Source organism: Lissotriton vulgaris, chromosome 8, assembly GCF_964263255.1.
Source record: "Lissotriton vulgaris chromosome 8, aLisVul1.2, whole genome shotgun sequence".
Taxonomy (NCBI): domain Eukaryota; kingdom Metazoa; phylum Chordata; class Amphibia; order Caudata; family Salamandridae; genus Lissotriton; species Lissotriton vulgaris.
The window spans coordinates 1,071,462,149-1,071,534,237 of NC_141696.1; the positions used below are offsets into that span (position 1 = coordinate 1,071,462,149).

At 44.1% G+C, this 72,089-nt stretch overlaps 1 pseudogene; it reads right to left on the minus strand.

The window, feature by feature from the left end:
- Nucleotides 1–33,009: 33,009 nt before the first annotated feature.
- On the minus strand, nt 33,010–33,069 carry LOC147698297 (U6 spliceosomal RNA; annotated as a pseudogene).
- Between the last annotated feature and the right edge of the window lie 39,020 nt (nt 33,070–72,089).

Below are 72,089 nucleotides of genomic sequence, written 5' to 3' on the forward strand. Positions count from 1 at the left end.
GATCTGTGTCATATGCTGTGGGATTGCCCCTCTTTGGGCGACTATTGGCAGGAAGTTGGGCGGGCCCTTAACGGCGCGACGGACAGGGATATCCAGTTTACTAAAGCAGTTGGCATCCTTCATTGGTTCCCACACACACCTAGAAATAAGATGTCTAGTAAGTTTATAGATTTAGGGCTTATCTTGGCCAAGCGGGAGATCACACGAAATTGGAAGTCCAGAGTGGGGCCCACGTATAAAAGATGGTATGGGGAGTGTCTGAGATGGGCCGCGTGTGAAAGTACCCTACGATACCAGATGGCCTGGAGGTCGAATGATGAGAAAGCACTGGAAAGGGCGACTGCATGGGAGGTGATGGTGCAGGCGCTCCGGGATGTGGACGATGAGGGGCGGGATGATGAGAGCGAACTAGATGGAGCAGACCCTAACACTACTCAGGAGTACACACCTTAGCGAATGATTACTTCCTCCTGCATCACACCGGGCACTATTACATGGTTACTCAAGCGCAGCGCGACCACGGGGGAGGGCGGGTAGGAAGCTAGTTTGGAGGGATGTTGGGGTACCGAAATTTGGGGAGGGGGAGGGGCGTAAACCACAAAAGCATTCCAGGGTTATGTGCATGATGAAGCGGTCGGACATTGTAAGAAGTACGAGACCAAGACAGAGATGAAGCTACCCGCATCGAGAGCGAGGTGATCCCTCCGGACTGAGACCGAATGTCTCAAATTAAGTCTGTACATGTTATATTATTTCTGCTGAATATGCTGTCTGTACATTTATATTGGTGATGCAATAAAAATGACGTTAAAAAAAAAAAAAATGAAGTATGCTGATTCCCTTGTGGATCATTCCTTGTTGACTACTAGTCTCCTATGCTATCCATGTACTACTATCTACCTCCTTAGTACGGTTGACAAATACCAAATGTATGTATACTACCTCAACAATCTAAGGTTTAAAGATTGTATATTGTAAAGCGCTCCGATACCCTTGTGGGTCAGGTTTGAGCTTTATAAAACTTTATGAATGAATAAAATAATAAATGCATGCATAGACAGAGGAGCAGGTAGAACAAATTCATACTGTAAAAACTCATGCGTTTGCACGGAGGAGTCGAAGATGAAGGTGACATCCGAAGATGTCAATGAAGTAGCCCATTGTATCCAATGTGGATGCAAAGCTTTGAGAGTTTGGTACACTTGCCTCTGTCACTGCTTCTAGAGCAGAACATGGTGTCACAACCAAAATGCGCCTCCCCAGTGCCAGTGCGCAATCCTTCAGGATCGCCATCTGGACAACTGTCAAGATTTTTACAACAGTGAAAAACCGAGGTTTAGCAGAAGTGTACAAATGGGATTTGTAACCAATGTGCACTGTGTCGCCTTCATTAAATGTTAACTATATGAAACCCACTGCGCCTGGCACAATACGTGTCACCAGGTTAGTGTGGTTATCACGTGTCAACAAGTATTTAGATTCAAGAAGATCAGACTGCAAAGTTTACAGGATAGACGAATGTTCCAGAAGCTGGAAGGTTTTTGAAAAAGTAGGTTGTATCAAAGCATACAATGGGAATATAGGTTCGACTGAAGTTTAAATTTCCAGCAAAGCCTGCAGTTTTTTCAGGGTTGCAGGTTATGGCAAATGTGCGCATTTCTCCAAGAAGTGAGGCGCCAAGCCTCTATCTTCATTATTGAGCTTGTAGCCGAAGAACAAAACTCTGTACTCTGCAATGTGTGATTTTGCAAAGTTAAACTTATGGCCGTAGTCCGCAAACAAAACTATGATGCGGCCCACTCGACAAAGATGCAGCTATAATTTGTCTTCCGTGAGATAAATATCATTGACGTACGAGTACGCAATAGGGTCTATGCCGTCCAACAATGAGACGACACGGGCAGCAAATACACCTGGGCTGCTTTTATAGCCCATGGCCAAACTGTTAATTGTAAATTGTAATTGTAATTGTAATTGTTAAAGTATTTATTAAGCGCGGTTGCTGCCCGCAGGCGTCCAAGCGCTGGGTTGAAGAGAAGGTGCCTGGAAGGGAGCTAAGGTACATAGGATTGAGCAAACAGCAGTGTCTTTAAACTTTTCCGGAATGCAAATAGGTCTGGGTTGGAACGAAGTGAGATGGGAAGAGCATTCCAGAGCCTGGCAGCGTTCAGGGAGAACAGCCTACCTCCGGACCTGGCTCGCTTCACTCTGGGAACAACGGCGAGGAATGCTTCTGTCGACCGAAGGTTCCTCTTAGGGTGGTAGGGGGTGACCAGGCCGGTGTTTATAGCAGGGCCCGTTTTCCAAAAAGCGCGGTGCGCCAAGCATAGCACCTTAAAGGCCACTCTCTGCCTCACTGGCAGCCAGTGGAGACTTTTTAGAGCAGGTCTGGCCGACTGGGTGCGCGGAATCTTCAGCAGGGTGCGTGCGGCGCAATTTTGAACAATTTGCAATTTCCTGAGGGTCATCTCCGGGGCCCCTAAGTATAGAGCATTGTTTGAGTCCAGGCGGGATTGGATCAGACCTTGTACTGCCACTTTTTGGCCTCTAGGGGAAGTAACAGGAGCACTTTCCTCAAGACTCTAAGTAGGCCAAAACAAGTGGCGGACAGCTTTTTGGCCTGGATGGAGAAGGAAAGTTTGTTGTCTAGCCATACTCCCAGGCTTTTTACACTTTCCTTTTGAGTGGGGGGGGGGAACCCAGAACACTGGGCCACAAGGAGGTGAAAGACGCAGGGGAGGTTGGGCCTAGGAGCATGAGCTCTGTCTTTTCTCCGTTTAGTTTAAGGGAGGAGTTGGTCATCCATCCCTTAACGTCCTGTAGGCAATTTAGCAGGTCAGCTGGGGAGTGAGTGTTGTTCTCCGTGGCCAGCGAGACCACAAGCTGGGTGTCGTCGGCATACGATACGATTTTAATGCCATATGGTTCGACAACGCCCGCCAGCGGCCTCATGTACACGTTGAACAGTACAGGGCTCAGAGAGGAGCCCTGTGGCACTCCGCAGCTCAAGGGTTTCCTGGAGGACACTGTCGTTCTGTCGAAGATCTGAAACGACCTCCCAGACAGAAAGGAGTCAAACCACCTTAAAGCGTCACCTGAAACTCCGATGTTATAGAGACGGTCCAGCAAGGTGGTATAGCTGACCGTATCGAAGGCGGCACTTAGGTCAAGGAGGATCACTGCCACTGATCCTCCCTGGTCTAGTATCCTTCTAGTTTCTTCGGTGACTGCTAGTAAGGCTGTTTCCGTGCCGTGCTTCGGTCTGAAGCCTGTCTGGGATATGTGTAGTAGAGAGTGGTCCTCCAGGAACTGGACCAGCTGCGCATTTATGTGCTTCTCTAACACCTTACTCGCCCAGGGAAGAAGTGAGATGGGGCGGTAGCTGGAATGGTCGTCTGGGTCTAGGCTGGGTTTTTTTAACAGTGCCCGTACCATGGCCTGTTTCCAAGCCATGGGGACTGAGCAGGCGGATATGGATGAGTTAAGGAGATCCAAGATTGTAGGCAGGGTGGTTTTGATAGCCTGCATCAGGATCTCTGGAGGGGCAGGATCACAGGGGGAGCCCGAATTGACTTGTCGTGCCACTTTGTTTAAGGTGTCAAGGTCCAGAGGGTGGAAGTGCTCGAGGGAGGGCTGGTCTGGGTGGAGGGGTGACCTAGGAGGGAGTGAGTTGCTCGAATCCCGGGATGTGGCAGCAATTGGAAATGTGGAGTAAATTTTTTGGACTTTGTCGTGAAAGAAGTCTGCAAGCTCGTTGCATTGGTCCAGGGTTTTGTTAGGTGGGGGGACCGTATTGACATTGGAGCATTGTTTTATAATTTGGAAGATTTCTTTTGGCTTGGATTTTGCTTCTAGTATTTTCTCCGAGTAGTGGGTTGCCTGGGCTGATCTGATCCCTTCTTTGTAGGCTCTGATCGCCTCTTTGTAGGCAGTCTTCTTGTCTGGGAGAAAGTCTGAGCGCCAAGCTCTCTCTCATTGTCTGCAAAGACGTTTTAGTTGTCTTAGAGAGTCGAAGAACCAGGGGGCAGATTTCTGTAGTCTCTTCGAGAAGGACCTACGAAGCGGAAGTATCGCGTCTAGCGAGTGGGTAATCCAACTCTCATAGTGGGCGTTTGCCACATTAGGGTCTGGGCAGGGTAAGGGGCGAGAGGAGTCTAAATTGTGCATCCAGAGCTCCAATGGGAGTTTTGACCAGTTCCTCCTAGTAGTGGTTTGGGGAGGTATCTGGGGGGTCTTGTGTTTGACCCAGGTAAAAGGGATCAGAAAATGGTCCGACCATGGGAGGGGGATGGGTTGATCCACCGTTAGATTCAGGCAGTTGCTGAAAATAGGGTCAAGTAAATTGCCTTTTTCATGGGTCGGGGCGGCAACCAGTTGGAGCAGTTGGAGAGCTTCCAGATCCTCTTGTAGTTCCTGAGCAATGTGGTCTGAGGGGGAGTTGAAGTGGAGGTTGAGGTCACCTAAGATTGTATGGTTGGCGGAGGAATTGTTTCTGTTTTCCGCTGGCGGTAAAAGCATTCTATTGATTGCATTTAGGGGACAGATTGTGACTGAAAAAGCCATTGGAAATATCAAGGGTAGTTTCATATTTTTTACGAACAATACTGTCCACTAGAGCAGACATATGGGTATTCTGAACCGCACAGCTGCGACAAAGAGAATTCAAATGTCGGTAATCCAAATCTAAGCGGTACGACCCATCAAGTTTGGTTACGATAAACAGAGGGTTATTCATCGGTGACACACATGTCTTAATTACTCCTTGATACTCTAATTGATCGAGAATCTCAGAAACTGAAGCTTTCACCTCCTGCCGGATGGGATGCCAGGGTTGTGGCTGTTGCATCGACCGTAATGGTATCTCATACAGGGAAGAATCTTTATCCCAGCTGCGCTGTCTAGCAGCGTTACTGCCCAAATTAGGTACCGGAGCTGTGTCCTCTCCGTCTGTAGCATATCTCGCTGTAAAACAGCAAGTTTCTTTTTCTGAAACTGTGGACGCAGATGAGAAAAATTGTCCTGTTTCCGTAATTTGGCTAGGTTGCTCACGTCCTTGCGGGGCACTTCAACCTCTTCCACACTCCTGGTGTTCTCTGCCACCAGCTTGTGAGCCAGATGTGTCCTGTGAAGAATGAGGAGAATGCTGATCAGGAACATGAAATCTGTTATGAGACCTAATGCTGGCGTGGTCGCAAAAATCATGAGTGCGCTCAGAAAACCCAGGTACCTTGTTTCTGTTGTTGCTTCCCCTGCTTTTAATTTTTCCAATTCTTCTTAGGAAAGATTGAACGGTCGTCTTTTACAGACTGCACCGTCTGTGTTTGCTGTTGTGCTGGTATTCTAGCAAAAGGTATAACACCAGAACTATTGCGGCCAATTGTCTTATAGGCATCTGCAATAATTTTTGGTAATTCGCGGAGTTTCTCATCTTCCGGGACAAGGCGCAAGGCATTAGACACTTGAAAGTTAACTGCATCTCCCTTGACACTAGCAAGTATCAGATCAGCAACTACGTCGAACACTCCAACCAACCTCATCCCCAGCTCCACAGCCACCTCCGGTCCGTGCTCATCTTGAACATGTTTAATCACGGAAGGGAGCACTGTCATAGAAGGTGTGCCAAAACATTTTGCATACACTGCAGCGAACACTTTACCCCAATCTTCGCAATCGGTTACTTCGGGTATTAAGTCTTTCGGCAAACTAATAGTTAAAATCCTGTGTTTTTCCACAGGGGTGGTATTCGGAAATACTGCTTCCAGCTGGTCAAATTTTTCTGCAAGCCAGTAAGGTAAACCATCCTTATTCTGAGGATTAATAGTCAGTCTGCAAGGTCAAGCTGGTTGCGCATGTGGATGTGGTGAGTACCCGGCCAAAACTAGCCAAGTGGCCCCTGGAATTGATAAAGGGCCTAAACGGACCGGAATCACTGTGTGGGGTAGGGCGCCATTAAACCAAATACGGTGTTGCCATGCCAAAATTGGAACTTCAAGAGTTCTATAAGGCCGATATACATTAGGTGTCGCAATGTGAGTGTATACATGGAACAAGTTATCATCTCCATTCACTGCTGGAAAGGTTACCCAAGAATAATACACCTCAAAGTGGAAAGCTGGATCAGCTCCAACCACAAAAATAAGATCGATACCGCGACCAGCACTCCATATGTGTGCAAATGACGACGGAGCGGTGCGCTGCGATGTGCCGCAATAATGATATCAGCACAATATAGGGTAGTAATTCAAAAGAAAACCGTTTAAATGTATCAAGCTTGAAAAGACCTATAAAAACATCAATATAGGTAAGTTATGCCGTCACAACTGTTTACCAGAAAACAGAAGCGAGGGTATCGTGCACAAGTACCAGTACTACTTGAGTGCCTCTTAAATAAGATCCAGACCAAACGTTAAGGGAGCCATGTTGCAGGGATTCTGTACATACACAGAACTATGCGCAGGAATCCAGGACCTCGGTGTGTAGTGGTGTACCAGAAAACCTACCTCGGTGCCCAGAACCCCAATCCGACTAGCTATAGTGTCTCATTTGTTCTCCATACTACAGCGAAGCTGCCAATGATTAGACATCCTAGAACATGTCACTCCGTCCCTTTCAGGATTAATGGGAAAAGGAACACTCTTTCGTTCAAACACTCATACTTGTCCACAACATGAGTAAACAGAGACACAATATCGTTTAAAATATTTATTTTTACTAATGTGCTCTATAATGCAGTACACAAGCCAATAAAAGCAGCAAAATGCATAAGAAAAATATAATCAGCATGGTTACAATTCAATAAAGCACAAAAGGGGAAACCATATTATAATGATAGTGGAAACAGGACTACAGCACCTTACCCCCCTCCCCGTGCTACAAGGTAATTTATTATAAGTATAGAAGACCTCTAAGCTTTGTCAGGGAGACCCCATACCTCCAAGTTTAGATACAAGAAATTACATCTCAGGACAAACACAGCTCTTCTTCGTTGTAATGATTCTCTCGATATGCCTTTTCATGCATTCAATGCCATATTAAAAGCACTCAACTTTCAGTAGTGCAGCTGTGCTCTATGTTGTGTCAATGGGCGTGGGACTGACCAAAGTGAATCAACAGCTGTACATTGTTTTTCGACCTTGAAAGTGCTGTGCAGACGAGGAGCACAGTATACAGCTAAATGTGTGAAAAGCAGATGGTTCTCATGTGAGAATGCACCAGCAGTTTATCCATGAGAATAAAGCCATGTTGTAACAAGTGTAAAAGTGGCAAGATGGCTGCCAAGCATGCACCAAATAATGATAACTTAGCAATGTCTGTAGTTAATCCCATGACCTCACTTCACCAGCCATCCATCCTTCTCTGACATTCCTTTTTCATTCACACAATTCCCAGTTCTGCTCCAAAAATGCCCCAATATCCCAATCTATTTTAGGCTTACATGCAACCTCTTCATATCCTGACACAAGCAACTGTGCTCTCCTCATAACACCAAGGCACCACCTCATTCATTAACTCAACTAAATCATCCCTTTTGCTTCCATTCACAAAGACTCTCTCTTCTCCCATCAGTCTTTTCTCCAGATTAAATTATTTTGCCCTCAACTAAATGGCACTCACTTTGTGGCATAAAGATCCACTCCATGAGTCCAGAAGCTCTTTCCTCTCTACGCCAGATGGCCTCCCTATCATCTCAACATGTTACTAAATAGCAATTGTTTATGAGCCATTGAAACCTTGCCTTCCACCCACGAGTATGTACTGGTTCTTTCAAATATAACTTGGTTGTCAACTCAGTCTGTGCCCCAGATGTCCTATCTTCAAAGAATCAGTCCAATTTGCCAACTACAAGCACTCCCTATGTGTTGAACCACGCACCACTGATTGCCATCATGGGTTACCCTGCCATCTTTCCTATACCTCCCTCTAACCTGTAGCCTTCTCTAGATGCATCAGTGTGGCCCCAAATGCAGACTTTCCACTACTCAACCCCAACAGTCGTCTTTATGTTTTATGTTGTTCTCACTCCATCTGCTACCATGATGCTGAATCATCATATCTTCCAACCCAAATTGCCTGTAGGAGTGTTGCAGATGCTCCCCCCACTCTGTGCGCCCATTCTTTTTCTCCTTGCTCCAGTTCCAATATGTATCCCCTCTAGATTCGCCATCTTTGTGCTCCCACGTACAATCACCACTTGAATTATCCCAGTTACTTCCTGCCTCAGTGCTCCAGATTCCACCTCCCCATGGTCTGGGCCCAGCCACCTTTCACATGTATTCCCGCTTTTCTCTCTCTTTGCCCATATAGGATTTATTTATGAATCCCAGGAGTCCACTGAGTCTCTGGCACACAGTCTTTGCCACATTTCTAAGTTCGCTCTTCTCATGCCCACCGGTGTCCATTTTCTGTGCCTAAGATGCCATCTCCATGTGCCTCCTATTCCTCTCTGTTCATAATGTGTTATCTCTGTGTCCTTCCAATACCTACTGTTGGATCTCTAGATGCATCCTCGCTCTGTAGCTTAGATGCCCCCTCTGTCTACTCCACACCACCTGTTGCCACTTTTAAGTGCCATCAGCACTCACCTCCCTCTTTTAACCAGATACCTCCCATATAGCAGCCCTTGAAATTGCCCACTAGTCATACAGCCAAATGGCCACCTACACCACCTAAACTAATAGCCCCCTCTTTATTTCCCAAAATACTCTGCAAACCAGCTACCCGTCTCTATGACTATTGCTAAGTGGCCTTTCCTACAGGTCCCTTGACATCCATTGCCTCTATGCAACATATATCCCTTCTTTATGTTCTAACCAGTTTTCCTCCTCCAAGTGCACAGAAATTGCTGTATAACTGAGCACCCATTCACGTATATGTGCACCCACTCTCTATGGCCCACCCTTCCCTTTCCCTCTTTGTGCCACTTCGTTCCTTGCTGCCTGTTTACCACTGTGTTTGATCTTATTACAAGCACTTTCTCAACAGCACTGTGAAGTCTGAAATCTAAAACAAGCATATTACCCTTGAAATAAGCCCGGCTCAAAAGCAATGCCTGTGTAAAGAATGCCCAAAGGAAGTTAAAGGCTCAAAAATAAGAAAGAGAACACATAAATATTTAATAATTAAAACAACTATGCTTTCCTATGAATGCCATGTTTTAAAAGCAGATATTCACTCTTCTTTGCAGACACAGCTTTAGTGAGTAGTTTGTAAGCAGCCAAAAATGCCATACTGCACCAGTGAATGTGCATTTCATATCATGATGCTTCTGAAGCAGCAGTGTGCAGCCTCCAATGTTTGCATTTTTTATTTAATGCTGTATAGAATGTATTTATTTTAGGTTGATCCATGTTTTTTGAGCCACTTCATTTGATTCAGCATCCTTTTGAAAGTAAGCACATTATTAATAAGTATTTCACATATTTTCCTGCTGAATAATCCTTATTTGAAAAGGAAATACTGCCATCCTTTGATGTCCAGTACTTAGCCATCGCCCAGAGTCTATTTTCAAGTCTGGCATTACCCAAGACATTTTGATGTTTACTAAAATGATATGTAAAATATAGTTTTTGTATCACTCACAGTTTGCTTCTGCCTCCTGCAACACAGCATGGGGCAGTGTGTCAGTATACTTTAGTCATTGCCGAATTTCACTTTGAGTCACTGCATTTTGCTTTTATGTTTAGAGTCTGATATGTTAGCAGGATGCTTTCTAGCAGCATTGTGTGCACAGGGCGCATCCCAGTTTTGCCAGTTCCTGTCTTATGCTAATGCTGTTTTTAATTTAATTTAATTTAAAGGAGTTTGTAGAGCGCCTGGTGACGCCTCCCGGCGTGTCCCCGCGCTGTGGAGAGAGTGTACAAAGGTGTAGAGGAAAACCCATCACCAAGTAAAGAGGCAGGTTTTCAATTTCTTCCTAAACAGGACTTCATTATTCTCCATCCTGATATCCAAAGGAAGAAGGTTCCATTTCCTGGCAGCTAAAGTTCGGAAAGATCTGCCTCCCATTCTGGCTTTTTTGGGGCATGTGGTTCTAAGCAGACTCATACCTTTAGATCTAAGCGACCTGCTAGGTTCATAGACAGAAGCCAAGTCCGACATGTAAGCCGGTGCTCTGTGATGAATTATTTTATGGCACCAAAGCATAGCTTTAAAATCAATCCTCTTTCTGATAGGCAGCCAGTGAAGGGCTTCGAGGGAGGGGCGTGATGGAGCTCGGCGAGGGAGCCTTAGGACCAGTCGAGCTGCCAAATTCTGTAACACCTGTAGCTTTTTAATATTTTTCTCAGATGTGCCCATGAGCAGCACGTTTCCGTAATCAATACGGGACGTTATCAGTGCTTGCGTCATGGTACGCCTGGAGTTGATGGGTAACAGGTCAAGGGTGCGGTTCAGAGTTTTCATCACCCCAAAGCATTTGCCCACCGTTTTTCTTATATGGCTATCAAAGGACAATTTATTGTCCACCCAGACACCTAGATTCTTCGCCTCTCGAAAGGGGGAGGGCAAAGTACCAAGGCAACTGGGCCACCACTCAGTCGTCCATTTAGCCTCATTGCCTCCCATGATGAGGACCTCTGTCTTAGTCCCGTTAAGTTTCAGACAGTGGTCGTTCATCCATGTGGCAAGTTTAGTCATACAGGCATTGAAGTTATCAGCTTCCTTGGAAGGGGCTTGGGTCAGAGATATGAGAAGTTGCGTGTCGTCGGCGTAGGATACAAGATCCACGCCGAACGACTGCACTACCTCTGCCAGTGGGGCCATGTATAGATTAAACAGGGTGGGACTCAGGGCAGAGCCCTGAGGAACCCCCTGCTCAAGCCTCACCCTATCGGAGAGAAAACTCCCCCTTTGGACTTGAAAGCTTCTATTTAGCAAAAAAGCCTTCAGCCATCCCAGTGCCTTATTGGTGACTCCCGCTTTGTTTAGACACTGTAGCAAGATGGAGTGTGCTACAGTGTCAAAGGCGGCACTGAGATCAAGCATGATGAGGGCCATTGTCTTTCCCTCATCTGCTCCCTCATGTAGGGTTTCTGTGGCCCTCAGGAGAGCTGTCTCCGTTGAGAAACCTGATCTAAAACCCGACTGGGATTTATGGAGAACATTATGGGTCTCAAGATGTTCTATCAGTTGGGTGTTAGCGATTTTCTCCGCCAACTTGGCCACATACGGTAGCAGGGATATAGGTCGTAAATTATCCATTACGTCCAAACTGATGTTTGGCTTTTTCTTAATGGGTAGCACTATTGCCTGTTTCCATTCCTCCGGGAGACAAGAGGTTGAAAAAGAAGTTAGTAGTAGATGCCTCAGGTGAGGTTCCAGTACTGAAAAAGCTTCAGCTAAAATTTTTGGTGGAGCCGGGTCTCGGGGCGATCCTGATTTGATCTTGTTGCACATCTTGGACAGCGTCTCCTGGGAGGGAACTTCAAAAGCTTTGAGACAGACCGGCGTGTTTACAATTTTCTCATTTTCAGCAAAATCTGCGGCCGGGGCTCCCTGTTTAGAGAAACTGGTATAGATTTTACTAATTTTACCAGCAAAATACTGAGCAATGTTATTGCATGATTCCACTGAGTCATTTTGGGTGGAGGAAGACATCTCCACTATGGATATCTCCTTATATATTTGAAACAAATTTGCAAATTCATTTGGGGGGTGTTTTTGTTTATCGGACTGCTTCTATTTCACATCATACCAGACTGTTTTAATTTAAAAGTGTCCTTTATACAGTTATCTTCTTTTATTATGCAAGCAATAAAGTGCATTTATAACTGAACTCTTGTATGTCATGCTTGTATGTATTTCAATTAAGGACTACAGTTATACACGTAAACTAATTCAGTCTGTATGTCCTGCATGTAGTTTGCTTTTTGTGCTCTTATAAGTTGTGCTTTATAGACATTTAACCATTATATTACTAACTGGAGCTGTGCTGTTTATTCTGATTTCTTTATCTATCTATCTATCTATCTATCTATCTATCTATCTATCTATCTATCTATCTATCTATCTATCTATCTATCTATCTATCTATCTATCTATCTATCTATCTATCTATCTATCTATCTATCTATCTATCTATCTATCTATCTGTCTATCTATCTATGCAACTCTCTATCTATGCAATCTAACTCCCTCTTTATGTACCTGTTTATTAAACCCTCTTTATTCACCCACTTTCGCATGTCTATCTATCTATCTATCTATCTATCTATCTATCTATCTATCTATCTATCTATCTATCTATCTATCTATCTATCTATCTATCTATCTCTATCTATCTATCTATCTATCTATCTATCTATCTATCTATCTATCTATCTATCTATCTATCAAAGCATCTCTATAAGCAGGGTTTTTTGGTGAGACATCATCCTCAAGTCTTTTGTGCCATTTCCATTTTCTTCCACCCACTCCAGCAAGCACCATTGGGCAATGTGTCTGCCTACTTCATCAATTTTCTGGATTCATTGTCAGTTACAGAACGAATCCCTTTCAGAAGAAGCACACTCGCAAAGCAGTTCCCTTAAGTGCCAGGAACTACTATGGTAATGTTGACTGTTTTTACAAAAAAAGATTTGTGTCTTAAGGCAATGTTTTTATTAGATAAGGAGCCGCATCTCCCCACCAATACAGTTTTTCAAAAACCATGAAAGAACAAAACAAGAATTGCCAAAGCAAAAAGAATGGCAGCCAGGATAGGACTATTTCTTTCCTCCCTTTTGGTAGCTAAACCTTTAGAGAGAAGGGTCATCAAACAGCTGTCACATTTTTTTTTCTATTTTGCCTGATTCTCAATCTGGTTTTCGTTCAGGCTGCAGCACTAAGTCTACCTTACTTGAAGTGCCTTAATTTATCAGGAAAAAATCCGTTAGAGCTCTCCTGTGTTGCTTATGGTGCTGGATTTTCTTTGGCTTTTGACATTGTCTCACATGCCATCTTACTTGAAAGAATTGGAAGACTTGGTGTCAAAGGCAAAGCTCTGCACTGGTTGAAATCCTTTCTGTTGGATTGCTCCAAAGCAGTCTTTCTTCCTCCTTTCACCTCCTCTTCCAAACCTCTTATCTGCTGCATCCCCTCGGGCTCGTCATTTAGCATCACTTTTTTTTATACATATCTGGAGCCTTTAGGTAAATTGGTGGAATCTAGGGGGATGCCAGTGGTCTCCTATGCAGATGTAACCCAGCTCTTCCTAGCTTTCTTTGAAAATATGCCCTTAACTCAGAATTCTTTCAAACAGTGTCTGAAAGTTGTGGTGACTTGGATGGAGGAAAGCTACCTTAAACTAAACTCAGAAAAAACGGAGATCCTTTTTTTGGCACCAAGTCCATCCCCAATGCTTGCCGGTGGTGGCCACTTGAACTTTCTGCTGCCCAGGCCCCCACTCTGATGGCCAGAAACCTTGAGGTTAAATTTGACACACATCTTACCTTTGAACCTCAAATTAGGTCCCTCTCTGTCTTTATGTTTTGCCACCCTAAGATCGCTCAGAAGGCTGCTCCACCTCATTCCTGTGGACTCCCGAAAATTGGTTGTGCACCCTCTGGTTACGGCAAAACTGCACCATGACAATAGTCTATACTTAGGCCTACAGACTTTTCTTATCCAACTGCATCCCTTTATTCCGAATTCTGCAGCACGCCTCACCTTGAAGATTCCCTCATGCTCATCAATGTCTCCTCACTTGTGGGACCTTCAATGGCTTCCCATTATTAGGAGAATTCAATTTAAGGCACTTACTCTAGTTTTTGAAGCCTACATCCTGAAACAGCCCTTTATATCTTAGGAGAAGACTTAGATCTTAATTCCAGTCCAGAACTTTGAGGTCCAACAATCTTAAACATCTGTACGCTCAATGCATATGTAAACCCCGATGAGGCAGATGCTCCTTTACATTCCTGGCTTCCAAATTGTGGAATTCTATGCCGTATAGTCTGTGCTGCAGCCCTTCAGAATCAGTCTTCAGACTCAATCTTAAAACCTTTTTTGTTTGATACCTCTCTTATTGCTATGTCATTTTTAGTTCCCCCTTCACTCATGTGCTTTCCACCAGCGCCGGGACACCTCCTTGGAGGTAGCCATTTGCTATACAAATGCCATGAATGTAATTGAATTATATTGCCAGTCCTACTGGCTTTGCCAATGCTAGCTTGTTTTGCTGAAGTTATTTGTATTGGATGAATGACTGCATGAATTAACAGGTTCTTCACCTGGTCATCTAGTCTCTGTACAAACAGCGTATGATCTCGGCTATTGAGGCAGCGGTTAGGTAGACACTAGACAGTGATGCTTTCTGCTATTGAGTAAACTGCCAGCTAAGCAGGAGAAATAGTATGTTTGATCACTGACCGGTTGATTAGACACTTGCAATAGGTATACTGCATATGGATAAGACATCCGACTTTGTAAAACTTTCGTCTTACAAGTGGTTTGTTACAAAACATTGTTGAGAGAAAATGTCAGGTGCCCCACAAGACTTACCTCTGCTTGTGATGCGATTCTGCAGAGACGACAAGAGCCACAGCCCCTGTACCCACCTGACCCGTGCGGACTGTAGTACCCAGCAGGGATGAGATGGAGGCAGGGAAAGGAGCCAGAAAGGAACGAAGAGGCTTGGCGTGGGTGGAGCTTGGGTAGGGTCTTGGTGCCAACTGGGGAGGTAAAACAGGACTCAATCAGGGAAAGGCCACACCTCCCACCTCCAATGCAGACCTCTAAACACATACAGCAAAGGACTCTTTGCCACTGAACTCACCAGTGCTCATGTAGACCTCTGGATCCAGGAATACAGGAATACAGCGCTGCTCCAAGAAGAAGAGGTTACCATAGTCAAGCGCTCCTGCGCGGTGATGCACAACCAAGTGTCAGGCTCTAGTAACATGTGGCGTTCCTGTGTGGCAAAACGTGAAAACATAAATAGCGTTCCTGCGCTGTGGTGCTTTGCCCCAAAGCTGCGCTCCTGCGCGTTGGGGTGAAGACAACAAAAAGCAAAACCCAGAATAGCGCTCCTGCGCCGCCAAGGAAAATAAATAAACAGTCAGCGCTCCAGCGCGGTGAAAACAGAAGTGAAACTGACAAGCGTTTCTGAGCGGAACACAAAAACCCCAAATCAGCGCTCCAGCGCGGCAAGGGTTACTGATGCAGTCTCAGTAGTGCTCCGGTGCGGCAAAGACAAGGGGAGTCGGACAAGCGCTCCTGCGCGAAAAAGACGTCAGGAATACGTCCCCGGCTCTGCAATCCAGGTTGCGGGATTCGGAAGGAATCCACAGCGTTGAGCCGGCAGGAAATTGTTTATGCGTTTTCCCCCGGAAGTGCTTTGGCGGAAGTGATCCAGCGATACCAGGTCAGCAGGGCAGCAGAAGATTGGACCGGACCCGACTTCCAACCGGAAGTGAGTCTCTCGATCTCCTGTCTGTGTTTAGCGGCCCCCAATGGAACAGCAAACGCCGCAACACGACAGAAAAATTCTGTTATTTTATTTCTTTTATTGATCTGAGTGGTAAGTTTTGATGCAAGCTTTGCAAAAGCCCAAAGGCCAGTCTTTATGGGAAACATCCTTTACAATCCAACTTTTACCACGCAGTGCCTTTACGACTCAACTATTACAACGCAAACCATTAAAATGCATTGCGCTGGGGGGCGCTCTAGGATAGGGAATAGATTTAATTTACTATCCAACACCTTCCCTAGTGTCCACGGGGACTGGAGTTGGAATAGTAAATTAAACTATTCACTATCCAGCACCTCAAAGCACTATGCGTTGTAAAGGTTTGCGTTGTAATACTTATGTTGTAAAAGCATGCGTTGTAAAAGCATGCATTGTAATGTCATACATCCGTCTTTATTTAACAATCTTCTTCATGCAAGCAAAATTTGTGCATGTCTCTGTTTACTTGCCTTAGCACATTAAAGTCAGATTTGTTTCCTTTGCCAGTGCTTATCCTTCAAAGGAGTTGTTGATTGGTGTTCTGCCCAGCAGACGTTCCGATGAAAGAAATGGAACCAGCAGCACAGCACTTAGTAATAATAGAAGAGAAACTAAAAACATGAGCTGTATGTATAAAAATATTGTAATGTATAATGTGATCAACCACTCGAATCTAATAAACAGAAGTTAAAAAACCAAGCATTTGCAATGCAAGCGGTCTCGCCCTTTGGACCTTATATGTATTTAGATATGCAGTTCATTAGACTGGGTGCTGAAACATCTACTGTTCTTTGACATGGAGGAAAAGTAAGTACCAAACTCCATGACACGCCAGGTATGGGAACTCCTGGAGGGAAATAGTGCCTTTCAGTGGGAAATGGTATAGTACAAAGCTCTGTTTTTAATATAAAATCAGGGCACTCGGTGGTCGGATCACTGAAAATACAAGATTTGAAAAAAATATTAATGTCTATGGGTGCTTGTGGAAAACAATTTCTATGGACTGGAACCTAGAGAATGCTAACGTGATTCTGGTATTTTACTGACCTCTTCTAGTTGTTTTCTAGCAAGAAAGTTAAATAGAGGCAGTTGCCAGAAAAAAAAGTCCCTCAGCAGAAAGCAATTTTGGTATTTTACTGACCTCTGCTGGTTGTTTTCTATCAAGACAGTTGAATTGCGGCAATTGAACAGAAAAAGTCCCTAAACAGAAGTTGACAAGTCCTAGGGCTGTTCTCCAGAGCCCACAAAGTACATATACATATAAGTATATACCAAAGTATATGAGTATATACTAAAGTATATACATATACAAGAGGTCTCGAATGTTCGACCTAAAAACCATGATCTGTGGCCACTCATGGTTTTTTTCTTCAGCTAGTCACATGTCATATTCTAGTGTCCTAGATGCCTTTATGCCCAAAAATGCAGTCTGCGCACTGGCACGTGAAAGTTACAAACAAGCTTTGATTGCCTTCAGTCCTATGATGTGGACATATGAGTAGCAGAGGGGTTCACAGTAATTAAAGGCTTTATTCCTAAACGTTCAATCATTCAATTACACAATCTTCGACGTGGAACTAAAAAAACATCAAAAGCTCCTATGTCTGGGGTGGAAAGTAACTACTTGCAGTTAGTTAATTCCCAAATTGCTTCTTTTTATTTTCCAGAAACTATTGAAATTAATTTAATCAAATTACATTCTGCTGTCATATGCCTTTCATTCTATTCTTACAATGGCGGGAGATATTATTGTGTAGGAGTCTTTTTATCACAGAGAAGACTGTTCGGGTTTGGCAAAAGACTCAAAATATTGAAAACAATATTTGCATTTATGTGGTATTTGTACAGCGCAATCCTAGCCAAAATGCAGCAGGTTGCTGAGCAAGGCGTAAAACTGGCATAGAGCCAATGCATGATGGAAGAAGCAGCTGGATGGTGGGAAAAGATGTTTACAACTACAGCATTGTAATGTATGGTTCTTGAAAGAGTTGTCTCAGAATCAGGAGTGTGTGGAGTTAATGCATCCCATCACAGAAACAAGGTGGCAAATAATCACTAATAAATAGCTGGTGGTAATAGTCTGGAAAAAAGTCATAAAGTAACACATGTGTTGCCACATGTAGGGCCAGTTGTACTAAACATTAATTTGGTAAAGGTGGTCGCAAATTGTGCACTAACGTTAATCCAATGCAAATGTTGTTAACCAACCTACATACTAATTGGTCAATTCATAAAATCACATTTTTGAAGTGGTTCGTACTCTAACCTACCTCATTAATATGTATAAGCTAGGCTGCAATTGTGGCCTACTACAGAGGTGGGATGCTGGGTCAGCAGACCCCCATATCTGTGATTGCTTTTCATTAAAGCAATTTTTTTCTTTAATGCAGCCCATTTCCTTTACAAACATTTTAAATGAGTAAGCAGTGGTCACATGGAACACACCTATTCCTAAAACACCATTTCTGAACATTCACAAAGGGGAAGTGTTCCCTTGGGTAGCTCTTACCATTTGCAAATAGCTTATCACTACATTTCTGTAGCTGCTAAAATATCAATGTATTGTGGCCAGAGTTTGGTTGTAAAACATGAATAACTTCATCACAAAACGCTAATAATAGGGACTCCCTCACCAGGCCCCTTCCTGATAGCGATTTGGTATGTATTCCCAAATCCAAATTGCCACTTTGCAATCAAAATTTAGGTTTGGCACATTGTTGATCATGATAAATGTTGCCTCATTCATTCTCTTTGTGATAATTAACAACCTAAGGATTTCAAACGCTTCTGTTTAATTTTTCTGAAGTTGGATCACTTTCCTCGTGTTTAAATGTTTTTGAAATAATATACAGCTAAAATACATTTGAAGGTATGAATTAAGACCAAAAAACTACTGAAATGTGCAGGGAGCGCATTCCATAACTCACCAAAGAGCCAGGCAAACCATAACTTGCACTCCAAATACAATGCTCAAGACCGCACCCTTAATGAAACACAAATACGAATGTTAGAAATCATCTTACAGATGAGATTACATATCATATTACCCTCACCACTTTCACAGAGATAATTTCGAATGTAGTTTACAATAATTGGTTTGATTATGGGTTTTTGTTCAATCACATTTCAGTTCTAAGTATTGGTATTTATTGACATACATATTGTGAGGTCATTCGCATTGATTTTGGTGTGCAAGTTAATGATCTGTGAGCTATAATGTGTGCTCCTAGCCATTGCTTATGAGTTTCAGTGTTTTTTTCTGTTTAATTCTTCACCATAATTGCATAATTGCATACTGTGCTACTTTTCTTAAGTAAATGTTAAGTTGTTATAACAAAGCCAATCATAACACCACAATACCCTTTGCTTTTTTTCAGTGATTTTTTTCGCAACTTTTGTCATATACCACATTCAAGAGTTCCCTGCACTGAACCTTCTGGAGGAATCCAAACACCCCCCTGCAAAAGCTGTGGGTAGCAGTGGTCGGCCTGAGTGCCTGCCTTTAGGCCAGGCCCTGCACCCAATCCTCTGTGAGTAGCTAGCTCATGCTGTGCCTTAAGCCTCCTGCCTCTGGCCAGGCCTTACCAGTCCAGATATTAACCCCAGCCCACCACAGGTGGTCAATCCCACTGCGCACAGTTGACCTGTGCTAACCTTCTGCGAACAGCCAACAACCACTGCCCATGGCTTTTTGTGCTTTTTCTGTTTTCATTCATAACCATAACTGCACTTTAACTACGGTAATTTGGTGAATTTCTGAAGTTTTCTCTAACTTTAATTATGGTAAATTGGTGAATTTCTGAGGTTTTCTTAGCTGAGTTGCAGCGTTATGAGCACAGCTAACCATAATTCTGTTTTTTACCTTTAATTTTTCTTTCTTTTTTAACAGATTTTATTCAATTTCAATTTTATAACAAACCCCCCCCCTTCCCCAGGAGAACAGGTACCCAACATGTTTTATTACATAAATACATTGGTGAACACAGTCAATTTTTAAGAAAGAGAATATATATTCAGAAAGAAGAATGCCATATTTGAATGATAGCCGGCGTCCATTATTCCCCCTACTCCAGTTCCTAAATCCAAGCTAGCAACTGCGCCCAAATCTTCATACGCCTAATTCGTGTACCCCTCCCTTTATTTCTATATATGGCAACCTTCCAGGTTGCAGGTCGCAAGCAGCCTAGCTCTCCATTGTAGAAACGATGGTGGTAGCGGATCTATGCATGCTGATGCAACGCACAACCTGAAGACGGCCATAGCTACAAAAATCAGCCCTTCTATTTGTTTTGGTCGAGTGATATTGGATGTGCCTATCATGACTTCTTCGCTTGTGATGTTAATCCTACAATGTGCGATGTCCGAGAGGAAGTTGGAGATTTCAGATAGTACTTTTGTTAGTGTATTGCATGAGGCGTACATATGAACTATGTCCGCCGTGCGAAGTGCTCATCGTTGACAGGTTGAGCTTTTCCCCGTTCCCCATTTTGCTATTTTGTACGGAGTATAGTAAAGTGAGAAGAACGTCTTATAGAATTGTGCCTGGAGTTTCAACGACATTAAACAGGTGAATGACAGTTCGTAGGTATAAGGAGATGTTCGAGGAGAGACATCGAGCCTGGTTTGCCATGCCGCCCCATGTTTATACATATCATCTGGTAATAATAGATTCAACCCTGCATATATCTCGCCGATTCTTGGGATTTTTACTAGTTTTAGCTTACCTATAATTTGGCAAGTTTGAAATTTGATACGACCACCTGCTTTCTTTAATAGAAAGTCTCTCACCCGGAGATATTTAAAAAATCTCTATTAGTCATATTAAATTCTGATTTCAATTCATTAAATGATTGAATTCCGTTTACTGAAAAGAAGCAACTGAGGTGTCCAACCCATCTCTGCATACATGCATCCTGATATATCTCTGGAAGATCCGCATTCTGTGACACTGGGGTGTAAAGAGAGTATCGACCTAAACCTACCAGTTTTTTAACATTTCCCCATACTTTGACAACACTAGAAATTTAACTTTTTTTAAATAGCCATTGTTTGCATGTCGCCACAGACATCCAGCGCTCCCTTCACCCAGGATCAGTTCTTGTGGGGTGGGTATATTGCAGCTATCCGGGTTATCGATTAGTAGTCTTACACTGTATTTCAACACTGTAGCCCAATAGTATAATTTAAAATTGGGTAGAGACCACCCGCCCCCCTCTCTTGGTAGAGTAATCCACCTGAATGCCCTACGTGGCCTGTTATATCCCCACAAAAATCGTGAAAACATATTGTCTATATTTTTAAAAACTAATGGCGAAAATTCTAAACATATAGCATGGAAAAAATATAAAAATTTAGGAAAAATTAACATCTTTACAACATTGGTTCTACCCCCGATAGTCAGATGTAAGTTATTTAGCCGTAGAAGTTCTTTCTTAGTATGGTGTATAAGGGGCTCAATATTGTCATCAACAATATTTTTAGTGTTAGCGCTAATACTAACCCCCAAATACGTTGCCTTATCAATTATCCTAGGGTCCCTAATCATAATTTTATTGTTAAGCACAATCTGAGTCTTATTAGAGTTCAGTTTATATCCTGAGACTCCACCGAAATCATGCGCTTCTTTTTCTATCCAGTTTATGGCGTTTATAGGGTCCCTGTAACAATGGCAATGTCATCTGCATATGCCAGTCATTTTGTTTCTAGGTCACGTACTTGGATTGGGAGGATTAAAGCATTATTTTCCAATCTATGTATAAATGCATCAATATAAATTGCGAACAGGAGGGGCGAGCAGGGGTACCCCTGTCTTGTACCCCTAGTGATGGCAAACCTTTCGGACAGAACCCCATTAATCAAAACACAGGGTCTAGGGTTTACATAAAGCCGCTGAATTGCTGTTATATATTTCTCTCCAATCCCACAGTTTAACATGGCTGCCCCCAGGAATTTCCAGGAGACCCTATTGAACGCCTTCTCCGCATCCAGCAGTATAAGCGCCATAGGGTCTCCTGTCACTCCCATGTAATCAAAGAGAGAAATGACTCTTTGTATATGATCGATTGTTGATCGTCCAGGGATGAACCCGTGTTGTCGTTCCGAAACTATCTTATGAATAATGGGGGCCAGCCGTGCTGCCAGTAGTTTGTAATGCATTTTCGAGTCCCCATTAATCAAGGTAATGGGACGATAGGAGCCCATTTCCTGGACATCCTTGTTTTTTTGGGGAAAAACAAATATTTTAGCCAGCGACCAGGACCTTGGTGTGTTCCCTCCCTGAAAGACATATTGAAAAAGTGCTGTCATAATGGTCCTAAGTTGTGGTGCAAATTTTGTATAAAATTCGGTGGGAATCCTGTCCATACCAGCTGCTTTCCCCTTGGCCAGGGATTTCATAGAGAGTGGACCATCTAATAGTTCTTGATCTTTTGTTCCCAGATGATCAGGAGTGAATCGGTCAAGATATATTTTGGGGTCACCACTTCCATTGTCTTCTTCATGGTATAGTTTCCTATAGAACCCCTGGAAGGCTGTTCTTATTTCTGCGGGTTCAGATCTTAAGCCCAGCACTGGGTCCCTGATTTCTTTTATTGATGCAAATGAAGTTTCCTCTCGAGTTCTAACCGCTAGTTGGTGTCCCACTTTTTCGCTTAACTCATATGTTTTTTCCTTTTGGATACTGGCTTTGGCAACTGCTCTTCCTACCAATATTTCTGATATATAGTTTTTAGCGATTGCCATCCTACGTACTTCGCTAACTGTTGGCCTTCCTTCCTGTATAGCTTTAATCAGCTCTTCCTCTGCTCTTCACAGGTCTCATTCTAGCAGAACCATTTTTTGTTTTTCTATTTTGTTATTTTTAAAGGAAAATTTCATAGTTTCGCCCCTAACACAACCCTTCATGGCATCCCACGCCATGTCAATTGATGTAGATACCATGTTATCCTCTAAAAAAGCCGAAATCCAGATTCTCATTTGTTGGCAATATGCATCATTGTTTAATAGCGCCCTTTCAAATGTCCATGTTTTTGTATTGGATCTCTCAGGGACACCCGTGAGGCTACGCTCAAGCGGGTTATGGTCTGAGAGAATGCTGGGTAATCTGTCAATTTGGCATGCTGTTCTCAAGGAGTTGGACATAAGCATATAATCTAATCTTACATGCCTTGAGTGTGGGTGTGAATAATAGGTGTAACCGGGGTCTCCTGGGTGTTTCGTTGACCAACCATCTATTAAACCATGTCGCAGACACATGTCTTTTAAGGCTTGGAAAACTTTTCTCTTCCTTCCCTGAAATTTAAATCCTGGATCTGTAGACCATTCACTAGGCAGATGAATATTTAAATCTCAAAATAAAATCAATGGAAGAGGCCAGTGTACTAATTCATTAGAGACATTGTTCAACACATCTGGGTCGTCACTAATATTACCATATATAGAACATATTGTCAACTTGCTTTCCCCATTGTTATAACGACACTCTGCTATTGCAAACCATCCTAATGTGTCCGCTATAGCCCCTGGAAATTGCAACCCTCCACCTTTTGCCAGAATAGCCACCCCCCTAGTGCGTGTCCCTTGCGTTGTAGCGGATATGAGTCGGTATCCTAGTGTTTTAAGTAGATATTGCTGTGACCCCTCGATGTGCGTCTCCTGAAGACAAACGATGTTTGCTCCAGATACCTTAAGTCCCTCCGCATCTTTCTGTCTTTTCTTTAATTCGTTAAGGCCGCAAACATTCATTGAAATTATGCTGATCTTAGCCATCCAGATCTCTAGTATCCTCTTGTTATATACCATCTCGCAAGACAGCATACTATTTTAAGTCTTTTCTTCTTGCTACTCTCTGTGTATTTCATGTGTCCCTTGTAAAATTCCTGAGCCCTGATCTCCCCCCCTACAACCCTCCCTCCCGCCCTCCCCCTTTTCCCCCCTTACCACCCGTTGAGGCGTCCTGGGTCCGGTGAGATCCAGGTGTGGGCGTTCGTGTGATTAGTGCGCCTCAGTACACTCCCCCTCCCTGGCCCTGCATGAATATAAGAGTAGGATAAGGAGAGAGTCTTCTATGTAAACAAGAGTTTTTCTATAGATATAAACATAATCATATATTACATCATATTTGATAAATAACTAGTGGTATTTCCCCCCCCTTTCCTATTTTTTTTTTTAGCCTATAGTCCCATAATATTCTTTATTAAGACGCTTATGGTCCGGTCCCCATCATGGTGATAGTTTAATCTGTTCTTGATAATTATCGGTTGTTTCTTTTTGCCGTCTCTGTGATTTCTTTCAAATAATTTTCAGCCTGAGTTTCAGTTGTGAAGCTGCGGGTTGTTCCCCTAAAAACTATTTTCAATCGAGGAGGGTTTTGTAAAAAAAACTTTTGCACCAATTTGTTCGAAGGAAGTAAATAGCTGCCGTATTCTCCACCTCCTTTCTACGGTTGCATGGGCAAAGTCTGGTCTAACGAAGAATATTAAGCCATTATACTCCCTCTTGCTTGTAGGCCGGGCAAGGTCATAGATAGTTTCCCGCAGTAGAAAATTCCCAAAATACACCAGCATTGTCCTAGGATATTTAGGTGGATTCTGTGTTCGCTTGGGCTGGGTTAGGGGAAAGCGGTGGGCACGTTGGATCTCTCTATCTATTCCTCAGGATAGCAGTTCAGGGAGGGCTGATTTAAGGAGTTTGGTCACATAACCCCTTGGATCGTTCCCCTCTGCGCCTTCTGGGATACCCAGGAAGCGCAGGTTATTTCTCTTTGCTCTGTTTTCTTGGTCCTCGACCTTGATCAGTAAGTCCTTTATAATTCCTTCTTGTGCTTTTTCCTGACTTTGAAGACAAGCGACATTCTTCTCTAGATGGTCAGTGCGTGTTTCTACTGACACCATCCTTTCTGATATCTCTAGACAGGTGCTGCCAACTTTATTAATAGCTCCTTGTGGCTTTTGGATGGCGATATGGTTCTTTTGGCTGTCCCTTTTAACATCTTTGTGGAATTTGCTTATGGAGCTGAGTATATCTTTCAAAGATCTTTCAAAGATGGCTCCGCCACATTTCCTGTTCCATCTTGGTGCAAGCCGCACCCATTTGATTCCTCCCCACTGTCCTGATCAGGTCCTGTTTCGTTAGATCTTTTTGGAGTTGAGTTTTTTCATGTATTAATTTGTTCTGAGTTACTTGCTTGATCAGTGGTTTTTTCATATGTTGATTTGTTTAGTCTTTAATTCCTTATCCTTCTTTTCTCAAGTTTTTTCCTTGGGGTGATCCCTTGTCCAGGATCGCTCAATTTCTTTACATCCAAGGAGTATGATATTTCCGAGGTTGAAACAGGTTTGGACCCTTGCAGGCGTCGCTTGCCTCACTGGAAGTCGAAATGCCAGTTTCGTATATATCTGCATCAGATTCCTCTGAGTGTGCTTCAGTTTCTGACTGTAGTGTTTTTTCAAGGGAGGAATTTTGCATTGAAGGAGCGCTAATTTCAGAACCATGTTTTTGACCTGAAGCAATTGGGTAGTTGTGGATTTCCGTTGTGGTTTTGGCTATGCTAGCTATAAATTTCCCCAGCTTGACGCTTCCGGGCTTTGTTCTGAGGTCAGGGGTTCGGGTAGTCATTTCCCCAATAACTGGTTCAGCCTCTATTTCAACACCTGGTTCATTGTGTCTAGTTCCACTTATTCCACAGTCTGCCCCACCCCATGTCATTGGGTCCTGCGCCATTTCCTGCACCACTTCTTGGCGTTTTGTATCTTTATTCATCCCCTCTTTGGGTACTGGGCTAAAGATATTGAGAATACTAGGCTGGGATGTTGTTATCTGACCCGTGGATTTAGCATTTGCTGTCAGGTTTTTAATGGTTTGTAATCGCTTTGCTTTTTTTACCATTAGTTCCATCTCTACGGTGTCTTCAAAGTCCTTCTCCTTCTCCTTGCCCTTTTCTTTCCTTTTCTCTGGCTCCATACCTTTATCTTTATCTTTGTTCTTATCTTTTTTGGATTTTTCATTGTCTTCATTTTTCTCATAGTTACTCGTGCTTTTATTTTTATCTTTATTTTTATCTTTATCTTTAAATTTCTCTTTTTCTGAACCTTTTTGTTCCTTTTTCTTTCTCCTGCTCCTTCTCCTTGTCTTTCTCCTTCTCTTTATCTTTATCTTTTCCCCTGTGTTGCTCTTGAGCTTTGTCTTTTACTTCCTTTGCTTTCGTTCCCCTGGTCTCCGGTCGTCACTGTGTTGGCTTTACTCTTTGAGCACTGTGCATTTCTTGTGTGTCTTGTGCATTTTCATTAAGTTCTGTTTCTTGGAAGCGTTGGGCGTCTAGGGTGTCTGGGCGTAGTAAGGGTAGGGACTGGGTCGAGCATTGCTCATTTAGCTCCTTCGAACCACTCTGTCCCTCCTCTCCTGTTCCCACTTCATCCATTTCCTGGTCTTGCTCTTGCTTTTCGTTCTGTCCAGTTGGAATTGCCTGGGTTAGTGGTGATGCTGCTGCTATCTTTCCTGGATAGGTCTCTTTTATTATGTTCAACGTGTATCTGAGAAATTGGTTGCGTTCGTTGTGTTTCTAGTACATGTAGTACATGAAGTACACGTAGTGCATGAGAGATATATTTCGATTGTGGCCCCCACCAGAAGCCTTCTTGTAAAAATACTTAGGCTCCACAGATGACTCTCTCGTATTTTTCACAAAGGCCCAGTTCTCATTGCAGAGTACTCTGCATAAGGGTAGTTTTGGGCTTTTCTTCTTTTTTTTTTTTTTTTACTTCTTCCCTCCTTTTTGTAGGAATATACCACGGAATATGCCAGTCTTCCAGGACCCCCACCCCCTGGTCGCACTTTCCAGTAGTTTTTTTTTTTTTTTTAGCTCTCACTCCTTGCTGGCAGGTTTTTGGAAGTCTTTGGAAGCCTGTTTTCCAATGGATTCCCGGATTTAGTATTACTAGTAATACAACTACTACTAGTAGAGCCCAGCCGAGCCCAGCCGAGCAGACGAAGTGGCAGGGGGAGTTTTTAAGATCCGCCGAGATCTCGCGTGCAAGTGATTGATGACAGTGATGACAAGGGTCAAGGCTTTCTAGCAGACCCGGCAGCAGAAGAGGAGCAGCGAGGGAGCAGTGAGGGAACAAACAGCCGTAGGTTATATAAATATCTCTCAATTAACTCAGAGCAGCATATGGTAGCGTAGACACAGACACCGTGCCAGATACAGTAGCCCCCAATCTCTAGTCTGCTTTACGCGCGTGCCTTGAAGCTCTTGAAGTTTCCTAAGGCTCCATTAAAGTACCGAGAACCGCTGTTTCACTGCTTCTCCCCCGGGATTAGCGATGAAACATCAGAGACACGGAGGCACGGAAGCGTGACGAGCTGACATCATTGCTACGATGATTATGTAGTAATCAGGGAGGATTCAGGAAAGATGTAAGGATGAGGGTAGAGGGTAGAGGGTAGATGGGAACTGCGACGGTGTCAAACGTGAGGAAAATAAACGTTTTTTTTCACATGTCTTTCGCCGCTCTCGCTGTCCCCCCTTCCCCGCTCCTCACCTCTCCATTCTCCAGATCGATCGCCGTCTCCAGATTATGGCAGGTCGTTAGATCGTTAGATCATAGCATATTGTTGCAGAGTATTGTAGATTGCAGATTGTTGGCAGCGGCCGCGGTATCGGTAGTAGATGGTATATAGTATATAGGCAGCCTGTCACATCCAGGATGGATGGATGGAGCTCAGCGAGACCCCCCCTCTTACATCAGACTTGTTGGTTCTTAGGCCCTTTAAGTTAAAGTCTTTAATTATAATCGTCTGTTCACCAGGGCATTTCTTTGTGTTTTCTTTCACACGCCGGGCCTATCATGCTAGGCAGGGCTAGGCTAGTAAGACCTGAATCCCATCACACAGGTCATGGTTTAGCGGAGCGAACTGTCAGCGACTGCTCACGCCGAAGCCATCTTGCCTCTGCATTAAGCCAAAATCAACTTACCTTTAATTCTTTAATGAATTTTTGTTTGGCCATATACCACATCCAATAGTTCCCTGCAGCCAACTCCAGGTACACAGCCTTTGCTTTTGCACAGTGGGGGGTTGGAGCAAGAGCTGGGCCATCACCTGCAGTGCACAATGTTGTGGTGTGTATAGTGGGAACTGGTCAGAGAGCCTGATCTGTAGCCATGCCCATGCCAGACACTTCAGGGGCATCCTTCATCTGTGGGTTATAGCTGTGGTCACTGGGCAGTGCCTCGATACAATAATCAGTAAGACAAGCTTCAGGGCCTTTAGACATGTGCATTGGTGTTCGGAATTGGACCTGACATCCATCCTTCCACTTTTTGTTGCAGAATTCTCAAGTCCTATGCTGAAAGTGACTTCTGAAGCCAGAAGTCTCCAGGATTAAAGAACCCAGCATAAAATCCATGAATTCTGCACCAAAGTCTTTTTTTAAATATACTTTTTGCCAGAGGGTCTCCCTTTAGTGTCACCCCACAAAGTCTAGGGGATCAGGTTGCACTCACCCTGCCACATTATACCCATTTTCTTTTTGTTTCTAACACAGTGCTCTGTACAGCCTGTTAGGTAATGGTGGCCACAGTAGAAATGTTCCTAGGAAGGCCAGCAATCAGAATGCAGCAGATTCACAAATATTCATCTGGATTTGCCAAGTCGCAATGGATGAAGGGGAAAAAGCTACCACAGGTGCGAATCTTTTAGTTCTCTGAAGCCTGCAGACAGGCCTGCAGCAGCCATGTTCCCTCCCCTCCCTCTTCTGAGAGAATCACATGCTGGCTGTTGGTGCAATGGCCCTCAGTTTTGGACATAACCTGTGGGCTGTTACCTAGGATAGGCTGTCTGTAGGCTCCAGGATCACTGACAGTCCTTCATGGCCACAGTCCTTTTTCTGGGCACAGGGTGAAAAAGGAGGGCTCAGAAGTAACATGGCCACCGTTGGAACCTCTCAAGTAAAAGGGTGGCACCAACTCTACACTCCATGGTGACACAGTGACTTGGTCCACTTTGTGGCACAATGTTCACTTTCACTACACAAAATCCTCTCGGACACACTTCTGCCATGCCATAGTTCTGCTGCTTTTAAATCAAACTGGCTTAATCTGATTTGAGCACACATTAGGGCAGTGCCAAGACCCTGGCCTTGCTCAAGGTCACATAGGAGTCCATTAGGGCACACTTTGGCTGTGCCATGGTCTCTCTGCTGCAGAATCAAAGAAGCACATTCTGCCTTGGACACACTTTAATCCAGTGTGACAGCAAATGCCACTGCAGGCATGATCAACAATGCTCCTGTTGAGGGGCACACAGGTTGTTCTCTCTCAACTCTCTTTTTGTCAGATGACCCACATCTACAGAGTCATCCACTTCTTGCTTGCCTGGTAGTCAGCACCTCTTTCGGGGTCATCTCAGCCCTTCCCTCTAATTCTCAGGTACCAGCTTCCAAATGCTTCAGGACAGAGAGAAAGCTCTTTCTTTTAAGTCAAACTCCAGGTGATGGGGCCTCACCTCTGAAAAGCTGCCTGTCAGACAGATACAGCTCTAACTAGACAGCACTTCTTTGGTGAGTAGATTATGGTTTTCATAGCTGGTGTTCAAGTTATGAATTGTGATACGAACCATAACTTGCAAATTTCAGCGGTTTTTGGTTTTATTTCAGAACCGTAACTGCACTTTAACTGTTTTTAGTGAATTTCTAGGATTTTCATGTGTTAATTTGTTCTAACCAAAGCTAACCATATCTTAGTTTTTTCAATGAACTTTGGATTTTCTTTGATCATACATGACATGCAACAGTTGTCTGTACTTAAGCAATAATGCGTGTAGTAGTAATACTTTATTCGATATTGACATATCATAAAAGTACATACATTCATATAAAAACAATTTGATTAAGATTATACATCTATACTATTATTATAAAGAGAGAACACAAACCTTTGAGCCAGGTAAACTCGGGAACCACAGCGCCAATCCACACACTCAATACATCGTAGAAATTGTCAGGGTGTGCAGATGGACATAGGCTATAAAAAAATTAAAATATACGTAAATTAGTAGTAGTAAGCTTTATTTCGATATATAAAAACATATCATAAAAGCAAAACATCACAGTATAAAAACAATAATCGAAACAAAGCAACTTACAATTCATTATACCATTACAAAAAACATCTGATCCTTTACACGAGGAAAACATGGCCTTAAAAAAGGGGACACATTATTGGGCCGTCAGTTCTTGAGCGGTTCTTATGCGCCAAGCCCAGCCTAAGAATTTTGCCAAACAGATGGCAAAAAAAGGTCTTGCGTCTGAGAGCAGTATTCTTATAGCTTCCAGGTGTGAGCGAGTTCCCAGGCTCCTGCAAAGAGGCTTCAACCTCCTCCGTCTAGGGGCTAAATAGGCTCGACACTCAAATAAAAAGTGTGCGACGGATTCTGTTTTTAGCTCGCAGAATGGGCAGTAGGGTACAGTTTGCAGGGGTGGTTTCCAGGTAGAGGTAAACTGGCATAAAGGTAAGACCCCAACCCTAAATTTAAAATATAATGCCCTATCATGTGAACTGTGGATCAGGTCCAGATATGGTTCTCTGGAGGGGATATCTTTAACCATCAGGAAATTGGCAACAGTTTTTGGATGGTTTGATTTACCAAGTCTCTCGTTATCCACCCAAGACCAATAAGCCTTCTTCAGTTCTTGTTTGGGGGGTGCTGTTTTATTTTCCCACGCAGCTCCTAGACCAAGCATGTACAGTGCCTTCTTGACCTCTCTAAGCCAGGCGATCTTGTGCCAGCCAGGTAAGGACAATACGTCTTTTAGGGCATCTGCATAGCTGTGGAGTTCGGGGACGTTCCAAATTCTGGACCACAGTAATAAGGGGCGTAGTTTAGCTTGCTCGCAGATTGGGCGAGTACCTGCGTCGAGCAAGAGTGGGATTGTGGGGGTGCTCTGGGGTAGCCTCATCAGATCTTTATGAAATTTATTTTCTAGGTGGGCCAAGGTGTCCACTCTCTGGGTTCCCCAAAGTTCTGCGCCATACAGTGCTGCACTCACATCTCTACCCCTTTAAATATCAAGAAGTGCCCCAATCGGTTTTATGGAGGAAGCACGCTGTTCTTTGAGTAGAGCACCAACAACCCTCTTATGGGTTAAAAACACTTTTTGGTGGTGGGCCTTCCAGCTCATACTATCACAAAGACGTATGCCTAGATAGTCAAATTCTTTGACCCGTTCTAATGAGACAGAGTCTAGAGTGGGGGGTTTAACAGATTTCTTAGGGGGGTTGAGCACAAGAAATTTGGTCTTGCCAATATTTATGGCTAATCCCTTGGTGTCACAGAAGGCCTTAAAGCTGGAAAGTAGTGACTGTATGCCTGCAGGTGATTTCGAAATCAGAAGGGTGTCGTCCGCAAACAGGAGCGTCGGGATTTTCCTTCCAGCCAGGGATGGTGCATCTGCAGGATGTTGGAGAAGGTGCTCCACCACTCCATTGACGTAGAGCGAGAACAGAGTGGGGGCAAGCACACACCCCTGGCGGACGCCCCTGTCTACTGGGATACACAATGTTTTTTCTCCCTGGGCACCCCATCTGATTTGGGCAAAGTTGTTGTCATGGAATTTTATCAGCAAGGCCAGCAAGTAGGGAGGTAGACCTAACCCATCAAGGACCTTCCACAATAATGCTCGTGGGACCAGGTCGAAGGCTGTTTTTAAGTCTATGAAGACTAAGTATAAACTGCCCCCTCCTAGCACCACTACCTTCCAATAGAGCATTAAAAGGCGGAATGTCTGCTCGACGGTGCCTGTCCCTGATCTAAAACCCGCTTGGAAATCAGACAATATCTGATTTTCATCCACCCACTCCAGAATCCTGCCCAATACCACTTTCCCCGCTACCTTTTGCATCGAGTCCAACAAACTGATGGGGCGGTAATTGGCTGGGTCTTCCCTGCTACCTTTCTTGAAAATGGGGACTACTTCAGCGCCCCTCCAAGAGTCAGGGAAAGACCCCCCCAACATGACCTCATTAAGAAGTGCAGCAATTAATCTGCTCCAAAATGGGGGATTATTTTTTATCAGGTCGCCCGGGATCCCGTCGGGGCCTGCCGCTTTGTTGGAAACAATACAACTAATTGCCTTCTCTACTTCCGCGGTGGTGAATTGGACTTCATTTGGTGGGAGATCTATGGAACTGAGCCATGGGAGCGGGTCTGATTGAAGAGGCCCTGTATGAGCCGAATACAATTTCGAGAAATGGGCAAACCAGGCAGCGCCAGAGATATTACAAGTCAGTTGTTGATCAATGGGCTTGTCTCTTGATCTTAGCAAGTCCCAGAACCCCTTAGCATCTTTCCTTGTGCTCGCCTCCGTTAGGTCACGCCAAAAGTTGAAATCATATGTCCGCTTGGCCTCAGTCACAGATTTCCTGTAAAGTTTCCTTGCAGACCTGATGGTAGCTTGGTCTTTTCCTTTTACTGCGGCCACAAGTTCACCCTTAGCAATTCGGCAATTTGCTGTGAACCACTTTTCGCTTGCTCTCAGGGCTCCTTTTGAAGCGGTTCTGGAGCTGGGTTTGGGAATGATGAATAGCCCATTTAATGCCGATACAGTCTCTAAAAATAGCGATAAGAACATCTTCCTATCGCCATTTGTGGTGTCAAACTTAGATTCAGCCTCTAATAAGATGGTTTCAGCTTGTGTCATCCTTGCCTCATCTGCTGAGACTCTTGCCCATTTAAGACGTCTGCCACAGTTTGAGGGGAGGATCTCATGTGAGGCTTTCCATATCTGGTTGGTAGTTTCTTGAGAGCCCTTTTGCCAGGGAACAGAAATGGTTACAACGAGAGGGTTGTGGTCGCTGTCACAGGTCTCTATAACCTCCATGTCTTGGTGGTATGGCCAGAGGGTATAGTTGAGCATAACAAAGTCAATTCTGGATGAGTGGCCCGTCCTATTATATGTATGGGCACCCATGGGATCTGATTTAGAACGCCCATTTGTTGCTCTCAAGTTATACTCCATGCAGAGAGCATTTATATCGATCGCCCTTTGTGTCCATTTAGGAATCGGGTCAAGGTTCAAGATGGGGATACCCCTCCTATTATCCTCATCGTTAGTGTCCAGAATATCTTCTTTAGCTAAAGGCTCAAAACAGCAATTAAAATCGCCTGCCAGCAGGACGAGAGAGTCGGCGTCGCAGGCAGCCAGGTTGTTACTTAAGCCTAAAGAGGTTAGAGATCCTCCGTTCCTGCTGCCCCTAAAATAGAGATTAAATAGTTCTAGTTTCCTTCCCCCTTTGTGATGGAGTGTGAGCCATTGAAGGTCAGAAGATTCAGTGGGCCTTTGGGAAACACTGAGGTCTAGAGCTATGTTGATCCAGATAAGAAGACCGCCGGACGGGCGTCCTTTAGAACCTTGGTGGTGTACAGCCGGGACGTAGAAGGTCAAAAACCCCACTCTATGTCTAGGTTCCTGGCACCATGTTTCCTGTAGCAAACAAATGTCATAGGGTGCCAGGAAGGTGTTCCATTCCGGGTTATCAAGGTTACGTTCCAGGCCAGCCACATTCCAGCTTAAGATCTTCAGTGAAGATTCGCCAGATGAAGAACGCTTCACGAATTTGCGTGTCATCCTTGCGCAGGGGCCATGCAAATGTAAAAATATATGTTTAAAAAAAAAGTAGTGCCCTGAAAGTAGCGCGGGCCGCGACGCTGCGCTGGCCGCGACGTAGCGCTGGCCGCGACGTGAGTGATGACAAGGAGGAGCGGTGGACATGGAGCGGCGGTGAAGTGAGGAGTGCGGGGAGAAGCGGCGGCTCAGGTGCGTCATGACAAGGAGGAGCGGCGGACATGGAGCGGCAGTGAAGTGAGGAGTGCGGGGAGAAGCGGCGGCTCAGGTGCGCCATGACAAGGAGGAGCGGCGGACATGGAGCGGCGGTGAGGTGAGGAGCGCGGGGAGGAGCGGCGGCTCAGGAAAGGTAAAGGGACACATTGGAACCGGGCGGGAGGGGGTTGGGCGGGAGTGGGTGCGCACACAGGGACGGGCGGGAGCCCTTACTGCACACAAGCCTAAAGGGACACATTGGAGTCGGGCAGGAGGGGGTCGGGCGGGAGCGGGTGGGCACAGAGGGACGGACAGGAGCCCTTAGTGCACGCAAGCCTCAAATGCTGCCCCCAGCCCCCTTCTGCCCCGGGCAACGCTGGGGTGGGCTGCTAGTTTTCATATAATAAGAGAATAAAACAATATTTACAGATAAAAAGCCATTTAAAGGCAGAATTTAAAGTGCAGTGATAATGAGAGGCATATATAAATTACTAACAATATGTATAAGGCTACATTTTATTAGCTTTTAAAAACCTAATTCGAGTGATCCAAGCACTTGACAAATATTTTGCCACTCCGCAGACAATAAGGAAAGATGTTGTATCTGTTGTGAGAATATGGAGGGCGACCCGGAAATCTCTAACCCCCAACTCCATACAAACTGGTTTTAACCACCTCAGACTTGCCCTTTTATAAGCTTTACAACCAAACAGAAAGTGTGGTAAAGATTCTGTCTTACAGGGGCAGCATGGACATGTACCGTTTGGGGCCCTTGTACCTTTCCAGCGTTCCGTAAATTTATTAAGGGGTAAAGTCCCATACCTCATCTTTAAGAAAAGTGATCTGTCTCTTGATATTCTGATGAGGTCTAGAAACGGTTCCAACTTTCTGGTTGGCTTATGTTCCAGGAGCTGCAGGGTTAGGAGGCCCCAATTCGGATTCCTCTGTTCTTCTGCGTCTACCCAGTCAAACCTAACTTCGTGACGAGGTGCCTTAGTTTATATAACCACTCTATTTTACTGACACTGTTCAAGGTGATTAGTTCATCCAACACCAGATCATAGTTTGCTAGCTCTGGGGTCCTCCTCAGGCGTACCCAAAACAACAAAGGGCAAAGATGAACTTTATCTAAAATAGAGCGTTTGCCCATGTGCGAGAAAAGGGGTTTCAGCGGAGTAGAGGTAGGGAGGGATACTAAGTCTCTTATAAATTTGTTCTCTGCTCTAACTAGATCTTGAACATTTTCACCACCCCAGAGTTCAGCACCATATGTTGCAGAAGGTAGCGCTCTTCCCTCATACACAGCGGGAGCCGGGGCAATAGGCCTGCTGACTGACAGTCGCTGATTCCTCAGGATAGCGCCTGAGACTCTCTTGAGATTTAATAGCATCTTGGCCACGTGAGAATTCCACCTCATTTTGCTGTTTATTCTTATTCCCAGGTAGTCAAACTCCTCCACCACCTCAAGAGATGACCCATTAAGGGAGATATTAATTTTGTTGGCCTTCTTGGTAGGGGGTAAGACCATCAACTTTGTTTTATTAGTATTGATAGTCAATCCACGTGTGTGACAGAACAGACTAAACCTATCCAATAACTTTTGCAAACCAGATGGGGTTTTGGCCAACAGAAGGGTGTCATCTGTGAAGAGGAGTGTTGGTGTTTTCTCCCCTGCCAGGACCGGGGCATCAGCACTGTCCTCCCTCAAATGGTCCACCACCCCATTAACAAAGAGGGAGAACAGTGTCAGGGCCATCACACAGCCCTGGCGCACACCCCTGTTCACAGACACCCTCCCTGTTAATTGTCCCTGAGTCCCCCATCTAATCCTGCCATAGCTATCCTCGTGGAGTTTAACTATCAAATCTAGAAGATAGCGTGGGAACCCCATATCCTGAAGCACCCTCCAGAGTTTAGCTCGGGGTACTAGCTCAAAGGCACTTTTAAGATCTATAAAGGCCAGGTAAAGATTCCCCTTCATAACGGTTACTGTCTTCCAGTAGATTGCCCAAAACCTAAATATTTGGTCCATAGTGCCCACATTTTTACAAAAGCCTGCTAGGAAGTGGGAAAGTATATTCTCCTCCTTCAACCATCTATCCATCCGATTTACAATGACCCTGCCAACTACTTTCTGCATGGCATTGATTAAGCTAATCGGCCTGTAGTTGGCAGGGTCCTCCCTGTCACCTTTTTTATATATGGTAACCACTTCTGCACCTTTCCACGAGTCGGGCACCGGGTGGCCACCAAGGATCAGATTCATGAGGGGAGCAATGAAAGCCGACCACACCTTTGGATCGTATAGGTATAGGTCACCCGGTAGCCCATCCGGGCCTGCTGCTTTTGAGGGGATTATTTTCTTAATGGCAGCAAGGACTTCCTTGGGGGTAAAGAGCTCAATGGCTATGGGTTCCTCGCTACCCAGGTCATTTTGCCCCCTACAAAATGAGGCTACCTCATCTTCATCACAGTATAATTTTGAAAAATGCCTATGCCATTGGTGTTCGGTTAGGTGGTTGGCGAGGGGCTCTGCTCCACTTCTATCTAGAGTGTTTACCAGGTTCCAGAATGGCCTAAGGTTCTTAGCACTGGCAGCCAATCTTAGTTCCTGCCAGAATTCCTCTTCCCAGTCCCTCTTAGCATTTATGATGCAAGTCTTGTATTCCCTTCTAGCTATCCGCAGTGCAATTGTATCCTTCCTTCTCATGGCATCTGCAATGGCCCTTCTCCTCTCCCTGCACTGCGCTGTATACCATGGAGTGCTAGCTTTTACAGGGTTCTTCCTTTTTGAGCCCCCACTATCTTTTATCATAAAGAAGGAACCAATTTTCTTTATTATAGTGTTGTAAGAATCTGCAAGGCTGAAATGTTGATCACTGTAGGGATCCATGGATTTAGAGGCAAATACCCTTGCTTCCAATTCCACCCAACCTTTGATACAGAGTAGACTATCTTCTTGACACAGCACCCTGTTCCATTTAAGTTTACGGTTGCCATCAGACAAGACTAATTCTTTGTGGTCATTAAAACAGCCTCGTGTGAGTCCTTCGCCCTCCCCCATTTTATTTCCATATTGAGTGGATTATGGTCACTGTCCTGTGTCTGTGTGACTACCATATCCACTGATCTACTCCATGAGCTAATATCAAGCAGGATGTAATCAATACCGGACCGGCAGCTAAGTTTATTATAGGTCATAGCACCATTTGGGTCCGAAATTATCCTGCCGTTTAAGGCAAGTAAATTATATTCTACAGTTAGGGCGTTTAGTTGGATCGCTCTCTGGGTCCACTTTTTGATAGGGGCGAGAGTCAGGGGCGGGATTGACTTTTTACAGTCATCTTTCTTTATGTCCATAATGTCTTCTACCGTTAGGGGTTCATATGTACAATTAAAATCTCCCCCTATGACAACACTGGACAGTGGAGAAATCCCTGTTAGCGCCCCCTCAAGGAGAGCTATTTTGGGTGAAGTTTGTCCTCCCGGGGACCCACGTGCATAGACATTAAACAACTCAAAAGAATTTATTGAATGCTGTCCCTTTACAGAGATATACAAAATGTCCTGGGATGGCAAGGAATGGGGAGTGACCATCAGATTAAGTGCTACTTTAATCCAAATATGTAAGCCCCCTGAAGGTCGGGCTCTCCCTATGCTGGTAGCAGGAATAAAGTAAGTAGAGAAACCACATTTGTATTGGGGGGCAACACTCCACGTTTCTTGGAACATACAGATGTCGAACCTCGCTATACATTCACTCCATTCTGGTTTTAACATATTTTTCTGGAGTCCAGCTATGTTCCAAGAAATTAACTTGATAGTTTTCGTTTTTGGAGTGGCATTACTAGTGGTTAGGTCTGAGGATATACCTCCGAGGCTTGGAGTTATGGAATTATCCACTACAGGTGCTATCTTAGGGTTCCCATCCCTGTGGTCAATGATCACCCTGCCTTCATTACCCATTGTTTGTCGGACATCAATTTCTAGACTCCCCAACCTTTATAGAGTGTGGTGGGACACCAATGTCCATATTGATGTGAGGACTAGTTTTATCACAATGGTTATAAGTAGGGACTACCCCCAGGGCCTGGCTACAAAGTCAATCAACTCCTTCCATTCCCGCAAACACGTAGTAGTGATTAAATGTAGGGATATTGAACCTGAGCTGGTTTTGATTAAAGGCACTTGCCCCGGGAGGGCGATGTGATTTCTCCACTAGGGACTGCGGGTAAAAGTAAGTTAGATCCCGACTTACTACCTCTTCCATCAAACCATTCCCCGATGTAGTTGGGTGCTCTAGGGTCCTTAAAATTTATAATAATCACATCCCCCTTTTGGTCTTTAGGTCTGCTGCCCAACCAGTCTGTTCTTCTGACATTCAGTATTTCCCCATTTATATTTGATGGCAACGGCCTATTATTTGTCAGCCAATATATCACCTTATTTTTCAGGGCTAGAAAATCTTCTCTTTTTCCTTCCTCCAGTTCTGGTACCCCCGTCAGAATCACTACATAGGGTGCTGCCTGTGGGGGAAGATCTATATTCTTCCTATTTACTTTTTGGGGGTGGGGGCGTAATTTGGTCTTATTACTTTCCATCCGGGTTTTGCTTGGTTGTTCGGTTCCTGGTTTTTCGGCCTGGGTTTCCCCTATTTTATCACTTGGGCATGGTTGTCCCTTTGCTGTTTTGTTAGTACTCCTACTTTCCTTCACTAGTAACTGCTGCAGTTCCTTTCTAAGGTTTTTATCTGGTGGGAGAGTGGATAAGGATGGTTTGCCTATGTTGTTTTTATAGGTGTTGGTTATATACTCTCTAGTCTGATCGGCATTTCTCTGTATCAAGGTTTCCAATTCCCCTATTTTTCATAAATTATTTTAACCCTATGTACAAGGGGAAGTATTAGTGACTTCACTAAGTGTTCTATATTCTCCATTAGTTCTTCCATAGGAGGAGGGTGCAGAGGTTGATGCTCCATCCCATTTTTAATCGCTGGGGGCAAGGCTTAATATGAGTTCCTTCTATTCTCGAAACCGTATGTCCTGATTTTGAGGATTTGGCACTTTTACATTGGTAATTTCCCCCCCTACGTTTCCTCTTTTTTACACGGGTAATCTGAGCCTGTTTTAGTTTAGAGTTAGTACCTGTCGCTGACACAGGCATAGATTTATCCACAGATGAAATATCCAATTACATTTCTAAATTAATTGTATCTGTATTGGATTCGATTGATATATATTGTTCCCTTAACTGAAGTGGAATGCTAATGTCGCCCTCCCGGTTCCCCCCTTGCTCTGTTCTGGTGGTGTATTAACTGATTTAATCGTTCCTAGAGAAGAGCGTTTAGAGTGCATAGGAGCAGTCGCAGATAATCTGTTAAGCAAAGGCTGCGACTCCAAGGGAGCATTATCTCTGGGGGGGTGTCCGGTATGCACTTCTGCTGTGTGGTGGGTTCCTGGGAGGGATACAAAAGAAGGGGCAAGAAACGAGTCCTGTGAATTAATAGTTGTCGCAGATACGTCATTGGTTGGGAGAGGGGGGCGAAACCCAGCGGGTAGTGAAAGGCGTCTTTCCATGTGCTCGATGGCATTTGCCACCACCCCGATAGTCTTTTGGAGCATACGGTTGATCGCAGTTAAACTGGGCAAGGGAGTCTTTAGCGGTTTCTTGGCAGGTGGCGGAGGCATTTCGACAACTGTTGTGTATACAAAATGGGACCCTAGCTTGAAAGGAAATATAGGGTAAGAATCAATATACAATAGATAAAGATGGAGTGGCCTCCTAGATCAGTGCTATCACAATGGAATTCGACTGATAGCAAATGATCATAACAAATATATAGTTGGCAATTGTGGGTAAGAAGTCCTTACTTAATAAGCAATTTGCACATGTCCGCATATATCTTTTCGAGGAACCAAGGGGGGTGCCCCAGCCCAGCCTCCTTCGGCACCCGAACGGCCACAAAACAGCCCCGCCCTTGTCCCGGGCTTCTCCCGCGCGCTCCCGCGGGGCGGAGAGGATATTAGTGATTTATAGGCGGAGTAGTAAGGGCGTGGCTTACTCAGGGCCCAGGTGATGTAGCAGAGAGGTTCCTGGGACTTGGAGTCCGCCTTGGTGTTCCGGCGGGTCTCTACAAGCCCAGGAGCGTGAGTCTGTGGCCCCGGACAGTCCCCCAATGTTCCCTGCTGCAGGGGACGAAGCCAGCAAGGAAAGTCCATGATAAGAATTCAACAGCTGCACAGTGACCCCTACGCTGCGGCACCCGCGGAGCGGGTGCGGCAAGTTCTTTTCAGGTGCCTCCTCAGGTGAGGGCGCAGCTTACTCAGGGCCCAGGTGATGTAGCAGAGAGGTTCCTGGGTCTTGGAGTCCGCCTTGGTGTTCCGGCAGGTCTCTACAAGCCCAGGAGCGTGACTCTGTGGCCCCGGACAGTCCGTCAATGTTCCCCGCTGCACGGGACGAAGCCAGCAAGGAAAGTCCATGATAAGAATTCAACAGCTGCCCAGTGACCCCTACGCTGCGGCACCCGCGGAGTGGGTGCGGCAAGGTCTTTTCAGGTGCCTCCTCAGGTGAGGGCGCGGCTTACTCAGGGCCCAGGTGATGTAGCAGAGAGGTTCCTGGGACTTGGAGTCCGCCTTGGTGTTCCGGCAGGTCTCTACAAGCCCAGGAGCGTGACTCTGTGGCCCCGGACAGTCCGCCAATGTTCCCCGCTGCACGGGACGAAGCCAGCAAGGAAAGTCCACAATAAGAATTCAACAGCTGCCCAGTGACCTCTACGCTGCGGCACCCACAGAGCAGGTGCGGCGAGGTCTTTTCAGGTTCTTCCTCAGGTGAGGGTGCAGCTTACTCAGGGCCCAGGTGATGTAGCAGAGAGGTTCCTGGGACTTGGAGTCCGCCTTGGTGTTCCGGCAGGTCTCCACAAGCCCAGGAGCGTGACTCTGTGGCCCCGGACAGTCCGCCAATGTTCCCCGCTGCACGGGACGAAGCCAGCAAGGAAAGTCCACGATAAGAATTCAACAGCTGCCCAGTGACCTCTACGCTGCGGCACCCGCAGAGTGGGTGCGGCGAGGTCTTTTCAGGTTCCTCCTCAGATGAGGGCGCGGCTTACTCAGGGCCCAGGTGATGTAGCAGAGAGGTTCCTGGGACTTGGAGTCCGCCTTAATGTTCCGGCGGGTCTCTACAAGCCCAGGAGCATGACTCTGTGGCCCCGGACAGCCCGCCAATGTTCCCCGCTGCACGGGACGAAGCCAGCAAGGAAAGTCTACGATAAGAATTCAACAGCTGCCCAGTGACCTCTACGCTGCGGCACCAATAATGACATGTTTGGCTCTTCGGAAGAGGCCTTACCTGCAGGTACTGGACACTTCATAGCCCCTTAGAAATAACCTTCCTCCCTTCTTCTTGCAGCCGAACCTCTTTATTTTCATCTATCCCTTCTCCTTTTGAAGTGTGCCCTTGCCAGCTGCAATTGACCTCCTCAATGGGATCCAGACCATGGTAATGCCAGGTAGACTAAAAGGCCTGCCAGTGCTGGTCCTGAGGAGGAGAATGCTGAAATTTGATAAGGGCAGCCTTAAATTCCGACAGACAGAGGTTCCGAATAGGATCTATGTTAAATCACCACACACTCCTACTCATTTTGAGTTAGCAGTGTTGCATAGTACTAATCACAAGTATGTGCTCAATCAATCAGGTGTTTGTTAAGCACGACTACTCACCCGTAAGGGTCTCAAGGTGCTGGGGGATTGGGGGCAGGGTCGCAAGTTCCAGTCCATCAAGGAAGGGGTCTTGCGAAGAGCCAGGTTTTGAGGTTTCTTGCAAAGATGGGGGGCAATGTTGTCTGTCTGAGGTAGAGCGGAAGGTCGTTCCAAGCTCTGGCCTCGTGCAAGGAGAAGATGCAGACTCCCGATATGGTCTTTCTGGCATGGGGGACCACGGCGTAGGAGAGTTGGGCTGATTGTAGAGTCCTTTGGGGTGCATGGAATTTGAGTCGGCTGTTCAGGTATGCTGATCTGGTGTCGTGGAGGGCCTTGTGAGCGTGGGTTAGCATCTTGAAGGTGACTCTAGTGTCGATGGGGAGCCAGTGGAGTGTGCGCAGTTACTGGTAGATGTGGCAGTGTCTTGGCAGGTTGAGGACCAGTCTTGCTGTGGCGTTTTGGATGTTCTGTAGCTTGCAGGTGAGGTTTTTGTTTATTCCGGCATAGAGTCCGTTGCCTTAGTCGAACCTGCTGGTGACCAGGGCGCGAGTGATGGTCTTTTAGTGTTCAAGGGGGTTCCATTTGAAGGTCGTATGTTGGAGGCGGAGAGTGTGGAAGCAGGAGGACGAGAAGGAGTTCATCTGGCGGTCCATTTTGAGCTCTGAGTCCAGGATGATTCCCAGGTTGAATGCGTGGTCCGTGGGGGTGGGTGGGCTTCCGAGGGGCCACCAGGTGTTGTTCCAGGCATCGGGGTTTGGGCCCAAGATGAGTACTTCCGTTTTGTTGGTGTTTAGTTGAAGGCAGATGTTTTTCATCCGTTTGGCGACGGCTTCCTTGCCTTCTCGAAAGTTGTGTCTGGCGTGTTGGGTTCGTTGGATAGGGAGAGGATTAGTTGGGTGTTGTCTGCGTATGACACAATGTTGTGTCCGTAGGTTCTGATGATGGGAGCGAGCGGAGCCATGTAGACGTTGAAGAGCGTAGGGCTGAGGGAGGACCCCTGGGGGACTCTGCAGGTGGTAGGTGTAGGGTCCAAGAGAAAAGGGGAGAGTCTGATCTGTGGCATTCTGCCAGAGAGGAAGGAGCGGATCCCGTCGAGGGCCTTGTCTTGGATCCCTGCATCGTGGTGTCTGCGTAATAGGGTGCAGTAAGAGACTGTGTTGAATGCCGCTGAGAGGTAGAGGCGAATAAGGGCTGCTGTTTTTCCTTTGTCCAGTAAGGTACAGATATCGTCTGTTGCAGCGAGGAGGATGGTTTCTGTACTGTCGTTTTTTCTGAAGCCGGATTGGGAAGAGTCCAAGATGTTGTGCTCTTTGATGAATGTGGCGAATTGGCTATGATTGCTTTCTCAATGACTTTTGCTGGGAACAGGAGCAAGGAGTAAGGTCCTTAGTTTTTTAGGTCGGTGGGGTCCGCCAAAGGTTTCTTCAGGAGGGGGGTAATATCAGTGTGTTTCCAGTCATCAGGAAATGAGGCGATTGCCAGGGAGCGATGGTGTCAGCGGCTCTGTTGAAAATGTGGTGGGGGCACGGGTCCGTGGGGGCCCCGGAGTGGATTGACTTTATCCTCTTCAGTGTGTCTTCGGTGGTGAGGGCTGTCCAGTTGTTAAATGTAAATGTACAGGAATTTATATAGCGCAAATCACCGAGCGGTTTCTAAGCACTTGCTTAGGGAACCCGTCCTGGTATTCCCCTGTGAGATAACTCTGGCAGGGTATCTGCAAGGTGAAAGCCAGGCATCCCGCCGCGAGGGGCCGTTGTGGAGATTAAGCAAGCTATTGCCCAGGGTCGCAGAGTGTGAACCCGTGAATCGAGTAGGCACCGGAGCGAGAATTGTCGAGTCCATGGACATTTTAGGACTCAAGACCCCACCGAGCCGGGAATTGAACCCTGGTCCCGGGCTGACCTCTGCTTCCAGGTCTGCCTCCTCTAACCAGTGAGCCACACTTCTCCAGTTGATCGATGGCTTCAGGGTGTCGGGGTGGTTGGTGAGGGTTCAGTGTGTTGGTTGTCTTCGTCGAAGTTGTTGTAGATGCTCTTGATTTTGTGATGGAAAATGGTGCTGAGTTTGTCGAAGAGGTCTTGTGAGGGAGGGATATTGGTGGACTCGTTAGTGGGTTGGGTGAACTCCTCGATGATGTTGAAGAGTTCTTTTCTGTTGTACGCATGAGTGGAGATTTTGTCTTCAATCGCTTTTTTCCTAGTTTTTCTGATAAGTTGGTGGCGGGTCTGAAGTTGTTGTGGGCTTCTGTGGATTTAGTGTTCCTCCAGGCCTTATCGAGGTGGGGACAAGTACGTCTGGACTCTCGAAATGCAGTAGTGAACCATCTAGCTTTCTTCGAGTGGGTGTTGGTGTTTTTCTTGAGGGGGGCTATGGTGTTGGCACTGTCGGAGATCTATCTGTGCAGGGTTCGGGCTGCAGTGTTGGGGTCACTGTTTTCCGCGATGGTTGGGGTGGAGTTGCTGAGTCATGAGGTTGGCTGGTCGTCGGTGATTCTGGTCCAGTTTCTTCATGGGAGCAGGTGCTGGTGTCTGTGTATGGTGGGTGTTCTGAAGGTGAAGTGGACGCATCGATTGTCAGTAAATGGGAGTTTGGTGGTGTGGCTGAAGGTGATGGAGTTTCCTGTTGGGAAGAGGGGGTCGAGGGTGTGTCCTGCTAGTGCGTGGGTTCGCTCATGATCTGGCAGAGTCCAATGTTGTGGAGGTTGTTCAGGAGGGATGTGGTGCTGGGGTCCAGTTGGTTGTCGGGTGGAAGTTGAGGTTTCCCAGTAGGGTGTAGTTGGTGGACGCAATGGCATCTGGAGAGATGATGTCTGTGATGGAGTTGGCAAAAAGTCCACTGGGTCTAGGGGGTCGGTAGATGAGGGTTCCTCAGAGGGTGGAGGTAGGGCTGGCCAGTATCTTGAAGTGAAGGTGTTCCATCAGTTCTGTGGGCTCGTCGGGGAGTGTGCTCAGGAGGGCAGTGGATTTGTGGACAATGGTGATTCCTCTTCCCGAGCGGGTGGGGCGGTCCTTCCTGGAGATCTTGTATCCTTGGGGAATGGTGGTGGCGGTGTCCGGTCCTGAGGTGGTGTTGGTCCAGGTTTCGGTAAAGAATGCTACGTCCGGGGTGGTGCTGTCAAGGAGGTCCCAGATTTAGGTGGTGTATTTGTGGAGGGATCAGACGTTGAGTAGGACGCACTGCAGGGTCTTCGGTTCAGTTGTGTTCTTGCGGGCAGGTTACACTGGGTCTGTGATCTTGGCGGTGCTGCAGGTGTGTCAGCAGCGGTGACAGCTGAGGGGTCCGTGGGTGTGGGCTGGTGATGGTAGCTTGCAGTTGTTGTTGCGGCCTGGGTTGAGAGCATGAAGTGCCGCTGGGTTGTAGCGTTGGCAGTGCAGAGATCTAGGGTTCCAGGCGCTGGTTGCAGTCATGTCGCGGACAGACGCAGACGGGCTTGCCTTTGGCGCGCCAGTGGCACGGCAGTGCAGCGGCTGCCATTAAGTAGATGTCGGGGAGGGCTGGACAGCTGGGAGGTGAGAGCCAGGAGGAGAGTTGGATTGGGCCGGTCGCACTGGTCGTGCTGGGGGAGGGGCCACGGGGGCAGCAGCGGCGGGGAAAAGCAGGCTGAAAAAGGAAAAAGGAAAAAGACAAAATGAGAGAGAAAATTGCAAATAAGGTAGCAATAGTGCAAGAAAGAGTGGAGGAAAGGCACAGAGGATACAGAAGGAGAGTGAAAGGGTGCGATGCAGATGTGGGTAAAAAACAAGTGAAAAACGGAGGAAAGACACAGAAGTATAGTTAAGGGGAAGCTTGAAATGAGGGTAAAACCACAGAACATGGAGGAAAGGCCCAGAAGGAGAGTGAAGGGGGGAGATAGAAGTGAGGGAAAAAAACAAGTGAAAAAGGAGAGAAAAAACAGGGCGATAGAATGGAGACAGAGGTCCACTGCACCACCAGGGATGAGGCGCAGGTGAAACCTGCGGGTGTAGGAGGGCCTGGAACACGAAAACTCGAGAGTGCAGGGGCTCGGGTGAAGGCCTAACTTAATGGTTGAGCTGCGACGGAAGGAGAGCAATTTCACTGACAATGGGTCAGTGGTCTTGTTCTGATGTCAGAACACACCGGTGTGTATTATAATTGTATTGCCTTTTTAACAGCTCACTTTTTGAAAAATCTAAGAACAACAACATGGTTATCCATATTTGAGAGCTCTCCTTAGAAGCAGGTGGTATTGTAGTACATTTCGATGTCAAGCGTACACATATATCATCTATATAGTACGTGCACAAAGTAACACTCAATCCTCCCCCTGTTCTGACTCCTTTCTGCCCGCTGGACCCAAGAATTTACGGAATCAGGTTAAGTTGTCCAAGGCATAGACTTTTTATTCCCATCAACACAGATGATTCATCACAGCCATTGCGAGTAAAAATATTCTACTTGGATATATCACTATTCATAGCATTAGACTTTAGCAACATTCACATGTGAAAGGCAATAATGAAATTAGGCATGACATTACATTTGCACTTCTGCTTAACCTTACACCTGCATTTGAATTGGGCAACTCAGCCAACCCACTCAGCTGAGCACATTGTGCCAGCAGGCCCCAACGTGCTACTGCAAACAGTTCCATACTTGCAATCCAGGGCACTGCATAGCGCACCGGCCCACCGTGGTCCCTGAACACAGAAAGCCTCCCCAAGATTCTATTCAGTCCATACATAGCGAGTTAGGGCAGTAGAGTCCAGGACCAACAGCAGGTCAGTCCCCTCCCCGCCTACCCTCTGCGCACATCCATCCTACTCCCTCCTGGGGTCTATCCAGTCTTTGAACCTCCATTGCTGTGCATGCTCCTTTGCTGTTATCTGTCAGCGCTCCGCCATCGCCTTTGCTCTTCTGCAGGGTGGGTGCGTGGGTGGTTTCCAACGCTCATGCGGCTTCCCTGGGGTCTGAGAAAACAAAGAGGACGAGACCCTGGGAAACCGCCTTAAGTAGGTAAATGTCAGGTTTCAGTTTCGAATACGCATTGGAAACGTTACCTCAACCAGCCCCCCTTGATGAGGCTCGGTTTCGTGGCATGACTAAGGGCGCCCCTTCACTAGGCGCGGGGTCTTGCCTATTCATTACTTAGGGTGTAGCAAAATACATAGGGGCATATTTACCAAAAAGTGAAACAGTGCGGCAAGTCACTTTGCTGCGCTGTGTGACAGGGAAATGGTAGGAATGCATCATATTTAAGATAATACAGCACATTCATGTATTTTGCTGGTGCACAATGTGCTTCCTAGTGCCAATGCAGGCACCCTTTCACCATGGCACCAGAATGCCTGCATTGTAAGCATTATGTATTTGTGCTGGAAGCATACCTGCAGAAAAACAATCCTCTGAGTCATTTTTCTCTTTCTATTTGTGCTGCAGAATGTAGCAGACAGAGAAAGAGAAAGTATGAGGAGATATAAAGATATTTCTACTTGTTATGCCTCCCCTAGGAAAGCTTATCATTCTGACACATTTTCAGGTCTACCAGCATTGGTAAATCTGGGAATTCTTCAGAATCCATGAGTGGATGAGTAGGAACCCACACACTCCACCATGGAACGCCATCCTAGGGCGATTGGCGCTATGTTGCATTACTCTTTATTTATCAAGCTACTAAGGGCCTAGTGTGGTGGACTTGCGTGGCTTCATAAATCAAAGTTAATGGTTGTGTCTCTTGTGCACCCCTTTGCTTGGTGCAAAGCGATGCTGCCCTATGATAAATATGCCCAAGTCTACAAATCCGAGAACTCCTACAATCAGGGTTAAACTGCTGGCAAACATGAAAAAACTTCGTGCAGCAACAAACATAGTGGATATAGGCCTGGTGTGATGTTTTTTCTGTTATCATTTTGTACAAACTTTCGTAAATCGTGTTTGATCGAGCTTTCATTGCTGCCTGGCCTCAGAGCCGTCATTCTTGTACTGTTTGATTTCTAAATCTTACATTCTATGCTAGTGAGATGTGAAGAACCTGTAAGTGCAGGTTTCTGTCCATTAGAAGCATATGCCTAAGTTGCTGGCCTTTACGGGTATTTGATCATATAATTATGTCAGTAATCGTATCCAGCAGCCATTCATACGCATGTAATACCTTCATATATACATTCCTAATTGAGCAGAAATGTATGTTTATGGCTATAATAAGATATTAATATCAGCATACATAACTAATGGAGAAACTAATGATGCAGCCATTTTGTCCCCTGTATCTATTTAAAACGCTAATGATGCAAGCAGTTCCACATTTGTTCCTGATGAGATGTTTCCTAAAGACGCAGGCCCATGACCAGGCCACACGCCATTATTCTAAGCAAAGGGAAACACGATTCATAATAATTTAATTACTTGTCTGTAAGGAAATCGTAAAGCATCATACTGAAGTCATTGATGTGTACTTTACATATTATCCTCGGATATATTCCAATGTGAAGATGAAAGCCATTGGGGCTCGTTGTTTCTTTTTGAGGCTGATGTAAATCTATCAGTGATGTAAATAATTATGTTGGAAATGTCATTTATGGTGGCATCGTTTATCCTGTTTATATGCTACGTTCCTGGAATATCGCTGCTGCCATAGATGTCACTGTATAAACTTACTTTTCATGTGAATACCTGATCAACCCTAATGCATTCCAGGAAAAGTTATTTTGCATCCTAGGTGTAAGCACGGGTATAAATGCAAAACTCGTGGACATGGAGTAGGGGCAGTTTCCTAAAGATGTAGCGCCCCCCGGTGGTGTGACACAAAATTATTCCTCAAGAGCCCTCGCGCCAGCTGGGCTCCCCGGTGGACTGGGGAGACCCTGAATCACATGGGATTGTGCGGCCAACACTACATTCAAAGGTGACGAGGACGCAGGGAAGGCCAGGAGTGGACTGATGGCGAGGACCAGTGGGCTAGAGTGGAGCTGGTGTTGGTGCTTGAGAGTAAGCAAAGAGAGGGGTCAATAGTGATGGATGGAGATTACTTTTTCTACTGCAAAGAATTTACTCAAAAACAATACCTTTTTTTCAAAGATTTGTGGTTTAACTTGCTTTTGCTTTTTAGTTTCAACAAAAAAGGGCATTTTAGTGATCTACAGCGCAAAGCTAGAAGGAGAAAGCAGTGCAGAACATGTCTACTAAGATATGGTGCTACTGCTCTCTTACCCTGTGCTGGCACACTTTCAGGCTGCCTAGAGCCCAGGGGCGGCTCCTCCATTTGAGCGGAGGAACGTCACCCCACAAGCCCCAGAGCTGAAAAAAATAATGGTGATAAAATGTATTTTTCACCATTTTATTTTTCATCAACCTGTCCCGAACCAAGAAACAGGACGGTGTGGGCCAGTGCTGCTGAGTGGCAGCAGCAGCGGGTTGTGCGCTTTAAAGTCTGCATGCCTCTTTGGCCGGCCATCTTGCGATGACCAGGGAGACATGCGCATTTTGAAGTTCTCTAACCTAGCTGTCTTATACAGCTGGGTTAGAGAAAGCGCAGGCATCTAGGGCTCTTAGGAGCGCTGAGAGGTTCTGCTGTATCCAATCCTGGCACTGCTAGCATGCGGTGAGAGCAGCGCCTGGCATGGGTAGTGATGTTTTATTGTTCGATAGAAGACACTCAACGGAGGAAGATGTCACACAGCAAGGAAAAAAATTTTTTTTGTGCCACACCACTCTCGGCACATGCATGCCAGCCCCCACAGCTGGCCGAAAAAGTGTGTGAGTGCTGTTTGTCATAGGTTTTGTACTGGAATAATAGCTTTTCCACACAAACTAATATGCTTAGATATATTTAAAACTTTCCCACATTGTACATGTGCCTTACAATGTAGGACACATACCATGTATGAAAAGTTGAAGAAATAAAAAGATCTATCCTTGTTAGTGCCTGCCTCGAGGAGGTGTCATTTTTGGCACAAAGTCTGGCCTACCATTGTTAGGAGATAGGACTTTGCATCAACATTTTTGGACGGTGGTGTGGGAATGCCCATGTACCACACATAGGACCTGCCTTGACGCACTATTTGCTTTACTGCTATGGATTTCCTCCACCACAAAAAAGTTTTGCATTGGACAGTAATTATTTTCTCCACACAGTGCGCCAGTGTGCATCACGTTTTGTGACTATGCACTAGCACACAGAATCAATAAATCTGGTCCATGGAGTCATTAAGTTGACACAATTGAATTTCATTAATGTTTCAGCCATTAATATTTGAAAGCAGAAGGAATTCCAAATGATTTATTCAGAGACAACCTGCAGTTCTATAGCCACCTATGTAATTGCAGTCCCACGTTTTTATGGTTCCTATTATAAAATTGAATGTCACACACACTTTAGACTTGTCCATTGAAAGAATTTCATAGACAATGAAGTTAACGTGGTGGCATCAGGGGCATTGCAAAAGCACTCTCCCACTACACAGCAGGCAGTGCTTTTATGTTTTTTATATTTAATCAATTAAGCTATCAGTCTCACTACATGGTCTTCCAACATTTGAGTCCCGCATTATAGCTTGTGGCTACTTACACATAGAAAAACAAGCTCAAGTGATGCAAATAAAGTGTAGCAGTTACCTGTAGGGTAAGAAAAGCGTTTTCAGAAATAATAAACAGATGCCATTAGGGAAGGAGCTGAAGATGGAACTGCAATGCTAAACATTTATGAAGATGAGATGACTGATTAAATAGTTAAAGGAAAGAATCACGTACGGGACATGACCTGATAAACCGCATATTGAACAGAATCTAACATTAATATGACACTTAAACGTAGGCAAATAAGAAATGCGAGGAAATAAAATGTTTAATAGTGGATGCATTACCAACACTGACAGAAGTTGCATTTGATGTTGATAGAATCGGGAATAATGTAATTTTACATATAGCTGGAGAAAACATATTTTCTATTTGTCTAAATGTAGCATCAATCAAATTATGCTTTCTTGCTTAAGTTTGTTATGATATTTGAAAGGGCCTTGGTCATCTTCTGAGACAACGTCAGGACATATCAAATCACAGTCACATTTTAATTATTTGCAAGGGCTATGGAAGTACAACACTCAGTATCTGTTATTAATAACTGATGCTCATTCAACACTTCTGAATTTTAGAATGTTTTCCACACATTTCATGTTCACGTTTTATGCAACTCAATATTTTTATGCACTTTCATACCTTAATGTATCGGTGTGGTTTCGATCGATGCTAAACAATGTGCTTCCTGTTTTTAATCCTTTGGACTTTGAAAGAATGGTATTGATATTCATATTCTTGACTTACAGTCTGCCCACTGGATTCCCATTTGCTGGCATCAACGTTGCTCCATTTTGTGAGCTTCCCATTTGTTAAGGGCATGCATACCTAATGCCGCCTCCGGTGTTTAGCACTCCCCAGAGCATCAGAGCATCACTGAACTACCTTTAACCCTACAAATGTATATGTCCAGTATTTGTAAAGCCAAACAAATACCCGAGGGAGTCAAGGCGCTGGAGCCATCGGGAAGATTAAGTTAGCTATTGCCCAGAGTCACATGGTGCTGGGCTGATCTGCCGCCTGCACCGGGGATCGAAACCTGAGCCCCTGGGTTCCGGAGCCAGCCGCCCTCGTTGCTGCCCCACACCTATTTCCTGCACCGCAGCTATTGTAGGGCATTGTTTCGGGACTACTTAGTTTGTTTGAACCTTAAGCGTAGCAACAACTATAAAGAAAAGCGCTTGTGTTATGTGAATCCAGCTCTGAACAAAACTGAACACTCCACTACCCCTTCTCCCCCACCTCCGCTGCAGGCTTTGAGACATGCCCATCTGCTGCCCTGCGCTTTTGTCCATGTGTTTCAGTACCAGTGCCACACAGTCAGCTGTCTCCACTGCACTGCTGCAGTTCTGTGGGTCTAGCACTCCACAGTTAAGTGGTGCCCTGTGCTGCCGTACCCCCAGCACCGGTGCTGTGTGCCTCAAACCCTGACCGGACTCATTGGACGTTCCGTGGCGCGAGTTTCAAAAATGTTTCGAGTGATTTGAAAAGCGACTTAAATTGGATTAACCGCCAGAAACTGCTGATTACATCACTGTATTCATTACGAGTGTATCCTAGGCACAAATGATTTATTTCTTTGCCTGATTTCTACGCCACAATTGAAGGTGCTGCTGCCGTCCTGAACTTTAAACTGACGTGCTCTTGATTTTGAAAAGGGTCATCAATTGTATACACCACTAATTTTGTCCTGATGATGGTCTTAAGAAAACTTCAAAAAAGACCGAAACGTCGACTTGTTTAGTCCAACTCTGCACATTTTGTTTCATGTCATCCTTTGATTTTCTTCTGATTTTTAGTTGAAATCAATTAACTACTGTGCCTAAGCAGTCTGGACTCAATATTTGGATATGTCAAAGGAAAAGTAACCAATACCTTGAATATCCAAATTATATCTATGTATGTACCCTATCTTACGTGAATGTTCATCCTTTTGTACAGAAATATACATTTTTGCCTTGAATTTAAATAATAATGTTCAGACAACAAAAAAATCCTGGTTTCTTGTAATTAATTGATCATTTATTGTACATATGATGTTAGTGTGGTAACATCTTTTGTTCCTTTTCTCAGGAACTCTTTTCATTGGATTAAATAGAACAGCCACTGATTAATCTCAGGTTTAGGTACTTTGATTGTTCCAAAACAAGTCCTAACAGTGCTGAAAAATTATAGAACAACAAAATCCCCTGCTGGCCATTTTTCATTATAACAAACTCTGCCCGAGCCCGCAAGGGTATATTGGGTCGCTCACCTCCTTATCCGTCATTCCTCAATGATGTAGCACAAAGCATGGGCGGAAAATCCGTTCCGCTCGCGTATTTTCGGTAAATTCGCAATCCGCGAACTCTCGCAAATTTACCGAAAATCTGCAAATTCGAACGCAGCGGATTTTTTTGCTTGGAGATACAATATTGCGGCGTGCGGCATTCACTTACCATCATTCAGCATTTGCCGAGTTGTTTTTCTCGATATTTTGCGAGTGCAGCGCCATTTTGGATCTTGCTGCGGGATCCCGCTGGAGTTTGGCGACGCATCGCGAGAGTTCGCAATTGCGAACATGTAGATGCGGCGGGCAGCAACAATCTCGCACTTGCGAAATTAAAAAATTTGCAATTCTGCAAAAGAAATCCACCAGCAAGCAGCATAAACCTTCTGAAAATGATGATTTTTATCAGAATAACTCCTCAGGTTGACATTTGCCTGCACTTTTTTGGATTTGAGGCCTTTTTGACTTTCTTTGGATCACTTTTGGATTAGAAATCAACTTTCACAAGTAAGTTTGTTTGGGGCATTACAGTTGCTAAATTGCAGAAAAACGAGTTTTGCAAAACTGAAAGCACTCAGCAGGTGCAAATGTTCACTCATCATTAATAACCATTCCCTGTAGTGCTTCCAGTGGAGCCCCTCCAGAGTTCAGTTGCCTACATTTGTTTGGGGCATTACAGTTGCTGTTCTGCAGAAAAACGAGTTTTGCAAAACTGAAAGCACTCAGCAGGTGCAAAAGTTCAAACTCATCATTAGTAACCATTCCCTGTAGTGCTTCCTGAGGGGCCCCTCCAGAGTTCAGTTGCCTACTTGCAACTATTCTATGACCCTGCTCTGATCCTCACAGCAGGCTCATGGCATAGCTACAAGTAGGCAACAAAGGTCCTGGGAAAAAAAGATCGCACTACAACAGAAAGCAAATTACAGATAAGGAAGCAGGTGCAAGACAGGAAGTTTAAATTCAGTGACACATTAATCAACCTCAAATTAATTCATGTCAGTTGAAGCAGGGCAGGTGTGCTTGCTTTCCCCCCCATAATCTACAGTGAGGAATCAGAGGGTGGCAGTGATGTACCAGAGGGTGGCATGGGTGAATCGGAGGGTGGCAGTGGTGAAACAGAGGGTGCTGTGAACCTGTGATGATGAACAGATGTAGAAACAACAAAGTCGCAACCGTTGCGAGCCGACATGTAAGTTCGCAATTGCGAACTGGTACAAAACCCTCGCGAACTGGCAGAAACCCTTGCGAACACAAAAATAAAAAAATTCTTAAAATTCGCGAGAATTCGCGGATTTTGCGGATTGCGAGTTCACAAATACGCAAATTCGCGAACGCTAGATCTCGCAAAATTCGCCCATGCTTATGTAGCACCCCAAAAGTGACTGTACCCCGGCACTGTTGTCTAGTGCACAGGGGCTGTATGCTGAGGACGTGCTGTGATGATCTTCAGATAATGTTATGCGCCTCGGACGCTCCTTACAGCTCTCGCCTCCAGTTCCTCTCGAACCAACACATAACACTCCGCAGCGGTTTTAGTCATAGACCCACCATCCGGGTCTCAGATGTCACACTTAGAGCCAGTATCTTTTTTTTGTCTAAAGCAGGTTGCATTCTGGCACTGGCCAGAAATGCAATGCTGTGGTGCTGTTCTTTTGAAAAACAATCCCAATAGAATCTAAGGACTGGCAGATTTAGACTGTTGCTGACACCAACTTCAGATATGGATTAACGTCCAGCACTGCAGACTTTGAAGCTAGCGAGACAGGTTCAACTCTGGGTGGAGGCTCAAACGTCTTGTGATTTTGGCCACATCACTTAATCCCACCCTGCAGAAAATGAATGTGTCCGCCTGTTACGCAATGGTGCTCATGTAAAGTGCTCTCATACCTTCGGGTCGAGTTCCCGCTATATAAAACTCTACATTTAAAACAAAAGTACTGCTGCCTAGTGTTCATGATGAGGCACTGAATCGATTTTATATTTTTTTGACTGCACACAGATACCCCCAGCAATGCCTACCCACTGCCTATCCTTGGTTGTGAAAATGCCCTCTGCTCTTATGATGACATCACTAGGTGGTCAAAGTGCTAATACAATACATTAATACAAGTTAAACGAGTACACCCAGATAGTCGGCATCACACTGAATATCTAAGGACTGCTGAGTAAGAAACGTATGAGACACTTGGATGTTGTCACAAATGCTGTTTCCTTCCCATACACTGCAAGTGATTAACAAAGTCTACTGTGCCCTTGGCTGCCCCTTTTATGGGCTTACAATACAAGGTTGGAGGTGGCCTCACATATCCTTGCTCTGTCAAAGAGTGCTTCCATTTGTGGGCAAGCAGTGTGGAATGGACACCAGCTGAGCACAGCATGCTGGGTTCTAGTGCTTCAGTCCTGGTAGCACCGCTGTAAAGAGTTCACAGAGGAGAACATCACCAGCGGAGCTTCATTTCCAACATCCATGTTGTCATGTAAGGTATGAAAAAAGAACAATTGATAGACAGAATGCAGAACAATGACATACATTCACCCAGTAAGGAGATCTGGGCCTAAATCCATCGTTTTTTTGCTCACTATGCCATTCCAGTTTGGACCCAGCCATATGCAAATCAGTCTTAACCCTGTGCCCAATGGGAACAGTCCGGCCTGAACATGCATCGTAGGTGCGGTTTCGGGCTTTCAGCCCTCATCAGCCAGGATAGCTTGACTCCAGTGGCATGGAGAGCACGTGTAAACGTGCCCTTAATACTTTGAATGGCCCAAATGACCATATGTTAATAGGATAGTGACACTTTAATGGATGTTTTCCACTCTGAATTCACCCAGTTCTGCTCAGAAGAGAAACATTTTCCTTTCAAACTAATTTGCCCAATGCTGTTCTATTCGCTTTAATTCTAAATGTGAAATCGTTCTTGTATACAATATTATTGTATGTGTGCAAACAAACAACATGGATATGTTCCAAAAAAGCAGGGCATAAATAAATGAAATTAATTTAATTTTAAGTCATTCATTAAGGATAAAACCATACTTCGGAATTATTTGCAAGAGTGCATGTGTCAACCTGGGAGGCATTGAGGACAAATGGCAGCACTTATAGAAATGTCATCTAAAACATAACTTGCTAATGATATGAATGTATTTTTGATGAGTACTTTTGTTCATGTTTTGTGTCATGATGGTGTCAAGCATCACAAAATCCAGTGACCCAATTCCCGCCTCTACTATAAATAAAGCAGGAAAACTAAACAAAATATATATATCAATGCTGCAATGCATGTTACAACAAAGAATTGCTTTAAGATCTTTAATTAAGGATAAAAGGATCTGTGCATGGCTAAAAAAAGATATCAAGACTTTATAATTATAGAGCTTTAATAATGGACAAAAGTGCTTGTATACAATAATTCAATTAATAAAATTTAAGGCAACGAGTTTCAGATTGTCCCATTACTTCTTTGAGTGCCACCAAAAAGCATGGTAACCCTTAAATGAAGGATTGTCTTATGCTATGTCAGACTGTTGATTATATGTATGTGGGTTCTACTGTGATGTCCTGAATAGTCTACATGTGTATGTTCCAGGGAGTTACAGACTGTTATTTATGTATGTGCTTGTTTACATATTAGTATATATATGTGCAATTTCTAATGTCTATACATGCATGCAATGGTTTCTGGGAGTGTGTGATTGCATGTGTAGATGCATATGGCTTGGAGGAAACACAGACAAATCTAGTCAGGAGAAAATGCTATTTCAAAGCATTAGTACATTAAAGCCAGATCGTTTGCCTTCAACAATGTACTTTATAGTGAAATTTATTGATGTGACAGTTTGTGGTTCATGAATGGCAGCAAACACCTAAGTTAAGAGATAGATTGTTTGCATTAAGTTATACATTATGCTCAACTAATGATTACACATAATGCAGACCTCCTTATGTGCGGTCTCTCTGCATATCTTATCAGTAGAGGTAAGCCACCATGTTTTTCGTATTTTACAGTTACAGTGAGCGACTTTAAGTAGGACTGCCTGTGCCACTGACACTGTCACATTCCTTTCAGTATAGCTGATGCAGTAACAGGGACTTTTTTATTTCGACGAAAAGTCACCATAGTTTTCACCTTTTACATTGGCAGTAAGTTCCTGTTGAGCAGGGATTGCCTTCCCATGGACACTGCCCCAACACTTCCAGACTTCCCAACTCAAAATCCTACTCCACATCCAGTACACTTAAAAGCACATAATCATTATGCACATAATTCCACTGCACACAATGCCACATTATCTCACAACACACATCCACTCCTCACTACACATTCCTATGCCACACAATTCCACAACTAACAATTCCAATCCAACCCACACAATTCTACTCTACACACGTTCACTCCACTCTGTATCACATAACTCAAAGACATTGTCATTTCCCATGCCAATAGCTCGAACTCTTGCAGATGTAAAACACATTGTCATTGCACAAAATACATTCAAATTTGCAACATGCCACATTACTCCACTCCATATAATTAAACTCCACACCATGCCAAACAATACCACTCCAAACCATCCCACATAATTCCACACAAACCACCCTAGTCAAGGCCACTGAATTCTACACCACATCATAATTACACTCCACATACTACCACTCTGCTCAATACCACATAAATGCACTCTGCATAAATGAACTCTATGCCACATAACAGCAATCAACATAAATGCACTCCACACCATGACGCATAACTCCAATAAGCATAATTTCACTCAAAGCCACACAGTTTTAGGCCACACAATTCAACTCCACACATTTCCAATACATACCACATAATTACACTTTAAACAACATATTTCAACTACACAACAGAACTCCACAACACACCACATACCTCCAATCCACACAACAGATTTCCACATCATGCCATCAAACTTAACACCACATTATACTAATCAACAGCAAACAATACCAATCTGCATGATTACATCCATAACTCACAATCTCACTCTACATAATCCCAGTACACTAAATCCCATTTAATTACTATCCACATAATTTCACAGCACACCATGGCATATATTTCCACTACACAACTCCACACAACAACATACTATTCAACCCTGCCTAAATCCACAACAAACATTTCCAGTGCAACCCATCTCGCTCTCTTTTTTTTTTCCAAAGATCTTTATTAGGGCGTCAGACATAGATACAATATGACAAAAAAGAGAAAAAAGCATAAAATAAACAACTATGCCTTAAGTCCTATTTTTCATTATATACCACTCCCCCCTCTCCCCCTTCCCCAGGGGGATCCCCTCAGGGTACATAGGAAAGCATAAAATCCTAAAAAAGGGAATAAGTGCATAAGCCCAATCAAACTAAACATTCTTCCTGGTTCAACCAATTAGTTAAAGTGAGGGGTAAAAGTTCGATTTTCCCTACAATAGAAAATCTCAGTCATATATATATATTATGTTAGCATGATGTATCTATATATCCTCTATGCTCAATATGCACCCTGCATAACCTCTATTCGCTTTAGTTAGTAGGAAAAGGATTATTCTGTCCGTTTGTCCTACACTAATAGAGTAAGCCGAGAAACCGTACAGACGCCATCTTTTCTCTGCTTGTGTCAGACCCGAGCTGTGATCACGTGTACACTGCATGAGAGCACCTGAAAGTAGACTGTTCTCCCTCTGTCCTGGGACTCCCGGGCACCAGGACGAAAGGAGGTCACCCCTCCTGACCTTCCCTGTAATAAATAGTAAAGCTTTGAACCAATCATGTGTCCCATATATGGTCCTTCCTTGGGGCCCAAGGGCCGAGTGTTGTTTTTCCATTTAAGGTGACTTCATGTGCTGAACTGAAAGTATATATGTTTGGTTTTGACTGTAAGCCAGCAGTCTTCTCCGCGCACCTGATGGGTGAGGGTTGGAGAGGCTTCTCTATAGAGTATATTGCATAATAAACGATTGAACTTTTTTCACTGCCAACTGACTGGTTATTTGGTAAATTGGTATTGGGGCTATTGGTAGGTATAGCTCCTTATGTTATTTTTTATGGTACGTCAGTTGGCGACTCTGGTGGGACTCCACGTTAGGGTCGTCCTCCCGTAATAGGGTGAAAAGGACAAAGAAAGGGGAGCTCTGGTCGAGTGGGTGTACTGACCGGAAATTCTGACTTACTCCGCTCTCACGATCAGGGAGCCCCAGCTGCTAGTGACCCTTCGCCGATGTCCTACGGGCATAACCCGGGAGCTGACCGTGTTGGTCTTCAGGAGTCTGCAGTGGAGAATACGCAATTGCACCTGTGTGCACTAGGTGAGTGAACCGATGTTGGTGTTTTTGGAATGCGCTGTTGAAGCAGTTAACTGTATTGAATTTGGTGGTCGGTGTACCTTGGAGGACTTTGGAGGTCTGACGGGGCAGCATTGTGGCTGCACCGGTAGATGCTCCACAGACTTGTTTTGTGAATAATAGAGACTCTGATCGGATGCCCTGGTGTGGCACGTGTGGTGCGCACCAAGCTGGACTGCTCTCGGAAAGGCCTATGGTTGAACCTGGGTAGCCGTCAGGACATATCTGAATCGATGCTAAGGCAGCAGGCTTAGTCAGAATAGTTCAGAGGGTGAACCAGGAAGGCTTCGGGATGGTCTATAGGACAGTCTGTGGTTGATACCTGTCCGGCGGTCTCTTGGTAGTCTTTTGACTGCTTGACTCTGGTATCTGTTGGTTTGGAATCTGAATGGGTTAAGTTCTCCATGAACGAGAGTCAATGGGCTCCGTTCCCTTGTTTGGAAAAAGACATTTCGCTTTGAAAATTCTTTTTCATTGGTGTAGCTATGTATGTATTGTTCTTTTCGCATTTTGATCTTAAGAGTGAATGGAAATGTTGAGAATGTATGAACATGGCCATGTTTGAAACACTGTTTTTCTGAACGAGATTTAACTGTCAAAGAATCAGAATGCTGTGCTTTAGCAAATAATGTTTAGAATGTTGTTGTCGCCAAAAAGGCACACATTTGGATGAAAGTCAGCCTGCCCCGCCTGAGGGCAACCCAAGTTATGATATGTATGTTAAACATGGTATTTCACCTATTCTGTTTAATGGGCTATGGCATAAATATACCAAAGACAATGTGGAACCTTTGATGAGAAAAATATATATTTCTTACAAGATCGATTATTTTCCAAACGAAGTTGGCAGGCTATGTTTGATTCTTTAAACATGTGGCAAAAGGAAGCAAAGCATAGGCGCATCAGGGAGGTGAAGTTATGTAAAATGAAAGGAGGTCAGACGATTACACAGAAGGGTAAGGCTTATGATAAAGCTCAAATTGAAAAGGGAATTGATCGTACGGATAGACAATTCAGATTACAGGTGGGTAAAAGCTACGTAACTAGGACTGAGCCAGAGGATGAGATAGAGAATTTATTGGATGTGCGTCCACCACCCCCTTATGCTCCACAACGCATATATCCTGCAGTCCCTTTAACTCCAGCACCGGCTCCAACGGCTTCTGCGCCTGTTGTTTCCTCTTCCCCCGCTCCTCTGGGAATGTCCTCTGTTTTATCTCCCTCAGCATTTGGAACGGCCACTTTATGGCCCGATGCATTGCCGTCTCCAACTATGTCCACAGTTGTTTTATCTCCCCAATGTCCGCTTGGGCTTCCCAGTTCTTGAGCACGACCCCAACTCTAGCTGACCCTACTACCTGAGCACGTTATGCAGCAGCATGCCCTGGAGCATATGGCCATATGTCTTATTTCTTTATGGGAGCAATGTTTCCCGAGAAGGAAGACTCCTCAAGTGATGTATGATATGCGGGACCGGGCTAATAAATCTGAATTAGGACTCGAGAAAGTGTACAGGAATGTCGAGGTTTTAATAAATTATCGAGGGCAGCTGCACTCGAAATGTCCAAACTGGGACTCGCAGCATCCAATGCGGGAAGTACATCCTATTTACCATCCTGAAATACCGGAATTAAGAGACAATCAAAATCAAGTAACTAGACCTCGTGTAGAGGCACGATTCCAAGAGCAATGGGTTTATACCCCATGGAAAAGGAGTGAGGTTCTCTCACTAAAATGTCAACTTCCTGATCCTCGTAAAAATCCTATGGCTTACTATGAAGAGCTTACAGAAGCGGCTTCCTCAGCCGTTATGACCTTAGCTGGCATAGAGCTATTATTCGGCTTACTAGTCCCTGTTGACGTGTGGCGTCAGGTGCATGACCAGGACCATGCCACAGAGCTGGGAGGAACTTGGGATCAGATCAAAGATTGGGACAAGGATCGAAAACCTGGTGATAAGCCGAAGCCCGAAATATTGGCCTTACCGGGTCGGAATATTACCTATATGCACTCCTCAATTCCACCTCGTAAGGTGGATTGGGACAAATTAACAGCGTGTAAGCAGAAGAAGGACAAAAGTGTTTCGGATTTCTTCACTAGATTTAAGGGGGTATTCATTGACTTTAGTAGGCAAGATTTGTCGGTGGTATATGATTATTTGTTAATTGTTTCGTGACCAATTTGTTGCCAGAAGTATCCGCGTGGCTTAAAGCCGCTGAGAGTACTGGGACCACTTCTACACCTTCGGTTATACTGAGCATGGCTCAGTATTATGAACACAGGGAAAATGAGAGTAAGGATAAGACGGAAAAGAAAGCAAAGGATCTCAAGACAAGGGTGTTGTTATAGGAAGTCAGCAGGGGACGATGCAGAGAGAGAGTTGGTAGGGGGTTTGTCCCGAGGGGGGCGGGAACTGGACGAGGTGGAGGACCAGCTGCTGCTTTGGGAATAAACCACCACGCTTTCTGTAAACAGGAAGGGCGTTTGCGAGCTCAGTGTCCATTGTTGATGGCTCAGAATGGGGCAGTAAGAGGGAGAGGAAGAGGTTGAGGTGGTGTGGATGGAAGTGATATGCAAAGAGACACATGGTGAATTTGAGAAGAATTATTTTGATCACCGAGAGGTAGGCAGTACTATAATGAAGACTGTGTTGTTGTAAACGTATCTAGGACCCTAATTAAATATCTCCAATTTATGCCCTTATGAGGTTATAACTAATCATATCCTTATAAAGGCATAAAAATCATATCCATATTTAGTCATAGCCAATGCAGTCCAAATACGGCAAGGCTACTTCCTTAGACTCCTAGAAAGTACAACGCGTTCTTTAAACAAACCAAACCTCCAACAACCCGGTAATTCCCCCTGCTTTTGTTTTGATTTGTCCTAGAACTTCTGCGAGTCCTGAAAGAACTGCCAGTTCTTAGTGACAGTTCCTATTGACGTCTTATGTCCAACCTTACGTCAAACACGGCACCTTCCAGGTATAAATATACCAGGATTTGCCTTAAGCAACACACAGTGGTTTGGAGCAGAGCGGCTATCTACTTACCCAAAGCCCAGCTGATGCGAGTGCCAAAGGAAGCCGTCCCTCCCATTTGACGCACTGAGAAAGATGATGTCTTTTCTCCTGCCGAGAAAATCCAGCTCCAGTGTTTCCAGTCACCCTTGCGAGTTACTGGGAGAACGAGATACAAGACCTCCTTCATTCTAAAACCAAGGTATGGAGCTGATTAGACCCTTAGAGAATTCTTGATTCAGATTCTTGGCAAAACTAACTTAACTTAAACTGCAACTCCCTTACTCCTTCCCACGTACTAGGCTTAGGTTAGGTACACTGGGGTAGGCGTAATTTAGAAGCACCAGTTGAGTACATTTAGTCAACTTTTATCATTGTATGTATTGTATATATTCTATCCGTTTTAAGTATCATATGGATCAGAAACCATATAAATGCTTTTACAGTATTATTTCATAATACTCCTTTTACTGTACACACTTTACTTTATGATAAGTATTGCAATTGTGGCAATTCACTTCTCTTGCATGAGAAAGAAGACTGCTCAATAAATAACACCTTTTATTGAAAACACCTGTCTCTCTATTTCTCTGCACTCTGGTGAAACGAAGTATTCACAATTGACTGAGTGAAATAGCTATCTATTGTTTTCACACGACTCTGGAGATATACTCCTTATTCTGGAGGGAGCAAAGTTGTCATGTTTATGCGGTTGTCAGAAGCTAATCTCTTCTTGTCTAATCAGAGAAGTTAACTCCTCCCTGTTCCTTCGAGAACGTTTCTAGTGACCTCTGAGCTAGCTGGCATACCTAATTAAGTCTAACATATTCAGCAGAGACCTAGTCAACCTCAGTCCTACGTCTAAACTGTTGTTTATGTTATTCCAATGCGCAGAGGTATTGGGAATATAGGAACTACACTAAATGGCACCCAACATTTGGTAAGGCGATAATCTAACGCAAGATACTAGAGTAACTCAGTTGTGCTTTTTCACACAGACCCCTTTTTCCTGTAAATACTCCAATAGACGTCTGAAGTGGGTGAAAGGTTAATATCCGCCGAAACTTAGTAGGAAGAGATTCCTATGTATTAGTTTTCGGTTTAGTCAACGTTGAAGGATACAGTGTTCCAAAATATTGTGCACCTAATCTTTGTTTCTTCAAAACTTGCTCTGCAAAACTTTCATTAAACAATGTCAAATCACAGCGACAACAACGAAACCGGTGGAGCCGCAGTTGATGCGAATCAACTGGGTGCAGACCTTACAGGGTTTAATGAAGATAACGACCCGGATGCAATAATCATCCCGGTCAATATAAGAAAAACCATAACTATAGAACTTATTGATAATGGAGTAACATCAAGAGGTGGTACAGTCGTATTTATGGTAGAGGCACATGAATTTCTACAGACAGAGGTATTCTATTCCTTGATTAATTTTCCAGCAGCACATGCTGTTACTCATGAGTTCCACTACTACAAAATAGCAGAAGCTCCAGGGGAATACTCTCCTTTTGAGGAAATTGAAATTCCACTAACATACCAAGAGCACCTGCTCTGGTTTAATGGCGCCCTAAAACATCAAAATCACATTACCAGGCTCGGTCCACTAGGTAGACCAGGAGCCACATGGCCGGTTCTAGCCAGCTACACACCACATCCTGATATTGAAAAAACGTCAAGCGAAGAGCTCTTACTTAAAATAAAAGAATTAACAAAAGCATATAGAGATTTAGTTCAATTGACAGTTGACGGTACAACCTACCGACTAAATAAACTAATTGAATATCCTGAAAAGACTTTCATAAAAAATAATCTCAATTCTCAAAAGAAGAAGTAGGAGGGTAATAAACAAACCCCTTCCAGAGAAAAACAGTTTCAGTCCAGAAGAAGGTCTCCCCAACGAAGAAATAGATCTCCAGAAGGGGGGCAAGTCTCCACAACGGGAGCCCTCTGAAAAAAGATACAACCCTAGAAATAGGGAAAATTTGAAAACACCTGACAGATATCAAGATATTGATACACGTCCCTCTCGATCTTTTCAGACTTCCTCAAAGAAATCGGAAAGAAGGGGACGGTCAGAACATAAAGAAGAGCACGTCAAGTCCAAAGACAAGGAACTTGCTCATCAAAGTAAAAAAATTACAATTTCCCAGAAAGAAGGTAGCCAGTATTAAAATAAAACATGTCGAGAATCCTGAGGACACAACTGAAAAACAGAGAGTGGGCCAAGACAATGCTAGACAGCGCAGCAGAAGTGACCATAGCTCGCAATATCCTGATGAATCTTCTGGAGACAGTGGACACGAATGAATACATTCAAGTGGAAACTGCAGACACCCGAGTGAGCGTGCCCCATAAACTATATGAAATAACATTACGTATATAGGGAGATAAAACTAGGAAAATAAAAGGTCTCTTTTGGGAAAATCTATCTAAAGGCTATGATATCCTTCTAGCAGAGAAAGACTGGCCACCAGAGTTTGTCAGGGAGTGCCCACATGGCGAAGAAATGATTATGCCTGCCTTCTCAAATCACATTCCAATTTATAAAAAATGCACATTTGCTAGAAAATGGGCAGTGGCCCAAGCCCCTGCATTATATAAAAATCATGTAGGATGGGATGAGGATTCTCCTCACCATAAAATCCAGTTAAAAAATCAACCTACTGCACAGAGGCAGTATCCTGTTAAGCAAGAAGCTAAAAAACAAGAAAGAGAAATTTTAGATCAACTTGAATATCAGGGGGTGATTGAAACATGCACCTCACAAATGAACAATCCTTTGTTTCCTGTCTCCAAGTTAGACGATTCATATCGTCTAGTTTTGGACTACAGACACCTAAACTCCTGCTGTAAAACATTTGCAGTACAAAACTCACACAGTGCAGCACTAATGAATAACATTGTGCGCAAGAAATATAAAACGACATTAGATATTTCAAATGGTTTCTTCTGTCAAAACATAGCACCTGAAAGCAGATATTTGACCGCTTTCTCCAGCATCGGGACCCAAAAGCAATTTTGTCGTCTCCCACAGGGATTCAAGAACAGCCCAGGATTATTTTCAGCCAGGGTAACAGAGTTACTACAAATATATGATGATGAGGCATTATCTTATGTCGATGACATCTATCTTACAGACAATGACCTGGAGACTCACTTGAAAAGAGTGAACACCATAATACTTGTGTTCGCATCTGAAGGGTACAAATTTAACTTTAAAAAATCACAAATTGCCCATCTAACTGTCCTATTTTTAGGATATGAATTATCAAGTGAAGGCAAAAGCCTAGCAGACAACTTCTTAGAGAAGTGAGCTGTACTCCAAGCTCCAAAAACGCTGAAAAAATTACAATCAACACTAGGTTTCCTGAATTTCGGAAGAACATACATTCTAAATTATGCAGAGAGGGTAAAACCTCTCTACGAACTAATAAAACTTGATTTTAAACCAATTAATTGGACTCAAAAACACACAGAAATTTTGAGATCATCACAGACAGACATGTTAACTAAAACAAAACTGCAAACACGCGCAAACAAACGCAACCTTGTGATCCGAGTCATCCCAGGAAGATGCAGATTCACATACCTGACCTCTATAGAGGGAGAAATGGTACCAATAGCTTACAAATCACACTTGTACACACAAGCTGAAATGAAATTCAGTTCTACTAAGAAAATACTAACTGCGGTTCAAACTGCTGTAGCAAAATAAAGAGCCCTAGCCCAAGGGAAAAGGATATCTGTTTTAACAGTAGTATCAGCCCTTGAGGCAGTAAAAAGACCAGGCATTCCAAATGCTATAGCTCTAGATCCAAAATGGATACAATGGGAAAATGCTCTTGCTACAGAAGGTGTGAAACACGCTTTTGATCCGAAAATGAAAAAACTAGAAAATCTGGAATACGAACATGAATCCCCCCTGTCAATCGAAATTCTACCTCTCGAACAGTACACCTGTGTAATCTACATGGACAGATTTGCACAACACTAGGTTGTGGAAAAACAAATTTACAATGCTGCGTGCGCGATTATTAAAGGTCGCTGGCGCTTAGGTAAATTCAGACCGATGGTCACTAAAACTGAATCACTCAGAAACTGTACAGCTCAGCAAGCTGAAATAAGTGTGCAATTCACATTACTGCGTCCGGTCTTACAATAATTCCATGCAGACCTGGATAAAAAACGGTTACAAAGATGAGACAGGTGCCACAATAAAGCATAAAAAACTATGGGAACAAGTTGTTCTTTTGCAGAAACAACTACAAATGACTCACGTGATACATACGCAGAGTCTTCAACGTGATGGCGTTCATGTTGCAGGGAATTCATTGGCTCACAGAGCCACAGCAGAAGCTGATCACTCGGCTTCCGTAGCTACAAAAAAGCATACAAAAAAAAAATAGATGGCGAAACGCTGCTTGCAGTAAAAGCCTCAATGGAAGGCAATTATGCGGCGTTTCCTCTAAACTATCCACTCGGCAATACATACATAATTGATGCAAACTCCGTTCCGTTTGCTAAATTCACTGGAGTGGGGGGATAGAGTAATTCCAAACACGAACCGGAGGGTCTTCTTAATTGAAGAAGCGCACATGGGATTGGGTCTGAGGCACCAAGAGATCCTGAAATCTCTAAAAGAATTACAATCAAAATACTGGTGGCCGGGGATGAGCGTGCAAATTTATAACTTTGCAATGGTATGTCAGGACTGCAACAGAGATCGCAGTTGTGAACCGGACCAGAGACCTGCCCAGACACCTCTATTAGACAGCATCAGGCTATCTATGCGCAGACATCCAGACGGAAAAATGCGATCCCATAATTATTAAGACGATATTCATTTAGATGTGGCCCCAGCGCTCGGCTGACGCCAGAACTGTTATAAAAGATTTGCGAGTCTTTATTGGCACATACGCAATTGGCATGCTACATTCTGACCAGGGTCCTGCGTTTAGCTCTCGGGCTTACAAGGAGGCCCTGGCCAGCATGGGCATTGCATTGCGGTATTCTAGTCCATTCCATTCCGAGGGTAATGCTGTAGTGGAGAGAAAAAAACGTGACATAAAGCAATCTATAACAGCGAGGGTATTAGGTTCGGGTGACGGGTGGGTCAAACATCTAATAAGTGTCCAACGTAGTCTTAATAACATGCCAAGAAATTCTCTAGGAGGTATTAGTCCGTACAAACTTTTATTTGGTAGTAGAATGATCATCCAGGATTTGGATTGTCAGACTTCAGTGGTGAAACAAAAAACCTTTGATATCAAAGATCGTTTGGCTGTTTTACAGGACTTAAATGAAACAAGAAAAAGTCTAAGTAACGAAAAGCGAAAGCCAACTACCACTGAAGAAAAACCACCTGTCCCAGCAAGACCTGTCTGGAATCCAAAGATTGGGGATCTAGTCAGAGAAAAGATCACGGTGAAGAAGGAATTTGGGCCTTCTTACAGAAAAGCAGTACCTGTCTTAGCTATCAGCGGAGCAAGATAAGTATACAACAGCCCCTTGCTGGTAAAAAGGAGAACAGAGTTGTATCAATCGACCTGGTGAAACCACAACCATATGGCCAATAATAAGTAGTAGGCCCAGTGGACTACCAAGAAATAGCAGAGGACCAAATCTTGCTACAATCCAAGAGGTTCAAACTGAGAGACTAATCACATTTGATAAACCTGCAGTGAATAAAAAAGGACTATGCAACAATGCCATGGAACTTGTGCCTCTTGAAACCCAAATCGCAACAGTTCGTCAAGAAACATCTGTCTACAACGATGTAGCCTCGGACTATACAAATGTAACAAAAGAAAATCCAAAGATCAATGGAAATCCGGAAGCAATTCCACCAATTGACAGAACTGCATCTGGCTACTTTATCAACTTTGATGACTTTTCCGATGATCCAAGTGAACATGGAGACAAGCCAGCAACAAAAACATTCAAATAGAAAATCACAGAGCTCTTTCATCAACTCAGAGAAACATATCTAACTTCAACATGGATTACAATATGGATTGTGTTAGGTGCGCTTTTCCTCTTTCTATGGCTCATCTTGGTTTTAAGTTTGGGTAGATTTATTGATGGAAAATATAGTACAATGGACACAGCAAGTCAGAACATCAACTTGGTCCTGAAACCACACAGATCCTCTCACATCGAAAAAAGAGAACTTTCATCAGTAAACATCACAGCCATCCCTATACCTGGTGGTATAGCATGGGACAAAACTGACTATGAAATCTATGGCCCGGTTGAGCTCTTGAAATATCCACACCAATTCAAGATCTCCTTAAGTGACTTTGTATCACCTAGTACCTTCTCTGACGATTGGGACTTTGAAAATATTAATAATATGATGTCAGATTTAGAAATGTCAGCAAAATTTACAGAACATAATTATTTACAGGGTTTGTTGAATTATGAGGAAATGTATTGTTTCAATCACTTTTGACATCATTATCTGCATAAGTCTGCTAATCCTAGAAATGTTTTCAGTTATAATCAATGGGAACATTGTCCAACTCCGCCAAAATGCAGTTCAAAAACATTTATTGCGAAATTTCCATACTTCTCAGGGTTTAATTACACTAATCCAGAAACGTTTTATTTTAAAATGTTAAATAAGACAGCAGTGAAAACCATGTTGACAAATACTAAACTGATTTATTCTGAAAAATGTTATAAAAAAATGTCTACATTTGGTTTTGAATTTTGGAAAAACAGCATTGAGACAAAAACCATCTGGGGTACTAAAGAGGGGCAGGTACAAGGTTTAGAATCATTATTTAGAGCCTGCATGATCCCAGAACGAATAATGTTCCTGAATGACACCATTCAACAAACAACCTGTCTTGGTCTAGCTAAGATAAAAGATTTAAACAACCCGTCTATACCAAAGCCTATGCCTGATAGAAACACCACTACAGATGAGGGGTTAGACGTGTCCTATATTTTAAAACAAAACAGAACAATTCCTGATTGGAACAAATGGTTGATCTGGCCCACTGATAACTGTCAAGATAGATTCCTGAACAAAATACAGGGGTTCAAACAGAACAGGCCATACCCAAGATATTCCTAGAGACAACATCCAGGGATAGTTACAACATTCAGTGTAGGAAAACTATGCCTCGATTGGCTACAGAGATCCACACTTCTCGAAATTAAGCATCACTTAACTTTACTTAAAGAAGGTGCTGACTTGCGAGGTTTCATAATGGGACCTCGCAAACAGCGTCAAAGACGTTTCACATACGCCGGTATATATGCAGCTTACAATGAAGCTTGGAAAGTATCACAAATTGAAACTGCAGAAAAAATACGAGAAATTGATGGTATTAATTTGGAAAAATCACTTTCTGTAGTGGACAATGTGTTAACGACTCTGTCCTCCAGAATTTATTCACTGGACAGCATTGTATCATCTGCTATTGATATAATAGAACAGGATATGCTAATGTTATAACATGGTCAATCCCAATTGCGTTCTATTGTACAGCTAGGCTGGACGTTACAAAACCTCCATTCAGGCTACGTGCCATGGCGTCTAATCAACACAACGTCATTATTTTCTATCTTTAACCTTACTGATAGACAAATCTCGTTGGCGTAAAAAGGAGCAGACTATATGGTGCTGAGCATTGAAAAACTAGAAAGATTACCATTGACAATGTCAGAAAAACCTGTCATTGAATGGATAATACATGGCACCATTTCAATCCCGATAACAACTGTTCAGTTTCAATACTGCCAAAAGTATATACCAGCAGGCCTGTAGGAAAGGTTGGGTAAAGGATACATCATATCAACCTGGAATTTACCTTATACGCATAGATGTTATAGTGAAGGGAAAAAATAGGTATTTCTTAGTGGTAACAATTGTAAAAAATCACTAAGCGGTACACTTCTGTGTCAAGGTATTAACTTGCATGGAGCCTGCGAAGGTTCATCAAACAACCTTTCATGTCATCTATATGGCACCCCTGCTTCACAGAGAGAGCCCTTTTTCAGACAACTTTACAACGGTAGCTACGTTATATTAAGTGACCACAGCTGTTGTGGCAAGATGCCAGGAAAAGCCTATCTCGTGAGCGTTACTTCCAGGGTCAATTGTTGTATGCAAGTATTGTATCCAAACAGCATTCCAGACATGGAGGCAGCAATATGGCCTTCTGTGAATTTCTCTTTTATTCGAATTGATACTTTAAGCGGAATGAAGTCTATTCTTTTACAAACAACTGTGCCTTTAACCTCGTCTAAAGAGACGTATGAACTGCAAGTTGCAAGGACAGCGGCAGAGATACCTACCCTATTATCGACAAAATGCCCTGTGCATTTCGTAGAAATGTTAAGCCAAATCCTAAACATGTCAGATACCAGTGGCATTGCACATGTATTTAATTTTTTCGGGACTGTTAGCACCCTTTGGAACAGTTCTGGGCATCTTCCTGAATTTTGTGTATTCTTTTTTCGGTGGCCTGCCTCTTATTTTGGGACTCGTAGCATTAATTTTATTTTTGTACCTTCTGCTCTGATATGGCAAGCCAAGTCACAGACAAAACTCAGGCTACGATGGAAGAAACGATCCTAGCAATATGATGCAGAGACCGTATCACTAAGGTCCTCCATTGGCCCGGCTAAGAGATCTGAATACTACCTGGTTTCTTTCATTCAGACCGATCTGGCAAAATTGCATCTTACCTGTGCTTCGATGCCTGCTATGCGGTGAAGAATGCGTGTTGGACGTCTGTCTTACACTACCATCAACAGTACCAATGGATATCGACGCTTTGCTTTGTCCGGTAACCACTCATGCAACGTGTTGTCCCCAGCGGCTACCGATTCTGATGACGGCATTCGTTGAGACTTCACCATTACGATTAGGTGGCGGTGAAGTACGAGATGAAAGCGGCACCACACAGGTACAACCTTCTGTGAACATTGCTGATCTAAACACCGATGATGGCAATGCATCGCATATATGCACTATTTCTGATTTTCAGCGTTGGCCCAACTTTCACCTACTGTTGTAGACAAATTTTTTGCTGGTCTAGCTGAGGTAATGTTCTCTCCTAACAACAAGAATAACAATTGAATTAGCGAGCACACAGCATTCCCTGAACTCTGAATTCGGCCTTCAGTTTTTATAAACAACACTGCTGAAAACATTTGGAACTATTTTTTCCAATGAAAGCGAAATTATTGTTTCCCAATATGCAAAATATTTACTTTCTTTGCCACATGATACTCTGCTTAAAGTAGAACTATTCTTAGAGAACAGAACTTCTATTCTTAGAGACTCTAGAGACACTATTTTGAATCAGCTTCTAGCACATTTACATTCTTGTATAAATATGTAATGAAATGTTCTCAACCTTCTTTTCTGTATTAAGAGCCATTTCATAAATGTAGATTTCCATGATTCATTCAGTCCACATTCTAAATGAACATAATTTTTACTGAATTATACCACTGCTTGAAAGCGTACAGTATAATACTCATTTTCGTGTCTATACCGTTTCAAATGCACTTGATGTATTTTGGGGTGGGCTGGAAAACACATGCATACCTATATGTTTATATATTGCTTAGTATTTAGTAATGATGGACATTATATGTGGAGTGGGTGTAAACGTATCTAGGACCGTAATTAAATATCCCCGATTTATTCCTTTATGTGGTTATAACAAATCATATCCTTATAAAGCATAAGAATCATATCCATATTTAGTCATAGCCAATGCAGTGCAAATACGGCAAGGCTACTTCCTTAGACTCCTAGAAAGTACAACGCGTTCTTTAAACAAACCAAACCTCCAGCAACCTGGGAATTCCCCCTGTTTTTGTTTTGATTTGTCCTAGAACTCCTGCGAGTCCTGAAAGAACTGCCAGTTCTTAGTGACAGTTCTTATTGACGTCTTATGTCCAACCTTACGTCAAACACGGCACCTTCCAGGTATAAATATACCAGCATTTGCCTTAAGCAACACACGGTGGTTTGGAGCAGAGCGGCTATCTACTTACCCAAAGCCCAGCTGATGCGAGTGCCGAAGGAAGCCGTCCCTCCCATTTGATGCACTGAGAAAGACGCTGTCTTTTCTCCTGCCGAGAAAATCCAGCTCCAGTGTTTCCAGTCACCCTTGCGGGTTACTGGGAGAACGAGATACAAGAATTCCTTCATTCTAAAACCAAAGTATGAAGCTGATTAGATCCTTAGAGAATTCTTGATTCAGATTCTTGACAAAACTAACTTAACTTAAACTGCAACTCCCTTACTCCTTCCCACGTACTAGGCTTAGGTTAGGTACACTGGGGTAGGCGTAATTCAGAAGCACCATTAGAGTAAGTTTAGTCAACTTTTATCATTGTATGTATTGTATATATTTTATCCGTTTTAAGTATCATATGGCTCAGAAACTATATAAATGCTTTTACAGTATTATTTCATAATACTCCTTTTACTGTACGCACTTTACTTTATGATAAGTATTGCAATTGTGGCAATTCACTTCTCTTGCATGAGAAAGAAGACTGCTAAATAAATAACACCTTTTATTGAAAACGCACGTCTCTCTATTTCTCTGCACTCTGGTGAAATTAAGTATGCACGATTGACTGAGTGAAATAGCTATCTATTGTTTTCACATGACTCTGGAGATATACTCCTTATTCTGGAGGGAGCAAAGTTGTCATGTTTATGCGGTTGTCAGAAGCTAATCCCTTCTTGTCTAATCAGGGAAGTTAACTCCACCCTGTTCATTCGAGAAAGTTTATAGTGACCTCTGAGCTAGCTGGCATACCTAATTAAGTCTAACATATTCAGCAGAGACCAAGTCGACCTCAGTCCTACGTCTAAACTGCAGTTTTTGTTATTCCAATGCACAGAGCCTATTGGAAATATAGGAACTACACTACAGTGTGTTCGATAGGACCGAGGGGTATGCCTACGCATAGGACAGCCAAGGACAGAGTGT